Raw genomic sequence first — 72089 nt, 5'->3', positions numbered from 1 at the left:
AGCCTCCATTGTATGTATAACGTTAATTGTTCAAAAATTATATGGATTTGATTTGTATTCTATTTTAATCTGTTACAATTTCTTGAAGGGAAAAAAATAAACCACCAATGACAATAGACATTTCACTTTGTACGTCTAAAATTAACATGAATAAAGGAAGATCTAGGATTGAGTTCAACGCATTGCCAGTCGAATGGCCATCGTTGTCTAAAAAAATGTCATGGTCAAGCATGAGCTAGCTCTATATGTTTGGATTAATGATAAACATTTGTTAATACGTCGCCATAAGATCTCATTAACCAAGGTATAGACAAGTTCTATTCTCACCGGGAAAAAGAACTAAAAAATCTAAGAAAAAAACAAGGAAGAGATCGAGTTGCGTGAACTTGATATATATATATATATATCAAATGAAACTACGGTGCCTTTAAAAAAGTTTTATTTTTTCCTATTACAACATTAGGGTAGGGGTCGGGATGAAGAATTTTTCGCTTTTATGGGAGCTAGAACTCACGCGCACTCCCTCAAAGTAGAGATTTATGTTATTTTACCTGATTGGTAATGAAAACAAATATGTATTTTTAAGAAAATGAACGGAGACCAAACTTGAATATGTCAAATACATTTCATTTGTATTTGGATTGATGGATTTCAAATCTCTGAAATATATTCAAATGAATTTTTGTTGTTTAGAGAAATAAACATCGGGAAAAATAGTTTTTTTTGTTCATTAACTTGTCAATTTTTTTGTTTTGGTCTTTTAACTTTTCAAATTTTGGTTTTGGTACACTAACTTTTAATTTTTGGTGATTTTGGTCTAGCTGATGACGTGCCACCAGAAAATGCTGATATGACATCGAAAAATGATGACATGACATGGAAAAATGCTGGCGTGTGATTGGACCAAAAGTATCGAAAATTAAAATTTAATGTACCAAACAAAACTTTGAAAATTTAATGGACCAAAACAATGGACAAAAAAAAAACATTTTCACTAAACTTCAAAACCACTCTCACTTGTTTCTATAGTATGTCATGTTAATTAAGATGAATTGAATTTCAAGACTACATAATAAATTTGGTGTCATTTGAAACTCACTATACGTTATGCTACTAATATGTAAATAAGTAATGTATATATGGATTTAAAATCTAACTAATAGGTACATTACTTCATTGTTAACAATAATTGTAATCGAAATTCATGAATTTCAAATACATCTCCTCAAACTCCATCTTCAAGTTTAATTCTAGCTCAACAATGTATATATATATAAACTTTGATAATAAACCAAATGAAAAATTACAATTTTTGTTTTATATGTTTGCTTCACAATTTCGAATATCCATGTTAAATTTTAGTTTTAGTCTTGTTTAGTTCAACATCAAGTTGGAGGAAAAAGACTAATTTTTTTTTTTTTAAAAAAAAGCAAACAAACAACCGGATATAACATAAAGACCAAGATCTAACAACATAAAAAGACTACAAATCACAGAGAGACAAATATAAATAACAAAAATTGCAATTTCCCCTTAACCAAAACAAGGCCGATTTCCTCGACCTCCGGTTAGTTTCATAAGTTCGACATCGGGCAATAGAACATGACAATTATCTATACATCTGATATTCAACATGATGTATGATTCCATTAGTTAATAAAAACATTAATAAAAAGTTTATTCCATGGTATAGGGCAGAGTCATGCATATTATATATATATAATACAAGGTGTGATGGGGACCGTTCCAAAACCTATCCTATATAAAGGCACACAAGGCACCAGCAATTGTTCATACACATATATATCAAATCAAAAGCAGTGTTCCTTTTAATGGAACAGTGCCCGATACAGTTGTGTTACTGTTCCAGGGTTTCTAAAATATAAGGGTTTCCTCATTCCATGACTCTTTTTTTTAAAAAAAAAAAAAAAAAATTCCAAGAATTTCAACTGTCTGAAAATCAAAGAATTTAAAAGTAAGGGAGGTGACAGAAGAGAGTGAGCACACATGGTATTTTCTTGCATAAACAGATTCCCATATGCTTGAAGCTATGGGTGCTCACTCTCTGTCTGTCACCCCATCTTCTGTCTCTCTCTCTCACACACACACGAACACGTTTTTAAGGGTGATTTTCTACTGTATTTTGTCTTGTTTTTACCTTATTTAGGACATTTTATGGATTGATCTGTATCTGATGTGCTTAGTTTTTGTGTAATTAGCATTTTAATCTTGAAGGTAGAAGAAGAGTGGTTTTCGAGATTACGGCCAGAAGGGTACTCCTGGAGGGCTCATATATACATGCTGAAATTTGGAGGTAATGGATGGGAAATTAAAGGTTTACATAAAAAAGTTACTTGATTTGAGCTCTTGGGTAGATCGAAGAGGGAGATATATTGGTATAAATATGAGAAACATTCGTGTTTTATAACATGTAAATTTCTAAAAAAAATCTCTGTTTTGCTCAATGAATGTGTGAAATAAATTGTTGTGTTGTTTGACACAAAGCTAGTGCACACTCGATGGTCACATCCCACTTTCTCCTTTTTCTTAAGAGCAGCAATTTTTGACTTAGTTTATGCGACAGGCCGATGGTGGGACTACAACCATTATCTATGAAGAGAGCTAGCTAGGGACGTACGTCTTTGCAAAGATTAGGCCTTAGTTTTCTTTGAATATATTGTTAACTTGTTTCTTGATTATATATAGTTTCGAAGGGTTTTAATTAATTCGATTCTTTTATATATCGAGCTAGCTACTCCATAAAGATATATATCTTACTCTAAAACATGTGTCTGATCAGTGAACTAAAATATGAGAGAATTAGCATTTTCTATACTATACATTATACATACATGTATGATTAAAGGTTCACCAGGAGGCCAGCTAGCTCAGCTATACTACATATTATACATACATGTATGATTAGGTAGTGTTTGGGAGAGCTTCTAGGAAGCAATTCTCAATTTTTTCTTAATAAAATTTCACAAAACTTTAAAATTTTGTTAATGAAAAGCTGAGAAGTGCTTCTTAAAAACTCTCCCAAACACTACCTAAATACCTTCGGTTGGCGGTCATGAAGTTGATCAGTAACATCATTTATGAATGAATTGTTGAAGGGCTTCTTGACCATATATACCAAGGATTTGGTTAAGGATGAGAAAAAATTATGGCTAATACTGCCTACTGCAGGTTTATGTATAAACTCTGGTATATATTATACATACATGTATGATTAGGTAGTGTTTGGAAGAGCTTCTAGGAAGCACTTCTCAACTTTTTCTTAATAAAATTTCACAAAACTTTAAAATTTTGTTAATGAAAAGCTGAGAAGTGCTTCTTAAAAACTCTCCCAAACACTACCTAAGTACCTTCGGTTGGCGGTCATGAAGTTGATCAGTAACATCATTTATGAATGAATTGTTGAAGGGCTTCTTGACCATATATACCAAGGATTTGGTTAAGGATGAGAAAAAATTATGGCTAATATTGCCTACTGCAGGTTCATGTATAAACTCTGGTATATATTATATCGTTGACTTGACCTTCGGAGTGGTTTCATCGAGACACGCTCGACGTACCCTAAACAAGGTTCCGGAAAATGAAAAGCTCCGGGGAGAATTTGCATTATACATTAATGTTTTGGAGCTTACAGCCTCCGTTTTATCATTTCATTTCCGTGCTAGCTCTACTTTGATCAACTGATGACGGATATGTATAAGCACTGCAGAGTATTTGTTTTCAGTCATGTAAAACCTGTAAATGATTATTATCTTATTCATATGCCAATGATCATTTCAGTTGCAATTTGCTAATGTATGCATGCAACAAATCATGATATCGTGATAGATTTAAACGAATAGGCCTCTGGTTGATTGATATACACCCTTTTGGGATTACATGGTAAATTAAACTATAGTAAAACCGTCTCGGATTTCCATCTTCTGTGTCTTTATGCAATTTTGGTAGTTATAAGTGTGAAAAATAAGCTCGCAGTGTGAAATAATTATTATTTACCGTCTGTTTGGAACGAATAATTTTCATGCAATTTGGTGGGATTTCAAATTACAAATATCATTTTTAGTGTTTGGTAAAATGTGATTTCGAAACGAGATTCATGATATTTGATGGAATTTCATGAGATTTTATTTAATTGAGTGAAATTCTTATGAAACTGGCCGTCGGATTTCGTGGGATTTGAGTTTTAAAAATTATAATTTTTTTTAAAAAAAAACTATATATAAATTACTCATACATTTCAATTGTCTTTTTTGCAAATTTTTCAAAATACAATTTATCTAAAAATTTATAATATCAGTTCACACTGTTACATTTAAAATTCTTACCAGAAACCAAAATAGAATTTCAATTCCATTAATTTTAAATCTAAATTCAAATCCAAATACAACTCCAAATCTAATTTCAAATCTCATTTCTTATCGATCCAATTAAACACAATGTTAGGATTTGACAATTTTAATTTTTTATTATTTATTATTTTGTTTTTTTGCATGGGAAGTGATAATGTCAGATTGAGTACACGGCGTCACGTCAGCTACATATCAGGTAAATGATCTAATTTTTTTTTTGAAAAAAAAGAAAGAATAAGATAGTTGACAAAGAGATTGTCTGACTAAACTTATTAAAAACAACTTATAAGTTTATTTTAAAATAAGGTGTTAAAATGTTTTGATAAACTTATTTTAAGCAACTTAAAGATGTTAATGTTTATGATATTATAAAAAAATATTGTTAAAATTATCAAAAATGATATAATACCATGAAGGTAATGTAAGTAATTTTATCCTAAATGTGAATCTATATTAAAAAATAAAAATATTTTATATTTAAATTTAGAAAAATTAATATTCTTTGGAAAAAAATCTTTTAAAAAAATAAATATTATCACTAATATTTTCAATTAAAAATTGTAGTTAAAATTTACTAAATGATACCTGGAAATTTTTTTAAAATCCTGAGAAAAATGTACAACAAATTTATCCTTATTTTAAATTCGATAAGAAGAAAAGAGTGAGAGATGGAGGTCTTGTAATCTGTTATGTTAAATTTTGTCAAAAAATGGGTTTAGGACATGATGACGGGCGTGGATTTATAAAAACTAGTCACTAACACACACGCTCTGAGTGAGCAAAATATTTATGTATAAAATAAAATTTTAAATTATTTTTAATCATATATAATTAATTTATTTTGAATTAACAAATAAAATAAATTTGTAAATATGTCTAACCATAGTAAGGGTGTTTGGATAAGTTTATTAAAAAGAGCTTATAAGCTCCTAGTGCTTAAAAGCTGTTTTACGAGCTTATAAGCTGTTAGAACTTATTTTAAAAATAAGTTGTTAAAGTGTTTGGGTAAACTTATTTTAAACAACTTAAAAATGTTGATATGTTTGGTATTATAAGATCTTTTTATTGCCAAAATTACCAAAAAGGATATAATTCTATGAAAATAAAATTTTGAGTTATACACATACGAAAATAGTTTTAAAATAAACATACATTAAAAAATAATTTTTTTAAATATTTTACTTTAGAAAAATTTATGTGATTTGTAATTCTTTTTAAAAATAATATTTAATGGGTGGAGGATATGATGGAGATTTATGAAAATATTCAAGGATATTTTAGAGAGATAAAATATTAAAATAAGATTTTTTTGAAAAAAGTACCTCTCCCTTACTTTTTTAAAAACAGTTTATAAGCTGTCAAACAGCTTATTTTGACAGCTTATAAGATGTTTTTAAAAATTTTGCCAAACAAAATTTGAGAGCTTAATTAAAAGCTCTCAAACAGCTGTTTGAAAGAGCTTTTAAGCTCTCCCAAGTGTATATTATTTCAGTTATTGTTTAAGCTTTAAACAATTAAAGAAATAAATGTAATACAGAAAGAAATTAAGGAGAGTGGAATGTGAGAGAAGTTAAAAGGAATATTTGTGAAATTTTTTAAAAAAACTTTACTAACAACCAGTAATAGATATAATGATATTTTGAATAAAGAAATGTTAAAATAAAATTTTTTTCTAAAAATTAAGGTCAACACAAATTTTTTAAAATCTGATTATTTTTAAAACTTTTAAGCTGTTTGGAAAAAATTTTGTCAAAAAAATTTTAAGAGTTAACTCTAAAACAATTTATAATAAGCTGTTTTGCAAAACTTGCTCAATCAAATATTTTTTAAAACTGAAATTTGATAACATAGATAACCAAAACTGTTTTTGGAGTATAATAATTATCTCTATTGGTAGAGCGATTAAACCATGCAGTTTGGGCTTCTGTGCGGTTTAAAATATTTGAGTTGCACAATTAACATCAGGTATAATTTTTGGTAAAGCGGCAAACGTTCGGTTACATAGGTATCAGAGCTAAAGTCATGTGTTTGATTCTCATTGATTGCAAAAAGTGCAATTATTGGGAGGAAGATTGTTAGAGTGCAATAATTGTCCCTAATGGTAGAGCGATCGGACTATGATGCTTAATTGAGCTACCAGCTATAGTTTTTTTTTTTAGAGAAACTTGTAATTTTATTGCAGATTAAATATGTCACTGCTTACAAGTTTAACCAACCATAGCGGGAACGTCCCAGGCACCCAAATAAAAGGAGCAGGGGAAGAACAAGCAAATTTAGAAATAAAATGCGCCACTTCATTGGCCAACCGTCTAATATGATTAAGAGTAGCACCATCAATAACAGAGATTAAAGAACTTATCTCTGAAGCACATAAACCCACATAGCTAAGATCCCCAGTTGGCATCGTGACTGCTTGCACTGCCAAAAGAGAATCAGATAAGATCACAACGCAGTTAATATCTCGCTCTCGAATTAGCTCAATTCGTGCTCGGATAGCGAACAGCTCTCCCAATACCACCGAGCTCGGCATAAAAATAGATTGTCCAAAAGCCGCCAGAGGTTGTCCCTCGAAGTCTCTAATCACCCCTCCAATCCCACACCGGTTATTCTCCTCATCAAAGCTAGCATCCACATCCAGACGGACATAACCAGTTGGCGGGAGTGCCCATCTTCTCGGAGAGAGGCTGACTCCATCAAGCTTCAAAGTCTCCAGATCTTGCATTGAAATCTTGTAATCCTTCCAGATCGCCCGACCATTCCTAGAAACATCCCGCACCTCTCGAATATCCCGACTATGAACTGCTCGACATCTCTCCCCCCATAATGACCAAGTAATGCATGCAAACTCCTCAACTAGCTCACGATCTGGTTGATATAACAGCCGCATGCACACCTCCTTGGTCTCCAAGTTCGAGCATAGCTTCAAATCAGCCCAAACAACATTAGACTTCCAAAAACTCTTCAAAATCGGACAGAAAAATAAGGCATGTGTGGGGACCCGGGTTGCTAATCTCATCTTAGGGCAATTAACGATTAATAAACAATTAATCAAACAATAAAAGAATATTCAAACCAAGAGCTAAATTTTTTTTTTTTTTTTTTTAAAAAACTGAGCACCTCGCTCGATCGGGTAAACTTGCCCGATCGAGCGAGCAAGAATATCCTGCTCTCGGGTCTGAACATATTTGGCCTCGCTCGATCGGTGGAACTCACCCGATCGAGCGAGCCCCAAATCCTTATTTCTCTGTTTTGAACAAACACAGGCCGCGCTCGATCGGTGGACTTTACCCGATCGAGCGGGCTACTCTGCTTAGAAATTCTGCAGAGTTCTTTTGCTGATAAAATCAATTATCAACTCCAAGTCATGATGTCTAAAATCAAATAACATGTATATAAGCTATTCAACATGATTCTACATATTTTACATGCATTCAAACTAATATCAAGTGATCTAGAATACATGAACTCTCAAATATATATCAATACTTGACAAAAATAACATATACAAATGTTCTTGCTTTCTAACATGTTTACCAAGGCATAAATACATGTCATCTGCTTAAAACCCGAGTCACCACATGCTATGACTCTTCTCAAGCTATCCAAGCCAACTCTAGCTTGATCATGCCCCAACCTGATGCAATGCACACATACAAACAAAGCAACAGCCGGATAACTCCGGTGAGAATAAATCTCAGTATGAAAGACATGCATATACATCATTAAAGCATATGAAATCTATATGCCATAATAATCTGAAATCGTAAAACATGTAATAACATGTAAATCATAGAATCATCATCAATTCTTAAATTCTTGAAGCATAACTATTAATCTCAAGCAATAACATATAAAGCATATCAAAACATTCATATCTTGAATGACAACATACTAGCATTTATAATTGCATATTCTAAACCATATAAATCTCTAGGTTAATGCATAAATGCGATGCATGTGCCAAGGAATAGGCTATCAAATCTGATACCAATAAGCTTAGTTCTTGGTATCCTGGGAAATAAAATCTTTAACTAACCACCGACTCTCCCAATCGAGGTGGTGTTAAATATCTTAATTTTCCTGACTTTGGTGCAACTATAGTGAGTCATATAGCTCTGGATATAAATCTATATTCCGTGCCATGAGTCATTTGACTCTGGAAGTAAATCTACATTCCATGCCACTCACTACAGTTCTCCAAACGTCATATGCACTCTAGGCCATTCTGCCCTCTGTGCTATTCAAGGTAGGGTTCAAGATGAATGCAACGTAATCTGAATGCATTAAATAAGCTAACACATCTTGAACATACCATTCAAACATCATGCAGGGCAATAATAAGAAATACATCACATAAACACACTTAAACAAGTAAGTATGTGATTTTAGGAAAACTCGAAAACCACCACGTTCTCGAGTTGTTCTACCTGGCGAGAATAATGTCAAATCATACCTTTCATCGCGATTCAATTATCTTGAATCTGTTGCCAATTTTGATCCTCTTAAAGCTAGCCAAATCGTCATACAATTCTGCTTATTTCAATCGGTGCTACTTAAAGGTGTTTTTGCTTCAACGTCAAACACTTCAAGTTATTCGAACTCGAACTTGTCGATTTAACTTCGATAATCTTCAATTCAAATCTGAAATAGATTATAATATCTCTAAACATCAATTTTCAATATGAATCGATGGTTCTTTAAAGCTTATACAGTTCAATTCTTGCTAATACAATCGGAATTCAAACCGACATCGCAACTATTCGAGTCCGATAAATCTTTCGATTTCAACTATCATTATATCTTTATTCTCAACATAATCTCATATTTAATTCATCAATCATAAATGTGAAGAACAACTCTACACATTTAGACTTTGTAACAAGTCAAAATCTCGAACCGGCGGCGTAACGGATCGAACTCGGTCTTTTCGAAAGCTTGGACATCAATAATGCCATCATTTACACATGATATCATCACCAATAATTTCAATTATACACGTAGCCAACAACTCATAAAAATCAGAATTTCGCAAATTCTTTCAAATATTGAAAACATGTTCAAACGACAATCTTTTCACGATTCGTCTTAGATATGCTATCGTCGTATATGCTAGAACATGTTTATACAATCAAATCTTAATTCTAACAACAAATTAAAATTCAAACATGGTAGAACTTCATAAAACTTATGTCAAAACTTAGTACTCAGATCTGTGATCGCAAATATATGCTTAATCGGAAATTCTACCGGGCAGATCAAAAGATATTGAAGTTTAAAAGGAACAAAAATGGCGTGAAGGGTTTTCTGATCTTCTCCCTGCTTCCTCACGTTAATCTGATGAAAAAAAAAGTGAAAATTGATATATATAAGCTTATTTGCAGTTTGTCCCTGAACTTTGGCCTAATTGTAATTCAGTCCCCGGACAAGCGATTTAATTCAATTTCAATCCTAAATAATTTAAGAATAATAGAATTTAATTCTAAACTCTAAATATTCTCAAATTAAATATTCTTGGATTCAAATTAAATCATTTCGGACCTTATCGCATTTTAGTCCTTGAACTATTTAATATTTGCAAATTGGCCCTTGCTCGGATTTCATCCTCAAATTCAATCCTTGATATTTATAATCTTAGAATTCACATCTTCAATTTCATAAATATCAATTGCAAATATTTTTAATCTTTTAATTTAAGAATTCCGGATATTAAAATCTTAAAATCCGAAAAATCCTTACTTAAATATTTCTGACCCAAAATTGAAATCTCTAATTTCCATAAATTCTTAAATTCATCTTTTCTCTTTTATTCGGAATTTAAATCTTAAATCCCGTAATTAAAAACTTAATATTTTTGGGCCTTACAATTCCTCCCCTCCAAGGAATGATTTCGTCCTCGAAATCACATTCGATCTTACTGCTGATTCTCGTAAGCGTATAGCTAACTGAAGTAATACTTACTTCAATTCTGTGAGATTTAGATATCTATTCTGATATCTTCTCTTCTATCGTATCTTAATCTTCTTTCTGATTACTTTTGCAAAACATATAATCACCGAGTCAACTTATATCTAAGTTGCTCTTTCTCGTGATCGAATTCTACATCAGTTAATCTGTCTTGCTTAACATCTTATCTACTTCTATTGTATCTGAATTGAATGCACATACATATTCTAGCTGATATTCTCCAGCCAATGCATATGGATAACAATTCATCTATCTGACAATTCGAGTATTAATCAATAAGCTAGATCAATTACTCATAGGAATCAATTCTGAAACCTCTTTCTGAACCTAATGATGCTCGGAAAAGAACTTCTTAAATGATCATTCTGTTCAGGCTTCAAATCTCTATCTATTGCTCATTTGCTCATTCTGTCTATGCTGTTCTGTTCTTATTCTGTTCAAAGCAATCTTCACATTCTCTATCTGTTCTTGACTCATATCTGGTCTGATAGCTGTTATTTCTGAAATATTATTTCAATATAAAGACAATTCTGTATTTCTGATCAATCAATCATCAAAATACTGTCTTTATATCTATCAAATAGCTGTCACAAGAATCATAGTAATCACGTGGCAAATAATCAATCAATTAGTACCGAATCTAGTACTATCGTTCTGAGCATATCCTCGGAAATCTGGATAATCACATCTGATAGTCCACTAATCAGAGGATGGTATAATGAAATCTCATACAACCAAACACTCAGAATATCTGACAATCAATGCCACAATCTAGAAAACAAATCTAAAGTCTCTATCTTGACAATAGATTTCAATAATTCCTGTAATCTGATTATCTTGCTAAATGCATGACAAATATCTTTTATGTTTGTATCATATCTAATACAACATATTCATAAATTTGTCGAAATCTACTACACTCTAAATCGCAAAATCATGACGATTCGAATAGATTCGAACTAAAGTCGTTCACAAAGTTGATCTGATTTCAACTCTTATGTAACTAATCTGTAACAGAAACCACTTGCGTTCTTCTTTTCTGCTTCTTTTACTGGAATTTTAGTATTGGTAATGTTAATTATGTCGTATCTGCTTTCATTTCTTTCACCAATCCTGATTCCACATAATGACTACATGTCAGTCATACATGTTTAAACAATTGAATGAATATTCAATCTATTGTCATATGCCTCTTTCAGAATCTTATATTCCATATCTAGAATATCTAGCATAATCAAACGATTATTCACCGCAAAAATTCATCTGTTCTGCTCTGCTGTCTTATCTCTTATCTTAATTTAGCATTCTCAATCAATATTCTATTGCTTGATCTTAGATCAATGTTGTTTTTATCTTTCCAAACCAATCGAGTTTAGCTTGGATTGCAACAATTCTGATCGTTTAAGTATCTTCCAAGCATAAACATTCAACAAGTACAGATATGTACCCAATAAAGCCATCAATTATCTAAAACCATAAATCTTGCTTATAGTCTGAATCTGAATTTCTATCAGTTACGAGCCAAATACATCAAGATACACTGAAGAAACACATCAAATAATCAATAAGTCTCAAATTTCAAATCAAAGGAACTCGCTCAAGTCAAGGTCATCCAAAATCAAATATTCTGAATAACAAAATCTGCACAGTGAAAACAACTCACTTGCATATCAAAACTTAAAGCGAGTAAATCAAATCAGACTCTAGCAAAGGAATAAGAGTCAATCATAATCGATCGAGGTCGAATACAAAAACCTCAGAATCGATAGCAAGAAATTCAAGAATCAAGATTTCTATGATGGAATAGCTTCAGCAAAATTGAAGAAAAATCTCAACTGTAACTGATTTTTCTTATTCTCTATTGATATGAGTTCATTTATTAATTCTTAATTCTCAGCTGACAATAGTCGAATATACTCTTTTTGACTTAACTCATTGTCATAGAATTAATCATCATTTCGTACTACATAACTCTTTTCTATGCAATCTTCTAGCTGTTTCTGAAGTTCTTTAGTTCACGTAATGCTCTTCTATACGAGTTGCCATAAAAATTTCGTACTAGACACCACTCTATATAGAACTACATTCATGTCGTAGAAAGGTCGAAATATGTCATTGAACTATTTCTGTACAGTCTAACCACTGACATTGCTGTCAATTCTTGGTTAATTCTGTACTAGTTCAATATATCAACTAGACTTCTACTGACATTCTTCCACGGTCAAACGTGATATAACCAGTATCAAAATAACAAAATCTACTTTCTGAAACTCATATCATAAATTTCTAGTCATGTCTTTTGCTTTATCAGTGCACGGATTCAATCAACTGGTAACTGGTACTCAGTTATTGAATTAATATCTATAATGCATTCTAGCCTAATATCTCACACCTGATATCAGCACATTCAATCTTATTTCCTCAATTCTATATTTCATATAATCTTACAAATATATTCCATCTACTCAAAGGAAAAATTTCAGCAAATACGATGAATACAGGCTCATCAGATACAGATTATAGCATAACAAATCACTGATCTATGAATGGATGCTATGCACTCAATATATAAGCGGTTAACTAGAATTAACTCACTTACATGTACTATTCTTATCTGATACAACTTGAGCCTTCTTTTCTGTACTTACTTATTGCCTAAAGTTTCAGCTGGGGGAATTATGCTTATATGTCTTCATCTGCTGGCGTTTAGGCTGAATCAATCTTTGCTGTTGTTGTCACTATCTCTTGCTTCATAGCTATACTGCTATGAAAGTTGTAGTGGAGGTGATGATCATAGGTTTTCACAATTATAGAGGCGTGAATAAAAATTCAACTCTGCCTCGTACTACCGGTTCGTGATTTCGTTCTTCTATTCCTGGCTTGAAGTCAACTTATGCTTCTATTCTGCAAAGTCTACTGTTCTATCTTCTTTAGCATATACGGGTAGAAACAATTCTGTTTACTTACCTGCCAAACAATTTCAGTACTTCTTCTGGCAACTTCACCAACTTCTTGCTAAGTCCTGGAGTTGATATAAAATCAGGCTGGTTCTATGTTCATCTGAATATGCTTCTCTTGAACAACTGATCCAGCTCTTCAAATCAACTCCTTTCTAGACATAGCATATTCTGTATCTTTCTGAGTTGATGATTCATAGCTTTGGAGTTGTTCAACTAACATACTCCTCAGTGCAATCGGCTCAAAAACTTACCTCAACACTGTTCTGTTCTATCTGCGGTTCTGTTCTGTCTGAGGTTCTCATGCTATCTGCATAAGCTGTCTTATTCGATAACAGAAGCAATCGATATGGCAGAGATTATAACATACAATTTAAGTATAACATACATATAATCTCATGCTTCTGAATAGAACACATGCTTGCAAATTATCATGCTTTTCATATAAAACATGCTTGCAACGAATTCATTTATTCTGATGAATTCAAGAAATTATGCATACATATCAGCATATAAGCATGTAATTCTATCAGTAAAGCAAGCAGTGGTAATCAATACTCATCGTCGCATACAATTCAGTAAAGCAAGTAAAGCATACTCAGGCAGTACTATAAATGCATGCGACTCAATCTACCCCGCTCAACTTCTATCTTAGTCCAAGACTTTATGCTCTGATACCACCTGTTGTGGGGACCCGGGTTTCTAATCTCATCTTAGGGCAATTAACGATTAATAAACAATTAATCGAACAATAAAAGAATATTCAAACCAAGAGCTAAAATTTTTTTTAAAAAAAAAAAAAACTGAGCACCTCGCTCGATCGGGTAAACTTGCCCGATCGAGCGAGCAAGAATATCCTGCTCTCGGGTCTGAACATATTTGGCCTCGCTCGATCGGTGGAACTCACCCGATCGAGCGAGCCCCAAATCCTTATTTCTCTGTTTTGAACAAACACAGGCCGCGCTCGATCGGTGGACTTTACCCGATCGAGCGGGCTACTCTGCTTAGAAATTCTGCAGAGTTCTTTTGCTGATAAAATCAATTATCAACTCCAAGTCATGATGTCTAAAATCAAATAACATGTATATAAGCTATTCAACATGATTCTACATATTTTACATGCATTCAAACTAATATCAAGTGATCTAGAATACATGAACTCTCAAATATATATCAATACTTGACAAAAATAACATATACAAATGTTCTTGCTTTCTAACATGTTTACCAAGGCATAAATACATGTCATCTGCTTAAAACCCGAGTCACCACATGCTATGACTCTTCTCAAGCTATCCAAGCCAACTCTAGCTTGATCATGCCCCAACCTGATGCAATGCACACATACAAACAAAGCAACAACCGGATAACTCCGGTGAGAATAAATCTCAGTATGAAAGACATGCATATACATCATTAAAGCATATGAAATCTATATGCCATAATAATCTGAAATCGTAAAACATGTAATAACATGTAAATCATAGAATCATCATCAATTCTTAAATTCTTGAAGCATAACTATTAATCTCAAGCAATAGCATATAAAGCATATCAAAACATTCATATCTTGAATGACAACATACTAGCATTTATAATTGCATATTCTAAACCATAGAAATCTCTAGATTAATGCATAAATGCATTGCATGTGCCAAGGAATAGGCTATCAAATCTGATACCAATAAGCTTAGTTCTTGGGATCCCGGGGAATAAAATCTTTAACTAACCATCGACTTTCCCAATCGAGGTGGTGTTAAATATCTTAATTTTTCTGACTTTGGTGCAACTATAGTGAGTCATCTAGCTCTGGATATAAATCTATATTCCGTGCCATGAGTCATTTGACTCTGGAAGTAAATCTACATTTCATGCCACTCACTACAGTTCTCCAAACGTCATATGCACTCTAAGACATTCTGCCCTCTGTGCTATTCAAGGTAGGGTTCAAGATGAATGCAACGTAATCTGAATGCATTAAATAAGCTAACACATCTTGAACATACCATTCAAACATCATGCAGGGCAATAATAAGAAATACATCACATAAACACACTTAAACAAGTAAGTATGTGATTTTAGGAAAACTCAAAAACCACCACGTTCTCGAGTTGTTCTACCTGGCGAGAATAATGTCAAATCATACCTTTCATCACGATTCAATTATCTTGAATCTGTTGCCAATTTTGATCCTCTTAAAGCTAGCCAAATCGTCATACAATTCTGCTTATTTCAATCGGTGCTACTTGAAGGTGTTTTTGCTTCAACTTCAAACACTTCAAGTCATTCGAACTCGAACTTGTCGATTTAACTTCGATAATCTTCAATTCAAATCTGAAATAGATTATAATATCTCTAAACATCAATTTCCAATCTGAATCGATGGTTCTTTAAAGCTTATACAGTTCAATTCTTGCTAATACAATCGAAATTTAAACCGACGTCGCAACTATTCGAGTCCGATAAATCTTTCGATTTCAACTATCATTATATATTTATTCTCAACATAATCTCATATTTAATTCATCAATCATAAATGTGAAGAACAACTCTACACATTTAGACTTTGTAACAAGTCAAAATCTCGAACCGGTGGCGTAACGGATCGAACTCGGTCTTTTCGAAAGCTTGGACATCAATAATGCCATCATTTACACATGATATCATCACCAATAATTTCAATTATACACGTAGCCAACAACTCATAAAAATCAGAATTTCGCAAATTCTTTCAAATATTGAAAACATGTTCAAACGACAATCTTTTCACGATCCGTCTTAGATATGCTATCGTCGTATATGCTAGAACATGTTTATACAATCAAATCTTAATTCTAACAACAACTTAAAATTCAAACATGGTAGAACTTCATAAAACTTACGTCAAAACGTAGTACTCGGAGCTGTGATCGCAAATATATGCTTAATCGAAAATTCTACCGGGCATATCAAAAGATATTGGAGTTTAAAAGGAACAAAAATGGCGTGAAGGGTTTTCTGATCTTCTCCCTGCTTCCTCACGTTAATCTGATGAAAAAAACAAGTGGAAATTGATATATATAAGCTTATTTGCAGTTTAGTCCCTGAACTTTGGCCTAATTGCAATTCAGTCCCCGGACAAGCGATTTAATTCAATTTCAATCCTAAATAATTTAAGAATAATAGAATTTAATTCTAAACTCTAAATATTCTCAAATTAAATATTCTTGGATTCAAATTAAATCATTTCGGACCTTATCGCATTTTAGTCCTTGAACTATTCAATATTTGCAAATTGGCCCTTGCTCGGATTTCATCCTCAAATTCAATCCTTGATATTTATAATCTTGGAATTCACATCTTCAATTCCATAAATATCAATTGCAAATATTTTTAATCTTTTAATTTAAGAATTTTGGATATTAAAATCTTAAAATCCAAAAAATCCTTACTTAAATATTTCTGACCCGAAATTGAAATCTCTAATTTCCATAAATTCTTAAATTCATCTTTTTTCTTTTATTCGGAATTTAAATCTTAAATCTCGTAATTAAGAACTTAATATTTTCGGGCCTTACAGCATGACACGTCGAATCCCTGGAATAATGGCAGAGTGGACAACCCTCTGAAGTTGGAACATGATGAGAAGCAAGATTCATACCAGTATGAATGATATTATGATACACTCTCCACCAGAACATACGTATCTTCGGGGGAATAGACAAAGACCATAAAAATCGCCACCATTTTTCTGTTACCAATCTGGCCGATTGGTTCTCCGGAGATTCTTCTAGGCCCATCGCAATATGATATCCACTCTTCACAGAATATTTTACTTTAGCCCCATACTTCCAGTATCTCGTGTTCCCAAAGACACCACCCAAAAGAGGAATTGAAATTATATCATGCACCACATAAGGTAAACTCACATTTCTGATCATATGTTCATTCCACTTTGCATTAATAATTAGAAAGCTTACCTCGGTATCTTTTGGCATTTGAATTTCACAAGGCTTGAGATTACACGGTCTGGAAGGAATCCATTGCTCTCGAAAAATATTAATAGCCTTTCCATCTCCAATTCGCCAACAAAGCCCTTGCTCCAACAGACTTCTACTCCATAGAAGAGACAACCAAATAAATGAAGGATTACTTCCCAAATGAGATACCATAACATCCACATGCTTGAAATAGCGGGCTTTAAGAACCCTTGCCACTAATGAAGATGGATTCTGAATTAAACGCCAAAGTTGCTTAGCCAGCAAAGCCTTATTAAAAATCTCTAACTTTTTGAATCCAAGCCCACCATTACATTTTGGTTCACATAGAAAATCCCATGTTTTCCAGTGCATTCTCTTCTTTCCACTCTCAATCCCCCACCAAAAATCAGCGCATTCTTTTTCAATAGCTAAACATGTCGCCTTAGGAATTCGAAAATAGGATGTTGGGCTTTGGCCCAACTCATTTATTTTTCCTAGCCCAACATACAAATCCCTTGTATTTGCCAACCCATTTCCTAATCTGCTTAGTACTAAGAGGCGTGAGATTGCAGCAGCCGCTGGAAAAGAATCTTGGTGTGTACTTAGCTTTCTGCATGAAACATGGAGCAGCCCTCCTTTCCCCCTGATTTTGGGCGGCTGTTGACTTTGTGAGCAGCCCTTATTTTCATATATATGGTATAGCCGATTACTTGAGAGATGTGTGAGTGAGAGCGTGAAAAATCCCTTGTGTGAGGCGGCCGATCTGCTGGGACTATCTCTTCTCTGCTTCTGAGTGAACCTGAGAGAAAATAAAAGATTGTGAGAGATCTTGATAGCCTTTTTTCTTCGTTCTTCTACCTACACCTAAACTTTGTGTTGGGGTTCCCTCATTGTGTGTTCGAGGGAGATTGATTGGGTTGGGAAATCCTTTTGTGCCTTTGCATTGGCTTGCTGGTTATATTGGAGAGGTCAAACTCGGTGTGTCTGAGCCCTGGGAGTTTTTGGCATATCACGTTGTGTATGTTTCTGGCTTGCTGATTTTCTTTTGTTTCTCTGCTTTTCTGGTTATTCTGCTTTGTGCAAGTTTTGAATAAATAAGACAAGAAGAAAAGAAGCACGGGCTGGACGATGACGAGAATGGATACCTAACAGTGGTATCCAAGCCATTGTTTGCCACTGGTTCGCCGTCGTCTCCCGTTCACCACTCCGCCACCACTTGGACAGCCGCCGCCATCGCTGAACAGAAGCCACGTTGCTGGACAGCCCACTTTCCGTCACCGTCGTGAGCTTGCTGGCCTTACTAATTCATGGAATCGAAACTCTAAGTAAGGGAGTTTCGCGCTGGTATATTGGCTTGACCTTGAACCTCTTTTTATCGCATTAGTAGTAGCCGCTGGCCGCGGTTTAGGTGCTGGGATTAATTGCTGGTAGATCCTAGGATTTATTTTAGTGATTGATTACTGTTGTGTTTCAATTTCATTGTGTTCTGATTTGTGCTTTGTGCGATTTTACAGATCTCTGTGTGAAAATCTGTTTTGTGTGTTTAGTGTTTTCTGTGTGAAAACTTGTTGGTTTTGCTTTTGTGTTTTTTTGTGTGAAAAAAATGGCTTTGACTGGTTATAATCTCCAACAGTTTAATGAAAAAACGGATTTTTCAATTTGGCAGCAGAAAATGAAAGGAATTTTGATTCAACAAAAAGTTTTCAAAGCAATAAATTTGTCATATTCTACTGATGAAAAGACCGAGAAAAAAGCTGAAATAGATGGGTTTGCTTATTCGTCTATTATCTTGAACTTGTCTGACTCGGTGTTAAGGAAAGTTGGTAAACTGAAATCTGCTAAGGAACTTTGGGAAAAATTAGAACTTTATACTGAAAATTCGTTGCCCAGTAAATTGTTTTTGCTTGAGAAATTTTTTCGGTTCAAACTTGATTTAGAAAAAGACATTGACGAGAATATTGATGTGTTTACCAAATTAGTTCAAGATATTAAGCAAACCGGAGATAAACATATTGATGAATATACCTCTATTGTTCTTTTAAATGTTATTCCTGATTCTTACAGTGATGTTAAATCTGCTATTAAATATGGTAGAGATCAGATAACTTTAGATACTGTTGTGAATAGCTTGAAAAGCAAATAAATAGATTTAAAGTCTAATAAGGGTGAAAATAATTCTGGAGAAGCTATGTTTGTCAGAGGAAAGTCTAAAAACAGATTCCAGTCGAGACCCAAGAATAGAAAATGTTATAACTATGGTGAAATTGGTCATTACATGAAAGATTGTTTTAGGCCTAAGCAAAACCAAAACCAAAACCAAAACAAAGATTGTCAAAAAGAATATGATGAGCATGCTAATATGGCTTTTTGTAGTGAAAACATGGGTGATGTTTTTATGGTGACTGAGATATATGATGTGTCTATAGTGAATTATGTGCATTCAAGTTCTTTATGTGAAAATGAATGGCTTATTGATTCTGCAAGCACTTTTCATATGTCCCCATTTAAAAATATGTTTTCTAATTATGAAGAAGTGAAGCATGGCTATGTTTCTGTGGCAAATAAAAGATTGTGTCAAGTTGCTGGTGTTGGTGATGTCTTATTGAAGTTTGATTCTGGTTATGTGTTAACTTTGAAGAATGTAAGACATGTTCCTGACTTGTGTCACGATTTGATTTCATGTGCTGCTTTGAAAGATGTTGGTTTACAAGGTAGATGGGGTAATGGGGTCATGAAAATTATGAAAGGGTCAATAGTAATTTTAAACGCTGTGAAAATGAAAAACTTGTATGTTTGTCATACCGAATCTGAACATTGTGTTCTTAGTAGAGTTAAATTTTCAAATTCCCCTATTCTCAAACCTGTTACTACTTCAAACAAGGTGGAGCATTCACCTGCTGAAATGTTTAGACGTTGTTTGAAAATTCTAAATTTTGATACTGCTGACAGATTTGTTCTGTTTGTGTGTTGTGTTGCAGCTTACTTTGTGTTTGCTGCGTATTGGTTGTTTTACTAACTTTGTGTTATGTTGTTGGGGCGATGATGATACTTTAGGTGACTCTAGTAACCAGTGAACCGGCGTTGGGCCAAAAGGTGGAGATTTGTTGGGCTTTGGCCCAACTCATTTATTTTTCCTAGCCCAACATACAAAGCCCTTGTATTTGCCAACCCATTTCCTAATCTTCTTAGTACTGAGAGGCGTGAGATTGCAGCAGCCGCTGGGAAAGAATCTTGGTGCATACTTAGCTTTCTGCGTGAAACATGGAGTAGCCCTCCTTTCCCCCTGATTTTGGGCGGCTGTTGACTTTGTGAGCAGCCCTTATTTTCATATATATGGTATAGCCGATTACTTGAGAGATGTATGAGTGATAGCATGAAGAATCCCTCCGTGTGAGGCGGCCGATCTGCTGGGACTATCTCTTCTCTGCTTCTGAGTGAACCTGAGAGAAAATAAGAGATTGTGAGAGATCTTGATAGCCTTTTTTCTTCGTTCTTCTGCCTACACCTAAACTTTGTGTTGGGGTTCCCTCATTGTGTGTTCGAGGGAGATTGATTGGGTTGGGAAATCTTTTTGTGCCTTTGTCTTGGCTTGCTGGTTATATTGGAGAGGTCAAACTCGGTGTGTCTGATCCCGGGGAGTTTCTGGCATATCACATTGTGTATGTTTCTGGCTTGCTGGTTTTTCTTTTGTTTCTCTGATTTTCTGGGTATTCTGCTTTGTGTAGGTTTTGAATAAAGAAGACAAGAAGAAAAGAAGCACGGGCTGGACGATGACGAGAATGGATACCTAACATAGGACATGGCATAAGTAGGAATAGCCTGCAGAACTGACTTGATCAAAATTTCCTTCCCCCCAACCGAGAAAAATTTACTACCCCAGCCTTTAATATGAGAGATAATTATTTCAGCCAAATACCCAAATTGAGCACTCTTGCTTCTCATAGAGAAAGTAGGAAGCCCCAGATAAACCTCATGGCTATGAACAACCGAAATAGATAGGGATTCCTTGATACAATCAACCATGGACTCGTTTGTATTTGGAGAGAACGAAAGAGCTGATTTCTCATAATTGACCAGTAGCCCCAAAGCATTAGCATAGGCATTAAGACACCCCACAATTGCTGAGCAGTCCTCTACTGTTGCTCTAAAAAATAGAAGGCTATCGTCTGCAAAAAATAGATGAGTCAGGATTGGGCTTCTGGCAGCAATCTTTACTACATGTAATCGACCCGATTTGCATAATTAGACAACATCGACGATAAACCTTCAGCACACAATGTAAACAGATAAGGAGATAAAGGGTCTCCTTGTCGGATTCCCCTTCTTGGTTTCAGATTACCCACCAACTAAGAATTGAGGGAGAAAGAATATTGCACACTCTTAACATATTTCATTATTTTTTCAATCCACAACTCGCAAAATCCCATTTTAGACATAACAGCCTCTAAGAACGACCACTCCACTCGGTCGTAGGCCTTGCTCATATCTAATTTAAGAGCCCCATAACCCTTCTTGCCTTTTTTCCTAGTCCGCATCCAATGGATTGTCTCAAAGCCAAGTATAATATTGTCAGTGATCAATCTACCCGAAACAAAAGCACTCTGAGTTTCAACAATAATCTGCGACATCAAAGGCCTTAATCTGTTAGTCATAGCTCTTGAAACTATTTTGTAACACACGTTACACAGGCTAATAGGTCTAAATTCCTTCACCAGTATCGGATTTGGAACCTTTGGGATAAGGGTAATTATAGTACTGTTCCAATCCTCCAAAGATGCTCCATCATTTAGTACCGCCAATAATGCTTTTGAGACTTTCTCTCCAATTATATTCCAGTACTTCTGATAAAATAATGATGATAAACCATCTGGACCAGGAGATTTATCCGGACTCATATCAAATAATGCAATTTTTACATCGGAGACTGAGAATGGTGCACATAAAACTGCATTCATCGAGCTAGTTACAGAAGGCTTAATGCATTCTATCACGGGGCGCAAAAACTCATGAGAGGGATTAGAGGACTGAAATAAATTATCAAAGTAATCCAAAATAATGGATGTCATACCTCCCTGATCCGAAACCAAATGAACATTAGTCAAGACCAGTCCATCAATCTGATTCAGTGACTATCGCATCGTAGCTCTCCTGTGGAAGAATTTGGTATTTTTGTCGCCCATTGCCACCCAATCCACTCGACTTCGTTGACGCCAGTAAATTTCCTCTTGACTACTTAGAATCTCCACCTCTTCCTCAAGTTCTTGGATGCGAGAATATTCAGTATACCAGTTGTCAAAAGTTCTTAAAGATTCGAGTTGTGCCTGTTTAGTCTTTAGCTTTTTTGGAAGGGATCGAAATCTCGTCCGTGCCCATTGTTGAAGATACATCCCACAGTTTTGAATTCTTCCTGGCAGCCTACATCCTAGACCACAATTTCTAACCCACCCTTCCACAATTACAGCTTCACAATATTTCTCTCGAACCCAAGCAGCTTCAAACCGGAATCTCCTCGAAATGGGGCTGGCTCCATTTGAGGAAGCTACAGAGGACAGTCCAAAGGTCAAGAAAAATGGCCTATGATCCGAGTGATAGAAATCCAAAGATACACACCTATCGAAGGGAACAACAGTCGCCACCCAAAGTTACTAACAAATTTATCCAACCTCTCGAAGATTAGATCTTCTCTTTGACATTGATTCACCCATGTGAACATGTCTCCCAAACTGTGAATACTCTGTAATTTATAGTCATCGAGAGCGTTACAAAACCCCTCAAGTTGCCCAACCGGTCTTCTATTTCCTTCAATCTTTTCGCTATCGTAACAAATCTCATTAAAGTCCCCCCTATTAACCAAGGAAGCTCTGAAAATTCTCCCATATTTGAAAGACGTCGAAGGAGGGACCAATACAAATGGCGAAGACTTGTGTTAGGATTACCATAAAACCCCGTAAATCGCCACACCAGTCTCTTCTGAGATATAACGCAATCAATATGCCCTTGCGAATAAGATTTTATTGAAACCTTCATTGGATCTTTCCATAGTAAGCACAAACCTCCACTATAGCCCCTACTTTCAACAGAGAAACACCCTTCAAAACCAAGATTATGCGCCCAGAAACTGTCATTAAGATCTCTCTTGCGCGTCTCACAAAGAAACAAGAGAGAGGGTCTCTTTTCGGCAATAAGTCGATTCAATTCACGGAATACCCATTGGTTCCCAAGCCCCCGGACATTCCATACGATACAACTCATAATGTTCGGCAGGGTTGCTGAGCAACCACCGCCGTTAGATTTTCTGTAGAGCCAATCAACTCCGTCTCCACCACCTGCCTTTTTCCCCCTCGGAGATAACCATCAGTTTCAACTCCCTCTGTTTCAATGGCACCCCTTTTGCTCCCAGTTATCCATATTTCCTTAGGTGAGTTTATGGCCTTGTTACCAGACTTCTCTCGAGCTAGACTCTTCCATTTAATTGGATTATGTTTACTCTTGGCAATAGGTAAATCCGGCTTGCTAAGATCTGCTTGATGCTCAGTGAATGCCCCCATTTCCCCAATATTCATATTGGTATCTCCAATATCATTGTAGTCATCCTGCAATTTTTTAACTACGCTGTCATGCAACAGATCTCCCTTCCCACCATTATCCTCCCCAGCATTATCATTCTTTTGAGTAACCCCTTCCAGATCATTACCCCTCCGTGACTCCGATACCACCACTACCAAATTATGATCACTGGTGCTACTATTCTTCACAGGAGAAAATCTACTCCTTCCCTTAATCCCATACATTTGAGCCCTCATCCAAGCCCCAAACTCGAAGTCCTTATCCTCCGCCGCTGCCTCACCACAAGTCCGAAATGAATGACCAATTTTCCACATCGATAACAGAAGTCCGGCAACCTCTCATAGGTAAGGATTATTATAACATCTTCTTCATCCTCCACCCCCAAAACGAACAAACTTCTTCAGAGGTTTCTGAATGTCAATACGTACTCGAATTCGTATATTACTACAAAGATAAGTGCCCGAGTCACTTTGATCAACTTCCTCTACTAGCCTGAGTAGAGACCCAATTTTTTCCAATATGTTCTTACTCGATAAGGCTAGAGGGACATAATGACATTGAACCCAAAAAGATACCTTATTGAATGGAAGAGATCGAGGTTCATCCATCCTCTTAGGCTCTTCAAACACCATAAGGTTCTGGAAGAAGCTCCAAGGCCCGTCAACCATAACCCTTCTTCGATCTTCCATTGAAAAAAACTCCATGAGGAAAGTGTTTTCACCGACAAACTCAATATTTACTTTCCTTTTTAATTGAAGAATCCTTGGAATTTGTGTGCGAAAAGTCTCCCGATTTACAATTTTTGTTGATATGATACAAATAAAAATACATTTGGAAACTCTTTCCTCCCCATATTTAAGATCTTCAGCTTTAATAGTGATTTTTTTATCTCTAGCATTTGTTATCTTGATCTCCTTCACAAGCCTGGAAATATCCTCCAAATCCATGATCACATACTATTTAGTCACACCCACTCACATCCGAACGAGTGAGGAACCTACAAAAAATCGTAGGGCAGAGCTCTCACTAAGGTTAACAGAGCAAACCTAGGAGAGAGAAAATTTCCACCATTATCAGCTATAGTTTTTGTTAAAGCGGCAAGCGTTCGATAATTTTTTCAATATACAATTTATGGTAATTAAATTATATCAAAAGTTTATGCAAGTTATATATATATAGCATGATATCATGACAGTACATATAATGTATGCATCATATTTTTATAATAATATTTTATTGATCCACGCTAATTCTTACATCAGTTGTACGATCGAATCATGGTGTTTGATTTAATTATTTAAAAGAAGAGTAATTATACATATGAAAAAGAGATAAATTGTCGTGGTTTTGAAGAAAAAAAAATTTAACAACATTATGAGACTAAACTTTAAAATTTGAAATATAGTATCGATTGATCAATCAGTCATACTCTCAAAAATAATATTATATTTGTTTCCGAAGGGTGTTCAGCGTTTGAGCAACGATCATGAGTTCAATTTTTTTACGAATATTTTTTCGAGCGAGCCTCATGCTCTGTACGATTTATCTTACTAGCGTGGTTTTTAGGTTCCTAACTCTACTCCAAAAACTAGATCAAAAAGGGAGGGATGTCCAAACCTATATATTTAACTTCCAGAAGCTTTACCCAACCGACGTGAGACTCAATTAACACACAAACAATTAGTGTGTTAACTCGGGATGCAGTATTCATTGTTCATCGAAAGATATTGGCTCACGACCTCACGTTATCAAAATAATTTGATAGTGATAGATACTAATTGAGTGTAATTAAGATGTAAGTTGGATAATATCAAGTTCATTAAGTCCATGTGCTTAGACCCACGAGAAGAGTCCATAGAAGACTCCTCATTTTTCAAGGTGCACTCTCATTCTCAATTTATGCTCCAAAAGCTCTCTAGTTTTTGTGAGTGTATATTTTGAGTGGATCGCTGAATTAAGCGTCGGAGGGCTTTCGCTGGGCATTCCCCGAGTCTCTAGCGCCTCTAACCTCATTTCATGACGCATGTGACAATCCTAATTTTACTAAAGTGGATACGCGATGAGCAATTGATTTCCTAAAATTGTTGTACGTTTACTCCAATTGACTGAGCACGTGAAAGATCCTCTTGATCAAAGTAGCAAGATTTCGTGCAGCATCATAATTATAATAGTATTTTTTTAAAATAAAAATAAAAATTTGAATAGCGTTGAAATCAACTCAACCAAGTCACACACGATTTCGCTTTTACTTGGTCAATACTTTGTATTGCGCGATGTAAGGTAAAATTGCATGTTTGACACGCTTTAAAGAAATTTCTATGGAATAATATTGGATATTTCTATTGGTGAATGAAGTCGGTCGAAACCGTGGTCTAATTGGCCATTTTTATATGCACCGTATGGTTATTTAAAAAGAAAAAACTATTCGATATTTTAATGTCGGTGTTGTTATATATATATTGAGACCAAATGAAATTCGATGCGCAATAGTATTGGTGTCAAAGTTCCAGTTATTCAAAAATCAAAGTAAAAGTTTGTCAAATCAAATTGAATCTCCTCGTATTTTTTTTCTATGTATAAAAATGAAATAAAACAATAGTATTAGATGGAGGGGTCAAACCATCAGCTAAACAAATAAAATACAATTTATGTTAATTAACAGCGCAATCGATAAAGACAATATATAACTATATTGATTTTAAATTACAATTGTTGTGAAAAACATGCTGCTAATATTTGGATGACTGATAGTTTCGTTGTTTGTTTATATAGCTACATAATAAAACATTCTGACAGTTGATAATTAAGTTATTATACAAAAGTTTCAAAATATGAAGGCTCGGAAAGAACTGTTATTATAAGATAATTATTTTGTAGTGCTTTATAATTAGAATATTTATATATTTTTTCTTTATTAAGTACAATATATGCTAGCTAGCTTTTAATTGAATACAAAAATCTTGATTTTTATCAAACCTTCAATCATAATTATAATCTAAATCCTTGAAAAAAAAAATGCAAGAAAAACTTAAAGACCCCCACTTTTTTAAAAAAAAAATCAAGTCGTATTTTTATTTATTTATTACTTATTTTTGCACAAGAAGGAAACTTTATTCAATTCAATTTGCCTAAAATCTGCATAGCTGCTCCAAAACCAAAAGCATGAAATGATTTCCCATTCAAAGACTTAGAAATTTTAATTGGTTGGGAGTCATATATTTAGCGTCATGTTAATTAAATTAGATATTGTCCCAATTTGTGATGCTGAATCGAATTCTACAAAAATAACATATCAATTTAGAAAATTAATCTTTTTTTATTATTATTATTTAATATCATAAAAAATTTAATCATTTATCTATACTATATTATAATACTTGATGGGTATATAATAACCATATTTGGTATGACAAGATGACACCATGTTTTTTTTCCCATTTTACCCTCACTTTAACTATTTTATCACGTTTTACCTCCATCTTCCTATTTCATTTTCTCTCTCACCTTCCCATGTCTCCATAACAGCTTTTTTCCACTAAGTAGAAAATAATTCAATTGTCCAATTCTGAGAGCCAAAATATCAAGCAAAAATAGGAAGTTTCTTTTCCAATGCAAGGGTGTGTTGCTATTGTTTTTTTTTTTCTCTTTCATATCTCAGTCAAATTTTTATGCTTCATTATAGTGAATTTCTTTGATTTCTTATCATCTATCTAATTTTTTTTCTACAATTGATACTATAACATTTTATTAGTTACATACGCATAGCGTATGCTACTGTAGCTAGTATATATAATAAATCATCAATATAATTGTTAGTCGTTTCATATAAAAAATAATTATGAACAAAAATCCAAATTTACAAGAGTTGCGTGAACCCTGCCATTAGTCATTAATTAAAATGTGATGCCCACGTTGAAATGAAGGTCAGTTATGTTCACACACACAAAATATAAATATGTGTAGGTTGAATAAAAGATTTGTATCACAAAATTAATCTATATGTGTGTATGTATCATAAACCGCGTGTTAGGCTGGCTGCTTTCGTGCATTGCCTGGCTTGCCCATGTTTGGTGTGGGAAACTTCCTCAATCTCAAAGTGGTTCACACCTAGCGGACACCTGTATGCATATATTATGTCTGTACGCCTGACGAGAAATTTTCAAATCCCCCGACCCACTTTTTGTACTTTGACATCCATTGCTGCGTTCACATCTTTTTATTCACGATTTTTATCGAACGCCTTAACTGCGTGTGTGTATTTGAACTCTCGACTCTCCGGCTTTGGCACAAGAACCTTATCTCTCATTGTATCTCGGTGTTTTCGACTTTGTTTGAAGGAACCCTTTTTGAAATGAGTGAAAACAAGAACCATCAACAACAGCAACAGCAACAGCAGCAGGGTAAGAGGAGGAGGAAAGGGAATGCGAACGATGGTGGTGGGATTGATGAGAAGCGGGTCAAGACTAAAGGGCTGAAGGAGATTATTAGTTCCTTGGCTTTTCTCGAGGATCAAGAAAAGAGCGATCTTCAAGAGATGAAGAAGGTGAATCAAGAGGAGATGATTCAGTTCGAGAATAATCACAGCCAGCAAAAGGGAGCTATGATGGATTATTTTTATAAGTTGCAGGAATATCACAAGGATGCTGAGCGAGACGAGGGGACTCGTAAAAGAAAGGCGAAATCGAATGCTTTTACTGCTGCCAGCGTTGCGGCAACAGCCATCGCGGGTGCAAGTGCGGAGGAGACGGTCTATAACGATGAAAACGTGGCCACCAGCGATAAAACCCCGGCATCCGGCCCTCAGCGGCGGCTGTGGGTCAAGACCAGGTCCAAAGATTGGTGGGATCAATGCAACAGTCCTGATTTTCCAGAGGAAGAATTCAAGAAAGCATTTAGAATGGGGAAGGGTACATTTGACTTGATCTGTAATGAGCTGAACTCTGCCGTAGCCAAGGAAAATACCATGTTGAGGGATGCAGTCCCCGTAAGGCAACGCGTAGCCGTGTGTGTATGGCGGTTGGCCACCGGAGAGCCGCTTAGGCTCGTCTCTAAGAAGTTTGGATTGGGTATTTCTACGTGCCATAAGCTAGTCCTTGAGGTTTGTTCGGCTATTAGCAGTGTTTTGATGCCCAAATATCTTAGGTGGATGGATGAGGATAATATGAAGAGGACTGTGGATGAATTCAGCTCGATGTCCGGAATTCCAAACGTCGTTGGATCAATGTACACAACACATATACCAATCATTGCTCCAAAGATTAGTGTGGCAGCATATTTCAATAGGAGACATACCGAAAGAAATCAAAAGACCTCGTATTCGATCACTGTCCAAGGGGTTGTCAATCCGAGGGGCGTCCTCACCGATGTCTGCATCGGCTACCCCGGTTCAATGTCGGATGATCAGGTTTTGGAGAAGTCCACGCTCTTCCAAAGGGCAAATGCCGGGTTGTATAATGGTGTTTGGATTGTTGGAGGCTCCGGATACCCTTTAATGGATTGGACATTAGTTCCTTACACGCATCAACATTTGACTTGGACTCAACATGCTTTTAATGAGAAGATAGGAGATATTCAAAGGGTTGCCAAAGATTCATTTGCAAGATTGAAAGGGAGATGGGGTTGTTTGCAGAAGCGAACCGAAGTTAAACTTCAAGATTTGCCTGTCGTTCTTGGGGCGTGCTGCGTATTGCATAACATATGCGAACTGATGGGCGAGGATTTGGATCCGACGCTTAAATTTGAGTTGTTTGATGATGAAATGGTCCCTGAGAATGGCTTAAGATCGGCTAACGCGGTGCAGGCGAGGGACGTGATCGCGCATAATCTTTTGCATCACAACCATGCTGGAACCTCATTTCTATCTTAGATTGAAGAGATTTTGCAATTCAAATAACTTGATAGATGGTGTTGCCGCTTTGAGGAATAGGCAGCCATATAATTTGCTCAAGGGGGACCCATTTTAAGTCCCTCTTAGATGGGGCTTGAGCAAATTGGTCATTCTTGTGTTGTAGGTTTGATTTAATGGTACATAGATATTACAATTATTAGGTGCATTACAATTAGTTGAAGACTATTCGTTTAATTCAATTGTTGTACTTTCGTAGGTTTGTATTCTAGGATTTCCTTGTACAAGTATATGATGGTTGCTCCAATATTTATCATCTTCACATTGTGAAATGAAAAACTTTCCATTTGTTTGTTTGTTTGTTTGCGTTCCCAAATTTTTTTAATCAATCGTTCTTTTTGTTTCTCAAATTTTTGAATTAATTAGAAACTAAAGATTCCATGTTGAAAATCATGCAAGATATTATTTTGTGTCAATGTCATTCAGGAAAATGTGGGGTAGGATTGATATTGTTTTTGTTTTTAATTTTTGGGAAGAGATTACTGATTATCTAGTGTCAATGTCATTTCAAGTAAATATGTTTGGGATAATGATGTCACGTCACGAATATATAAATTTAATTTTTTTTGTGGATGAAATATTTTTAAAATTTAAAATCACAGTAAAAAATTATTTTTGGAAACTAATAAAAAAAAATTTAGCTTTACCCTGTCTTCTGCAAAAAATTGTTGCACATAAACAAATATGATTTTTTTATTAATGAAGAAAAGTTTGCTTGAAAATTCAATCAAGAAAAAGACGATTAGGCCTTAGAGTCGGTTTAGATTTAAAAAAAAAAAACATTTTGCTTTGAAAAGGTTTTTAAATTTGTGTTATTTGAAAAGTTTTAAACTTGGACGTTTAAAAAAAATACTTATTTTAACTTATTTAAATGGTTTTAAAAACAAAACAACACATATAAAACTATAGTATTAATTTTTTTTAAAAAAAAAAATCAATTTTCATGCTTTACCTTCTTAATCTAAAAACAATCTTAATCTATAATTCTTTGAATCTTGATGACCGCCATTAAAGCAGTTGACTTCATGGGTTTTGATTGCCGTCTGAGAAGAGTATTCCTTAATGATAAATTAGCTAAACCCAGTTTGTGTTTGACTTTTTGATGTCATCCAATTTTCTAATTTAGATAGATGAGATGTTGACAATTAACCCATTTATATTTTTATCTCCAATTTTTATTTGACAACTCTTTAAATTCTAAAATATTATGAGCCCAAAAAAAAAAACATGATTAGAATCTCTTGCATACAATAGCACAATAATAAAATAGAACTCAAATAAACCGACTTTGTGGTATTGAATGGCTTGCATTCTAGGTGTGAATGTTGACCAAAAATTCAAAGTCGTAGGGAGTAAGCAATCACGTATCAGTGTTCAAACCAATAAACCGAAATTTTGCCATTTGCATAAAAACATGACACGCTTGCATAATTCGTGTCCACTTTCGATATGACAAAAAAATAAGATTTCTTTGGCAAGAAGGATAATTCATTAAAATGTCATTATTATTTCCATTGTGTCTCAATTCTGTCTCTAGAGAATTTTAAGGGTCGATTTCGTATCTCTTTTAATATGTGTTACAAATAAATCATTCTCGCCAACTCTATCGTTTATAATTAATGGAATAAGCATGTGCTTCTCGTGTGAGTATAAAACCCCGATTAAACGCTCATTCTGCATTCATAATTTATATATTTGAGCGATAATTCCCAAATCCCTTCTTCCCGGTTTCTCGACCTCCCTCCGGTTGCGGGCTGCGACGACTTCATTCAACCACTGTAAGTAAATTATTTATTTTTATGTCGATTCCCAAGATAGGTGTGTATCACATAAATCTGTTTGTGTTCGTCTTTCTCTTTTTTCGGTATGAATCTTGCATTTGTTGCGTGAGTTCATTGCATAAATCTGAGAGATTGAGAACTGTGTTTTACCATCAATTTTGCAAGTTAGAAAACTTCCGTCAAACTACTAAAAATTTGAATCTTGAATTTCAGGGAATTGAAGCATGTCCATAAAACAACTTACCGGTGTGTTCATGGTGTCACCGTAGTTCGAACACGGAGAGAAATCATCGGTCTGGAAAGAATTCAAGGAGAAAAAAATTGATCGATTTGGGAATTAGGATTGTAGATAATAGAATTGAGCTTTTAACTTGGACGGATTTTCTCGCGTGCAAATTCGTGATAATTCCGTCAACTACAAACATGGTGAGGATGGAATTTGAGACATAATGCAAAACATGACCACATGAGGTCCCGAATAAACAATAAGGACATAATTGTGACCAAGTTAAAATACTAAGGATATTTTACCAAATTATCCCGCATGAATGCACAATTTTTTTCTTCCTTTTTGCTTGATATTTAGAAAGGTTTATTGCATTTTGCAAATACAAATGGCCAAATGAAATGAATTTCTTGGGCAGCTGATCTGTCTCTGAGTGTCTACGTCAATCTCATGAGAGGATCATAGCACATGCCTCTTAACTTTTCACATGCAAGTGCTTGAACCCAAGATCTCATTTCAAATAAACATGCTAATCAGTTGGCCACAAGGTGAGTTCAAAAGGGCATATACACAATGGGTACAATAATCCATTATTAAATCTCCCAGAGTATTAAACAAGCGACCTAGGCTTCGGACCATAGAATTTGATAATCACAAAACCAAGTAGGTCTCATCTTTACCTTTGAGATAATGAAGACATTCAACAAGGAACAAATGTAAAGCATGGACTAGAATACATGAAAGTAAACAAAAGAATAGTTCTTAAGACCAACAAATAGAAGTATATTATAGGTTGTATCCTGTCTTAGAGTAGGAACATGAACCCAGTATAAAGCAACAAATAAAAGGCGACCCGAACTCGGAACCAGACACTCACCAATTGACACCAACAACTAAGAACCAGAAGACAAACCAAGACCATAAACCATCCAAGTGCTTTTGTAGAAACAATACCCGACACTAGGTTTTCCTCTCGACTGACTCAACTGAATAGTAACTCATGCTTCGACCCCTCGTCAACAAAAACCAAGACGTCTGCCACCAGAGAGCTTATTTCTCATCACAGATTTTCTTGCTACTCATCGCTGTCCTTTTTACCACCCTCAGGTAAAGGTGCCTCCTCTTTTGCCTTTTTTGGTTTCTCTTCACCATCTTTTGCCTCCTCTTTCGCCTTTGATTTCTCTTCACTATCTTTTCCTTCAACACTCAAATTTTCAAGAAGATCAGCAGTGGCATTGGCTTCTTCACTCTCTCCACCGCCCGGCTTCAGGAATTCAGTGATCTCTTCAATTTTATCCTTGAAAGCTTGGCAATCTGAAATGAATACAAAGAGTTAAGAGGACATAAAAAATTTATACAGAATGCAATGCAACATTAGAGAATTAAAATATCAGTCCCACATTAATATTTTTCGATAAGCAATCAGAAGTAAATTTACACAATAAAGAGTTGTACTTGCATTTGGCAAAAATTGTATAGAACCAAACATTTCTGTTTCACTCATGATCTTCCACACGAAACCAAAGAACAATTTTCATAAACTAATCAGTCCAAACCCATTTTCAGTCATTAATGGGGAAATCACAATAGTCCTAGAGAACCCAAGTAATTTCAGATGACAATTATATGCCAGTTAAAAGGCATGTCAGGCGTGACACGCGTACAAACCCAACTGCTGTATCAAAGTGAAGGCGACTTCACCACTTCAATCAACATATCATTCGACGCTTGGACAGGCAAATGAGGGGTACACAATTCAAACTAAAGCAAATAATTTAGTATTCTAATCAGTAAGGAATTAAACTAAACCACATAGGAGATAGAGTATATCATCTCACCGGCAATCGACGGAAACCGAATACAGAATGTCTCATCCTTAAGCTCTCCATCAGCGAAATCAGCAGCATGCCATACACAAGACTTGTCATTCCCATGATGCTCTTGAACCGAAAACGAGGGCAGCACTGTAGGTACCAATCAAAACCAACAATTTAGACAGAGAAGCCACCTTGTTGTCAGATTCCACAATTCTTGAACAAAGATCACTGATACAGTCGTGCAGATAGATGCAAAAAGAATGATAACTGTAAATTAACAAATAGGAGTAACATCATTTACTTACCAAGATGATTGGCACAAATTTTTAGGGTCTTATTCTGCCTCATGACAAGCCTAACTTTTCCAGTCACCTTGTCCTTCAGTAGCTTCACGGTCCCAACTCCCCTCTCCTTCCATTGGTTCCCTTCCTTGTCAAATCTATACAGCTTTGCCTTCCTATCAATCACACACAATCAACACTTGGTGATAATTTCAAAACCACAACATTATCACATACATGGCACGGTCACAAAAAAAAGTTTAAAAAGAACCCCACAAACAATCAATTAAGCAAATAAACAATTGTAATAACTCCAACAAAAAATGTAGAAAGTACAACTTCATCCCCCAGCAAATCACATCCCCAAACCACCGCATCGATCCGAAAATCCACCCCCATCACGTCGAACGCGTAAAAAACAAGCGACTCCCAGTTGCATCCAAGGAACAGACAACTAAAAAGGCAGAAACTAAGATTTCACAATTTAGCCAAGAACACAAGTCCGAGAATAGATCACTCACAAATTAAGAATAACTTCTTCATTCTCCTCGCCGGTAACGACGCTAACTTCTTCAAGCCTGACGATCGGGGCCACCGCAGCTCCGGTGTCCTCATCTTCAGCCGCTGGACGGGGTTCTTCTTCCTCCTCTCTATTTGCAACGGCGGGTTCAGCTACGTTGGCCATAATCACTGGAGAAAAACAGCAGGAATTGTAGAGACACTGGGATTGGGATCCGGAGTAGGTTTTCGAGGGTTTGAAATTTGAAGCAGAAGTTAGGTTTTTGAATGCTTATATAGAATGCCTAAGCCCATTAGTGATAGGGCCTATGTGGCTCGGCCGCAATCTAAAGAGTATTAAGCCCATAAGTTAGTAAATAGATAATATTATATGCTTGGACTATATTTTAAACACACACAAGCTGTCAATTAAATAATGTATTTAAAATTAAAGATAGAATAATAACATAGAGATAAATAATCTAATATGATAAAATAAATAAATGGTAGTTAATATATTATTTGTTTTGATTGATAAATAATAGTTTGTTAAATTTGATTGATTAAATTTTAACTAAGGGTCCGTTTGCTTTCAGTAGATTTTTTAAAAAATAAGTGTTTTTTTAAGTTGGCTTTTAAAAGCACTTTTTAAAGTAAAAGCTGAAATTATTTTGTGTTTGGATAAATATATTGAAAGGACTATTTTAAATTTGAGTTTTCAAAAAAGCATTTGAAAAGCTATGGCCCCGTTTTGGTATCAAAACTCAGGCCAAAAAAATATTTTTTAAAAAAAAATTAAAAAAGATGTTTCCAAATAAGTGCTTAAAAAACACTTTTTAAGTAAAAATAAGCTTTTTCAAAAGCCAAAAATAGAAAACATAATGTCATATAAAATGACTAATTTGCCTAATAATTTTGGTTTTGTTGTGAATTAAGTTTGGATATAATCGTAATTTTATCTCAATTTTCACCAATTAATCAAAATTTAGTTAATTAAATTGTCTCTACTATAATAATAACATAGTAAGATAATGCTGAGTTTGTGTCTAGATTTGTTACAATTGAGTTTAAAATACATTGGTGGTGTAATTGAAAATATATACGGAGTGTGATTTATTTAGATTTGTTGGAAACATTTATGAGGGGTGGTATATATATTCAATTGAGAAGATTTGATGATATTTAGCTATTTTTATAGATTTTAAAAATCTATCTAGAGAGGGGTGTGTGTATACATACATACATACATATATATATAATGATTGGTGATGGTGATAATTTCGTAGAGAACTATTTACAACATCGAAGGAAGTTCGATCAAAGGCGGAGCTGAAGATGAGTGATGCCTGCCCGCAAGTGGATATACTAAAGCGTGCTCATTAAAATTTAAAAAAAAAAAAAAAAACCTCATTAGAAAAGAGAGAGTATTTTAGTTTTGTTTAATTTCTTGTTTGATTGTAAAATTCTTTTGGTTTAATTGGATTTGTTCGATATCTGGCGTGTCTTCATGGATATAGTTCAGTGGATTAGGATCCCCTACTGTGGGGAATCCCACAATAGGGGATGTTGTGAATCATTTCCTCCACAGCCCACATGCCTTTTCTTTTTTTTTCTTTGTTTTCTCTTCTTTTTTTTTCCAAGTTTTGTAATTTTTTTTAAATTTTTTAACTCAACAATTTTTTTCCTTCTTTCTTTAAAAAACAAAAAAACAAAATTGGCTTATTTTTTATTTTTTAATTCATCCAATTTTCCTTTTCAATGTTTTAATCCAATTTTATTTTTTTAAAAAAAAAAAAATTTGCCTCCAATTTCTACATGTTCGACTCGTTTATTTCTTTTTTTTTTTTCCTTTTCAATTCAAGTTTTTTAAAAATTTACAATAAATAAGAGTAAATTCTGAAATTTTGGGACCTGAGCTGAATATTCGGGAACGCGAACCCGACATATTTCGAGACTTGAATATTCCGAACCACGAATATTCGAGATCTCTCGAGTAGGGAGAATAAATTTCGAATTTTTTTTTTTTCAAAATTTCGTTCAAAAAAACACAAAAAGTTATTATTTATTTAAAAAATGCTATTTAAAAATTTATATCTAAATATAAAATAAATATTCGACTTAAAGCATATAATATTAAAATATTTATGATAATGCTTCAAGTTTTTTTATTAAAAGAAGAACATCATACGATATATCATATAATTATTAATAAAATATTATGATAAAAATTATTGGATAAATTTAGTAAATAGATAGTAAAATTGCATCTTTTATTCTAAATATTTGATTTAATTAGATAATTATAAATATGAATTAATTAAATTATTAATTTAATTTTTTAAAAATACACAAAAATAAAATATCATTTCGCGATTCTACTATACGATCGTTCCAATAATAAAAAATAACGTGAATTAAGTCGACGGTTAATTGTTATATGTGTTGAAACATAATAATATTTAGTTAAATATATTATTAAAATTATTATAATATTATTTCAGGAGGGATCGAGAATCCCCTCGGGATAAAATTTTATTTCCGATCTCTCTCTCGATATTAATCTAAACGAGAAAAATTGCTAAAACTCGGTTCGAGAAAATTTTGAATTGTGGTTTTTTTGGGATGGTAATGAGATGCGATTCAGAAAGGATCGTGATTTCGAAAATTTTCGTCGCCCCTACCATTTTTGCAAAAAAAAAATAAAATTGGATAAATTAGAAAATAATAAAATCCAAATTTGTTTTTTAAAAAAAGAAAACAAAACATGTCGAGTAACTTGAATTAAACATAAAAAAAATACAAAAACTTGAAATGAAAAAAAAAAACAAAAACAAAAACAAAACAAATAAAACAAAACAAAAAAAAAGGGAAAAAAGAAGAAGAAGAAGGAAGTGGGCTGTCGTTTCCTCCACAGCATCCCCTACTGTGGGATGCCCCACAGTAAAGGATCCTAATCCATAGTTCAGTTGGATCGAACCATGATTAGTATCTTGGTGCTCTTTATTTTATTATATATGCACATAATAAAAAAGTCACCAATATTGTAAAATAATAAATTTTCAATTCCCTCACTTATTTTTTTAATTATATTTTAAATTTGTTTGATGATAGTTTAGAATGAATGCTAAATAATAAAGTAAAATCGAAATGATTATCTGAATAAGCTAATCATACTATAAATTAAAATCCAAGAAAACAGTTGATTTACGGTACAATCCAAAAGAAAATAATTGGAAAATTTTATGAATATATACATATATATATATATAATGTATTATCAAGAGAAAAAACATAAGAAAATTTTAATTAAGTAGATAACTATTTTATTTGACTACATTTTTTTTATACATATAAAAAAAACCCTAATTAGAGAACAGAGCTATCTTATTTGCATAGCCAAGTCACTCGCTGTAGCAAGAGAGGTAGCTTTGTTCATGATTCAATTGAGATATTATCATGTAAGTTTTTTAGAATTATATAATGTTTTAGGTTATGCATTCTGGTAATTTGATTTTTGGCTAAACGTTTACCTCTAAATGAGAGGAATTAAAATTTTTAAATAAATAATCGTTTTTCAGACACGTCTAAATTAAATCACGAGATTCAAAATAATTTCAATCCCCTCTCAAGTTCCAATTATAAGTAAATACTAAATATATACAACATATTCAGTATGTTAATTGGCTAATTGCATTAATCTCTCCCGTAAAAAGTTTAAAAGACATAAAACCTCATAAGAATTATGAATAGACATATGAATCCTTCATATTTAAAAAAATATAGCACATTTAACCCCTATGTTATACAAATTCAAACACATTTATCCCTTCTGATATGGGGTTTTATGTCAAATTTTTGAAAATATAAGGGCTAATAATGTTATAGAAGTGGTTTTTTGCTTTTTTTATTTTTTACAAAGAGTGTTCATGATGTAATTAGCTCATAGTGTAAATCGATAGTAAAAGTTACTAAACATTTAACTGTAAAGTGTTGTGTGATTGGTTGACATTGTGGTCGTGTATTTCATCCCCAGACCAGAGAAAAGATGAGCTAAAGAGTTTTCCCTTTAATCTTAAAAAAAATTACATATAAAATTTATTTTCTACACTATACATTTGTGCTGCAATTTATTACTTGTTTATTCATATTTCATCTTGTTGACTTTTTCAAACATTTTTTTATTATTCGCCGTAAAATCCATTTCAGTGAATTATATATTAGGAGTGAATTGTACTAAAATCCCCAATACACTTTTTAACTTTATTATAACTCTCTAGCCAAAAGATTCTTTACTATAACTCCCTAGGACCACCAAACTTAAATATTTTAATGTTTAATTCTTGTACTGGATTTATGCTAATCTATGCTTGAAATCTATAGGTTTTATGCTTAAAATTTAAAGGTTTTATGCTTGAATCTGGAGATTCTGTGCTCATTTGTAGCATAAAGAATTATCCGCAAAATGGTATCAGAGCCTTAGGTTAATTATTCAGACGTAATATTATTCGTTAATTCATGCTTTTCTTTGTTGAGGAGAAGATTTCTACAAAAAATGACTTCAAACGAAGGTTTGAATCAAAAGGATTTTATTCACATGAAATCCTATAAACAAGTTAATCTATTCACAATAGATTACTTACACAGGTTGTGATTAATGCTCTTAATTTTGAAGAGATAAAGAAAAATGATTTCTAACTTTCAATTTTTAGAGATTACCCCAAATTCCTCTAAACTCTTCGGAGATCTTAGAGAAATTCAAAAGACGGTACAATATTACAGCAATCAGCTGTATGAAATACCTCGGCAAATTGATGAAATCCTTAAGAAACAAGAAGAAATTCTTGGAACTCTAAAGGATCTTCAAAATAAAATCATAAATCTAGAACACACTTCGGGTTCTAGAAAAGGAAATAGAGGAGGAAGGTTATCACTCTCATTTGGTACCGAACCTTTGTTACATCAGAAAGGTAAAATCAAAATGGTTCAAAAACCTTTAACCAATGATGAAATGATGATTAATCTTATAAAAGCAGTATCAGAGAAAAACAATATCTGATGACTACTTTAGAGAGATTAAATCTCGAGAATCTACAAGATCTTGCGGATTCTTTTGCGAATCTCAAAGTAGTAGATCTAAAAATGAATTTTCCTGAGGGTAAACAACCCATAGGGAATCCCCCAAGATATGTGGTTAAAACAGAAGAATCGCATAGTGAGTTCCAGGTTGGAGAAAATTCACATCCAACAGGAACCAGATCAAAAAGTAGTAAAATCCCACTCCATCAAACTCCTTATGAAAAAACTGTTTTAGATCCAATACATCCTTACGGGGTTATGTTAAAACTTGATGTTTTAGACTTCAAAAACAGAGAAGATCTTATAGATGATTGGACGTCAGCTATGAGAATAGCAGCAGAGAAATTAGATCTCAATAAAGAAGGATTCATTAAACTTCTAGAAATGAGTCTAATGGGATCTGTTAAGATCGCATGGGAGATGACTATGCCAGAAACTAAGGAATCAATCTTAGCAGGAGAATCCCTCAGCGAGATTGGAGAAAGAATGACCACCCTATTTAAAGCACAATTCATAAGGGTATATTATTTCAATAATCAAGATACAGAAAAAAAAGACAAGATATACTCAAGCTCTTTATAGCCTCGAGTTACATGATATCTGTTTAGTTGATGAATTGAATACATTATGTTATTCATTAAATACAGATGGAATTCGGAAGTCGAGAAAAATATAGCTATTCAGCTATTTTTCGCAAAAATGCCAAGTCCCTGGAGAGAAATGTTGATCAAAGAATATGTCCCAGGTGATCTTGATACATTGGCAAGACGTGCCTCCTTTTTGAAAGAAAAATTAGCAGAATGGTGTCATATGACAGCATTACAGAAGAACTACAAGAAAATAAGGGGTGTAGATAAGCGTACATCTTTGTGTTGTAGAGAAAATGATCTTTCAACGATCATTGGAAAGAAATCACAGGGATTTAAAAGGAAAAAATTCAGAAATAATCCCTATAATAAAAGAATGAAAAGTTCTTGGAAATTGGTCCAAATAAAAGACCAGATCCTATAGATCGGGTAGAAGAAGTGGACCTACAAGAACATCCCCAACAACAAGCTCATCACAAAGCAGGGGAAGAACACCATCAAGAAGAACTTTCAGAAAAACTCGTACAAGAGCAAGTGAAAGTTTCAAGGATTGCAACTGCTGGACATGTGGAGCAAGAGGATATATATCTACAAATTGTCCAGAAAACGAAAAAAAATGAGTTAAACTCTTTGAAGCAACACCAGATATGGATGATGCGGTCTTCTTTCAAGATCTAGTCCAAGTATATCAATTTGAGGATATCCCCTCAGATGAAAGCATATACGAAGAAGAGATATTGTTTAGTCGAGAAGTTTCTGAGGATGAATCAGAATCAGAATCAGAATCAGAGTAAAGAGGAAGTGTTTCGGCATGAAACACATGAAAGTTTGGCTGGGTTCTTTAGTCAAACCACGATATCTCATAATATGGTCCAAAGAATTATGAGAGAAAATCCAATATTACAAAAGTACCAAGGATTTTCGGCAGAACAAGTTGAAGAGTCTTAGGAAACCTAGGGCTAAGACAAAGAAGACATAATTTGACTTATAAGGTATCTAGAAGGGAAATGGCGATCCCTATGAAATTAACCAGTAATCAAATTGAGATGCAGTTAATTTCCTTTGAAGAAATTCGAGAGGAATTACAGAAATTAAAAGCAGAAGTAGCAAAGACAATATCTTGGATTCATATTGGAGCAATCCAGATTATGATCAAAGCTACTTTTAAAGAGAGAATAGATTCACCCATAGATATCGTAGCATGCGATAAAAGAATGGGGAATATACAAGATGCGGTTCTAGGAACTATCTCGGGAAATTTGTGTGCAGGAAAAATTGTGGGAGTTATTTATCCAAGAATAGCCTACAATTTAGCTGATAGAGATTTTAGTCGAGCCTTGACGCTGCATCAAAACTTCAAGAAAAAAAGACTAATGAAGGAAGGTAATAGGTCATATTCTATTACGTATCAAATTTCATATGCTCTTTCTAATACTCACCATTCTGAATTATTTATTAGAAATGAGTTCATTGAAATTCCAGAGATCTTTGGGAAAGTTGCTCAAGCAATATACCCGGAAATAATCGAGTTTCCTTTAATTCAGGAAACAGACATTCAAATTCAAGACAGACCGGTTCTATACAGAGACCTTAAAATAGAACCTCGAAGGTTATCTTTCCAAGGAGACAGAATGACAAGCAAGAGATGGGACAAATCTCCTATTCAATAAATTCCACCAGAAGAAAAAGAGTTTTCTATAATAGGAAAACTTAGATCTTCAGAAGGATGGAAAGAAGTGAAAATAGTATTCGAAATTACAAGTCATCGAAACCAGTTCCCTTGTAACTCGATTTACTATTTGGAACAACAGGAAAAAGGAACTTACCAAGGAGTGATAAATATTGGAGAATTGGAAGTTCAAATCTCGGGAATTCCAGGGAAAAAAATGGATCAGCTCATTCTTGGTCTAGAATTTTTGGAGGACCATAAACCATGGAAACGACTTGAAAAGGGAATAGAGTTCATGGCAAAAGAAAAGACTTGGAGGATTCAATAAGAATTCTACGAAATGGAAAACCAAGAGAATTGGATAAGGGACAATCCCTTAATCAGATTCGAAAACTCTGTTCACAAATAGAGGAAGAAGCAACTGCTGAAATTAGTAAGTTATGAACATGATTTACTAGAACGCATTGAAGAAGTAGAAAGGAGTAACCATACTCTACCTTCTGAGGCCTTAGAAAAACTAAAAGTAAATAGTCTTAATCGGATTACTGAATTACAACACAGTCTGTTAAAAATGGCGGGGCCATTTAGTAATCCCTTTAAAAAATGACAACAAGTCCTTTCTCCATATACATTCCGATAGGGATGTATGAACAATATAAGGCTGAGTACTTTGCAGCTTATATTGACTCGGGAGCAGAAATTTGTACAGCAAAAAGAGGAGTCTTCCCTGAAAAATGTGAAGAAGAATTGCCAAAAATTTCTGGACGAGATTTCTCTCGAAGAATTTTAATTCTTTGCAAAGGAATAAAACATGTTAGGAAATAACTTCTTACAAATGTTGAAGAAGTACACACAAGACAATGAGTCAAGAAAACTTATGTTCACTACAATTTGTGATCATAAAATTATCGTTCAAAGACTCAAGGTTGCTTTTTATCGACAATTGCCGATAATATTTCGCAGCCAGTTGTGGTGATAAAGGATAACTTTTTCACCCAAAAATGAAAGATCCAAGAAGGTTTGGAGAAACCATGTTGAAAATAACAACAGAACAAGAACTCCAAACAGAGGATATGGAGCTTCTCAAGGTAACTCTAAATCACAGAGATATAGAGTTAAAAAATAAGGTATCCCTTGAAGATGTCAAAAAGAGACTCAAAGAAAGTTACAACGAGCATCCTTTGGCATGGTGGGATAGAAATCAACTCAAAGCCAGTCTTACTCTAAAGGAAGACAAAGAGTATGAATTCGTCAGATATAATCCTATCCCGATGAACATAACAGATCAAAAGGATATGAGAATGATTATCAAGGAACCTTTGAACCTTGGTTTAATCAAAGAAGGAGTTTCACCATATAGCAGCCCAGGTTTTCTGGTTAGAAATCATGGTGAAATAAAAAGAGGGAAACCCAGGCTAGTTATTAACTACCAAAGTATTAATAAAATCTTGGAGTTTGATGGGTACTTCATACCGAGTAGAGAACACCTAATTAGCTGTGTACGAAATGCTAGAGTGTTCTCAAAATTTGATTGTAAGTCTGGATTTTACCAGATTCGAATGGAAGAAGGCAGTAAGAAATTCACAGCATTCTCTACTCCACAAGAACAATATATTTGAGATGTTATGCCTATGAGATTGGCTAATGCACCCCAGATATTTCAAAGAAAGATGGATAACCTTTTTAAAGATTATTTCAACTTTATGTTTGTTTATATTGATGATATTCTGATAGCATCAAAAAACATAGACGAACACGTTAAACACTTAGAGATTTTCTCTAAAATTTGTAAACAAGAAGGACTGGTCTTATCTGAAAAGAAAGCAGTCATAGCAACAAAGAAAATTGAATTCCTTGGTATTGAGATTGATGAAACTGCAATAATTCTGCAACCACATATTGTGGAAAAGGTAAAGAATTTTTCAGATAAACTCAAAGACGTAAAACAACTCCAGAGTTTTCTTGGAGTAGTTAATTTTGCAGGGATGTTCATTAACAACCTAGCAATATATAGAAAGGTGTTCAGTCCTTTGTTAAAAAAGGATGCTAGGTTTATATGGACCGATGACCATACTAAAGGGGTAAACCAATTAAAAGAGATATGTAAGAATCTTCCAAAAATGGCTATACCCTTAGATGAAGATGATCTGATATTATTTACGGATGCCAGTAACGATTGGTGGGCAACAGTCCTTACCAAAATCACTCCAGATGGGGAAATACCATGCAGATATTGTAGCGGTCTTTTTTTAGAATCAAAGGCCATCAGATGACATATCAACGAAAAGGAATTTTATGCAGTTAAAATGGCTTTTGAAAAATGGCCATTATTTTTACTTGCTAAAAAATTCACTCTGAAGGTTGATAACACCTAGGTAAAAGCTTTCCTAAGAAATAAAATTGAATCTAAACCTGAGAAAGCTAGGTTATTAAGATGGCAAGCATTATGTCAAAATTATATTTTTGATATTGTTATTATTAAATCTCATGAAAATATTCTTGAAGATTTCTTAACAAGAGATGGAAGGCAGTGACGTGGATTCCATCATGAAAATGAAAAGGCATCTCAGGGAACACCTTAGGTTGCTTCAAACCGAGTTCAACCAGTTAGCCATTAATGCTGAAATGGCCGGCAGGTTACAACAAGCTGATCGGATCAAATTATCTAATCGAATTATAGGATGTATGCAAGCTCAAACACAACTATGGGTTGCTATTCAAGGGCCAATTGTGAAGGCTATAGAGAAACCATTGGTTTCTCATAAACAAGATATGATAAAACCATTGGTTTTACAAAAACAAGAAATACAATCACCGATTGGGAAACAAGATGTTGAGGAAGCTAAAACTCAAGAAACAAGTGCTAATCTATCATCAGCTTTTGATGATCTAGATGAAGCAACAATTGATGAGGATTTCTCATCAAGTCAACCCTCCGCCTCTGGGGTAAAAGAGGAAGAGATCAATCTTAGGCCCAATACTGACAAGGGCAAATCTAAGATCAATACTAACCCAACTATTATTTCTCCATTTCAAGTTTATCAATAAAGGTGGGAGAAATTAAGTACAAGAAGTGAAATTAATCCTAACACTTGTAGGGTTGATGTGGCAGGGATATATCCAAGGGTTTGGCTAAAAAATAATGTCAATCCTAAGAATGTAAAGCTCTGGTATGAATTTGGAGCCTTGGCCTCAGTTTATAAAACGTCACCAAGCTTCCCGGAGATATCACAGTTACCGAAATGGATTCAGGAAGCAGTCCAAGAAACATGGGCAAATAACGACCATTTGTCCAGAGGAGATGTGCTTGAGTTATACTTTTTCAGTGCAGCTTCGGAACCAACAGTGAAAGGATCACACGAACCCTTTCATTTCATCAAGCTAAGAAGACCTGATATAAATAGTCACAAATTTATCAAGGATCCTAAAACTGAAGAAATACCCTTAGTGTCCACTCTGGGGAAAATGAGATCTCAACCAGAAGGGCATGGGGTATTTGGGTCTGTCTTACTGAGATGGACAAAGTCAAGTTTCCATTTAAATTTTATCAGAATTCTGTGAATGGATCGTTCCTGTTAAACACAATGACAGGGAAAACTACAGTTTATGAGGAAGAACTCTTTGAAAAGAAGAGAAATCTTTTGTGGAACAACAAGCTGCCGGGAAGTAAAGAAACTCGCCAAAAATTTTGTAACATGACTCATATTGGACGATGGTCAGAGAATATCTGCCCAAAATTCCCAAATCAGAAGGAGCCAGAATTTGGAAAAACCTTTAGACCCCGAACGGATCGAAAGGATTTTTCCGAGAAAAGCAAAGGTGGACAAGGACCACTGAAGATACGTTTTCACAGGGGCCTACTTCAAAAGCAAAAGATGCCCCGACAACAATAAAACAAACATGTGAGGAGAATAAAGTCAAAATAAAGTGGCAGACATGTGATTCCTCCGCTAGTAAAAGATGCCATCAATAATGGCATAAAGAATACAAGACATCTGCCTCCTCCACTAGTAAAAGATGCGATCAATAATGGCATAAAGAAATACAAGACAACTGTAAGATTCCCTGAAGTTTCTCGATAAAACGAGTGGAAACTCAACTATAAATACAAGCGTTCAAGGAAGCTGAAGATATCGATAATTCCCTTCAGTTTTCTTACAAATAAATTGTTGTAATTTTTCTCTCTCTTTGTACTAAGTTTTCTTTTTATGTATTTCAAGAACAAGGCTACTATGAGTAGCTAAACAAATTGTCTTCTCCTCTTCAAAGGAGTTGATTTATGTAATAATATTATGTCTGAATAAATTTCCTAAGTCTCTCGTTCTTCTATGCTCATATTTTATAATTAAATTTATATACTATACGTCTTAAGGTAAAAAATGAATTAAGGCTGTGCTGTGTGTCGTTGAAGGAGCTTGTGCAGAAACCATCTGTTGCGACTGCGTGGTTGGAGTGTGAGGAGCACTTTGTAAAACTTGGCTGGTATGACCCGACGACATTATGTTCAAAAAGGTATTTAAATTTAATTAATCTTACGGAAGAATGTTGGACCCTAATCCAGAGTATATCGGCTGGAAACCTTGCGTAACCGATAGTCTTGCATGGCCGGGACTGGTTCGATAGGTTTAACAAAGCCACGTACAAAGGATTATTTACTAAATAATATTTAATTCAAAAATGGGGACCACTAGGGAGTTGAAATAAAGAAAATTGTGGTTAGGGAGTTAAGATAAAGTTTGGAGGGTTGGTAGGGATTTTTTAATCATTTACCCATATATTAGATCGAAAGGTTGAGAAATACAAATGATTTTATTTTTATTTTTGGGAAATTTTGTGATTTTAAAATTCTATAAGCATGTGATTAACTACTGGAAGTCTGTAGCTAGAGCCGTCAATTTGAGTTAGGCCTGCAGGGTTGGCCCGACTCGCCACATAATTTAAGTGGGTTGGGTTGAAATTTTTTCAACCCAACAAAAGGTGGGCCTAGATGGGCCAACCCGCCTAGGCTCGAGACCCGCGCGGGTTGGCCCGCCGCGGGCCTGAAAAATTAATAATTTATTTTTATTTTTATTGTTATATATGTTTTTTTAATAAAAGTTATGATTTTTTTGTATTAATTAATTTATATAAAATTTACACACATGAAATCAATAATTAAATTTTTTATTAATATGTTTTTATTAATATTTATTTATGAAATTATATTTATAATTAATTATAATATTTTTTATTTGTCGTGATCCAACCCGCGGGCCGGCCCGGCTAACCTGCAACCCACCTTGGGTTGGGTTGGGTTGAGGATTTCCAGCCCGCCATCGACCCGCCAAATGGTGGATTTTTAATGGGCCGACCCATCCCGCCATGTGTTTGCCCGTTTGACAGCTCCATCTGTAGCATTGCATCCAGATGAATGAATCATGAAAGAAAATAATTTGATTCTTAGAAAAGATTTGAAATTTAAATCCCAAAATAAACTAGTAGGTTTCTTGTAAGATAATATCACGTATTATTTTTCACTGCTATATATACTTACCGTGTGTTTGACACAAAGGATTTGGATGAAATTCGATTGGATTTGGATTTGCAAATATCATTTTAATATTTGACAAAACGGGATTGATATTTGTTAAGATTGAGTGATAATTAGTTTAGAAATGAGTGAATAAATAATCACACTATTTTTTTATTTTGATTGGGTTAACACTTAGAATTTTTAATCTCGATGAGTCAATATCAATTAACTAACAAATCATTTCTGTGCGAAAAATAGCCTAACTGTAGTAACCCGCACCTCATTTTAAGTAATTACATGGTAATCAAGGATTTTCAAGTGATTAAGAGATCGAAACATCCGTTGCACGATCGGAGCTTCCGGTAGAGATCGGAACATCCGATCCACGATCGGAACGTCCGATGGCGATCGGAGCTTCCGATGACGTGCACCGATGACTCAGCTTCAGATCTTGACAAGTGTCGCACATGCGGAGATCGGAGCTTCCGATCTTGGCTGGGAATTTTGGCTATAAATAGGGGTCTCCGGAGTTCATTTTCAAATAAGAATTCCCGAGTTTCCTTTTTCAGTTATATAGTGTGAGTTATACACTTGAGGGCCCTATCGGTTATAATAGAAGTTCTGGAATAACCAAGTTGTGGTTATAGTCATCCGGGACTAGCGACTCCAAAGGGCTATCTACGGACGAAGGTATGGTCCGGGAATCTATTTAAGTTTTGGGAGTACTTATTAGCTTAGTTAAGGCTTATAAAACTTGTGTAGTGATACGATGAACTTTTGAATATAGGCTTGGAACCTAGGATCTACTATACTTGAACTAGCCTAGAGGTACGTACACATTGACTGAGATTACCAGCGAGTATACATGTTTATATGTTGCATTTATTTGGCATTATTATATGACATGATATATGATTTACCGTTTTTCATATTCATATGTCATGTGCATATACACGTTGAGCCTATACCTTATTATACCTGACTATAGAGCCGCTCAGCTCTATACTCGATAGTCTGTCACTGAGAGTACCGCGACGGCTGGGGCATTTATGTCTGACTACTCTGGTGTACTAGACGAGTGTGGTTGCGCCCAGAGGTTGATCCGCGCGATGGCAGCACTCATGTGGCGTCGGTACTGAGCATGGCTTTTCGGATGACCCTTTACCAGTCATCATGTTGCATGCATTATATACATATGTTTACTCATGTCTATGTACTGGGCGTTAGCGCTCACGTCCTAGTTGTTATCTTGGACACCCTACTCCATGGGGCAGGTCGCAGGATGGATGGAGCCGGAGCTTTTCAGGAGATTTTTTACAGCAGGATTTGTTTTAGCTGTATTCATGTTTTAGACTGTTTACGATAAGTTCTTCGATTTGGTTGTATCACTACAGATTTAAGCCTGGATTTGTTTTACTAAGCTGATATATAAATTATGGATTATGTTTCCGCACGTTTTTACTCTGTTATGTATTTTGCTGTATTAAGTTTAATGCATGCTATTAGTTGCCAGTTAGTAGGTGATTCCATGCAGGGTCACTATATTTTTGGTATCAGAGCATGCATAGATTTTGGAAATTAGTACTTGGGATTTACTCTAGTCTTAAGTAAATTATTGCGCATTTGGGATTTTAATGTGCAATTCTTTTCAGGATATGGCTGACGAGATTCACGGTAGTGTTGGCCAGGGAGGTGGTCATCATCATCGTCACCATCACCATCAGGATGATCGACATCGTCCTCATGAGGGTAGACGTCATTACACTATCAATAAGTTCATTCAAGTAGGACCGAAACCATTGGTGGGAGGCGAGAATCCTGAACAAGCTAGAAGCTGGATGTCTAAACTTGAGAGTACATTTCGAGCTTTCAAGTGCACTGAGAAGCAGAAGTTGGAGGTTCTAGAATTCGTTCTAGAGGATCGAGCACGTTTTTGGTGGGATGCCAAGGCTGCTCAGGCACGTACTGAGAGAGGACAGGTGACTTGGGGAGATTTCTATCAGCAGTTTCAGAAACTGTATTTTCCTCCGGCTGTTCGCCAAGCACGATCGATGGAGTTGCTTACTCTGAGGCAAGGATCAATGACTATTGATCAATATCAGCAACGATTTCTTGATCTGCTACCTTTCAGTCCTCATATCAGTAACAGTGATGCATCAAAGTATGATATCTTTCTGCAAGGTTTGAACCAAGATATCTACTCACAAGTTGTCGTCTGTGATGATCCGACATCTTATGAGACTTTGGTGAACCGTTGCCATCTTGTGGAGACCAGCAACAGGCGGGCACAGTTGATGATGCCAGGACAGCCTAGTGGATCTTTTGAGCCTAGAGCTCAATCTGTTGTGCAATCTGTACCTACGTCTTCTTCTACTCCTACTACTTCGTCTGGTTCTCGTGGTTCACGAGGTACATTCCGCTTTGGGAAGAAGAAGAAGGAGTTTTGTAGCTACTGTGGTGGGAAGCATCCTGCAGCTTCATGTCGGAGAGTTACTGGTGCTTGTTATATTTGTTGTCAGCAGGGACATCTGCGGAGAGATTGTCCTCAGCGCATGGGTTCTGCTAGTGGATCGGGATCCCAGGTTGGATCTCAGGCTTCTACTTTTCCACGTCAGCAGCCAGCACCACAGAGTTCTTCAGGTTATCGTCCCCAGACTCAAGGGTAGGTGTTTGCTCTGTCTCAGGAGCAGGCTACTGAGGGAAGCGATCGCATGTTGGCAGGTAACTTTTTGTTATGTGGTATTCTTGCACTTGTCTTAATTGATACTGGAGCATCGCATTACTTTATTTCTAGTCGCTTTGTTAAAAGACATAGATTATCTTATGTATCATTAGATATGGATTTAGTTGTATCTACTCCGCTGGAGCAGGAGGTAGTAACTAAGCGTCTAGTGATGAGTTGCCTTCTAGAGTTTGAGGGTGGGTAATGTGTTATCGGCTAATTTGATGATATTAGCGATGACAGATTTTGATTGTATTTTGGGAATAGATATGCTGACTTTGTATCACGCTACTGTGGATTGTTATCAACGTCTGGTACAGTTTCATCCTGTTGAGGGTGATAGCTGGTACTTTTATGGTGAGGGTGCGCGACCTCCGATGCCACTTGTTTTGGCTCTGAAGGCATGTCATGTCTTGGAGTCAGGTGGGGAGGGCTACCTCATATATGCAGTTGATATGTCCACGAGTAGTCCGGGTATTTATCAGCTACCGATAGTCAGTGAGTTTCCTGATGTATTCCCTAATGAGATTCATGGTTTTCCTCCGGTTCGAGAGGTTGAATTTGGTATTGATCTAGTACCAGGAACTACACCTATATCCCGAGCACCTTATCGTCTGGCACCGTCAGAGATGAGAGAATTGAAACAGCAGTTACAGGATCTGCTTGATAAGGGATATATTCGTCCGAGTGTTTCTCCATGGGGAGCACCTGTTTTGTTTGTCAAGAAGAAGGATGGATCGATGCGATTATGTATTGATTACAGGCAGCTGAATCGTGTCACCATCAAGAATAAGTATCCTTTGCCACAAATTGATGATCTGTTCGATCAATTACAGGGTACTTCTGTTTACTCGAAGATAGATCTGAGATTTGGATACCACCAGATGCGGGTATGAGACTCAGATATTTCTACGACTGCTTTCAGGACCAGATATGGGCACTATGAATTTCTGGTGATGCCATTCGGTTTGACGAATGCACCAGCAGTCTTTATGAATCTGATGAATCAGGTATTTCGAGAATATCTGGATAGATTTGTCATCGTCTTCATTGATGATATTCTTGTCTATTCTCATGACAAGAATGAGCATGCACAACATCTAAGGATTGTTTTGCAGACGTTGCGAGATAAGCAGTTGTATGCGAAAATGAGCAAGTGTGAATTTTGGCTTGATCAAGTGGTGTTTCTCGGTCATGTAATTTCTAGTGAAGGGATATCTGTTGATCCAAGTAAGATAGAGGCAGTGTTGAACTGGTCTCGTCCGATGACGGTTGCTGAGATTCGTAGTTTCTTGGGTCTAGCTGGATATTACCGTCGGTTTATCGAGAATTTTTCATAGTTGGCCAGGCCTTTGACTCAGCTTACTTGGAAAGATGTTACCTTCATATGGTCCTCGGATTGTGAGGAGTCATTTCACGAGCTGCGTAGACGTCTTACTACTGCACCTGTGCTAGCTCTACCTTCTGGATCAGGAGGTTATGTTGTCTATACTGATGCCTCTGGTCAGGGGTTAGGATGTGTTCTGACACAACATAGACATGTTATTGCCTATGCTTCTCGACATTTGAAGACACATGAGAATAATTATCCAGTACATGATCTCGAGTTAGCCGCCATTATATTTGCACTCAAGATCTGGAGGCATTATCTTTATGGCGAGAAATTTGAGATATTCACGGATCACAAGAGTCTGAAATATTTATTCACTCAGGCGGAGTTGAATATGCGACAGAGACGCTGGATGGATCTCTTGAAAGATTATGATTGTGAAATCAAATATCATCCAGGTTCTGCTAATCTTACTTCTGATGCCTTGAGTTGGCAGGTGAGACTTTCTGCACTTCAGACTAGTGAAGTATCTCATATGATTCAAGAGTACTGTTCATTGAGTTTTACGCTCAAGAACAAGAAAGGGAGGAATGAGATTCATTTTTATACTATCCTATCTGAGCCAGCATTGTATTCTCGGATTAGAGATGCTCAGATATCTGATGTTAAGACTCAGCGTTTGGCACGTCTAGCCAATGGGGTTCATACATCTGGATTCCATTTTCAGGTAGATGGTTTATTGTGCCTATCGAATCGAGTGGTTGTACCTAATGTTGCGGAGCTCAGGAACAATATTCTTTCTCAAGCTCACAGGAGTCGATTATCTATTCATCCTGGAAGTATGAAAATGTATAAGGACTTGCGAACTAGATTCTGGTGGAAAGGGATGAAGCGGAGTGTATATCAATTTGTTTCTAGATGTTTGGTTTGTCAACAGGTCAAGTCTGAACACCGACGACCAGGTGGATTACTTCAAAATCTTGAGATTCCTGAATGGAAGTGGGAGCACGTGACTATGGATTTTGTCACCCACTTGCCTATGACTTCACGATAGTGTGATGCTATCTGGGTTGTCGTTGACCGTTTGACGAAATCAGCACATTTCATTCCTTACAACCGGGAGTATTCTTATGATTGCATGGCACGCTTATATATCCAGGATATAGTGCGATTACATGGAATTGTAGTGAGCATAGTTAGTGATAGAGACCCGCGATTTACCTCACGTTTTTGGGGTAGTTTTCAGCAGGCGTTGGGTATCACTCTGAGTTTGAGCACTGCATATCATCCGGAGACTGATGGGAAGTCAGAGCGCACTATTCGTACGCTGGAGGATATGCTACGTTCTTCTGTCATGGATTTTGGCTTATCTTGGCAGGATCAATTACCTTTGATCGAATTTGCCTACAATAACAGTTATCATCGTAGTATTGATATGACACCTTTCGAGGCATTGTACGGTCGACGGTGTCGTACTCCGTTATTCTGGGATGAAGTTGGGGAACGACAAGTCGAGGGTCCTGAGTTGGTGCAGCAGATTGTAGACAAGGTAGATTTGATCAAGAATAGGATCAAAGTTGCTCAAGATCGGCAAGCCAGCTATGCTAATATACACCGCAGGCCACTGCAGTTCGAGCCTGGTGAATATGTGTTCCTTCGAGTATCACCTTTCAAGAAGGTGATGAGATTCGGTATGAAAGGCAAGTTGTCACCTCGTTTCATTGGGCCTTTCCAGATACTGGAGAAGATTGGAGATGTTGCTTATCGTTTGGCGTTACCGCCATCTCTTTCCAGTATACATAATGTTTTTCATGTGTCGTTGCTTCGACAGTACATAGCTGATGAATCACATGTAATTCAATATAATGATGTTCAGCTAAAGCCATATCTGTCATTTGATGAACGACCACTCCGTATCCTAAACAGGAAGAAGAAAGTTTTTCGGAACAAGACTATACCACTTGTGATGGTACAGTGGCAGCGCCGAGGCGTTGAAGAAGCAACTTGAGAAACTGAGAGTCATATGCAAGCGGAATATCCTGAGTTGTTTGCTTTGTATTTTTTATTATCATGTATCAGATGTAATTACAGTAGTTGTAATAAGACATAAGTTTGGTGTTTCATTATGATTAATGTTTTAGATTTTATTTCGCGGACGAAATATCTAAAGGTGAGGAGAATGTAGTAACCCGCACCTCATTTTAAGTAATTACATGGTAATCAAGGACAAGTGATTAAGAGATCGGAACATCCAACGCACGATCGGAGCTTCTGGTAGAGATCGGAACGTCCGATCCAGGATCGGAACGTCCGATGGCGATCAGAGCTTCCGATCGACGATCGGAGCTTCCGATGACGTGCACCGATGACTCAGCTTCAGATCTTGACAAGTGTCGCACATGCGGAGATCGGAGCTTCCGATCCCGAACGGAGCTTCCGATCTTGGCCGGGAATTTTTGCTATAAATAGGGGTCTCCGGAGTTCATTTTCAAATACGAATTCCCGAGTTTCCTTCTTCAGTTATATAGTGTGAGTTATACACTTGAGAGCCCTATCGGTTATAATAGAAGTTCTGGAATAACCAAGTTGTGGTTATAGTCATCCGGGACTAGCGACTCCAAAGGGCTATCTACGGACGAAGGTATGGTCCGGGAATCTATTTAAGTTTTGGGAGTATTTATTAGCTTAGTTAAGGCTTATAGAACTTGTGTAGTGATACGATGAACTTTTGAATATAGGCTTGGAACCTAAGATCTACTATACTTGAACTAGCCTAGAGGTACGTACACATTGACTGAGATTGCCAGCGAGTATACATGTTTATATGTTGCATTTATTTGGCATTATTATATGGCATGATATATGATTTACCGTTTTCCATATTCATATGTCATGTGCATATACACGTTGAGCCTATACCTTGTTATACCTGACTATAGAGCCGCTCAGCTCTATACTCGATAGTCTGTCACTGAGAGTACCGCGACGGCGGGGGCATTTATATCTGACTACTCTGGTGTACTAGACGAGTGTGGTTGCACCCAGAGGTTGATCCGCGCGGTGGCAATACTCATGTGGCGCCGGTACTGAGCATGACTTTTCGGATGACCCTTTACCAGTCATCATGTTGCATGCATTATATACATATGTTTACTCATGTCTATGTACTGGGCGTTAGCGCTCACGTCCTAGTTGTTATATTGGATACCCTACTCCACGGGGCAGGTCGCAGGATGGACGGAGCCGGTAGTTCGAGGCAGGACTAGGGAGCCGGAGCTTTTCAGGAGATTTTTTACAGCAGGATTTGTTTTAGCTGTATTCATGTTTTAGACTGTTTACGATAAGTTCTTCGATTTGGTTGTATCACTACAGATTTAAGCCTGAATTTGTTTTACTAAGCTGATATATAAATTATGGATTATGTTTCCACACGTTTTTACTCTGTTATGTATTTTGCTGTATTAAGTTTAATGCATGCTATTAGTTGCCAGTTAATAGGTGATTCCATGCAGGGCCACTACACTGACTGATTTTGTTTAACACAAGAACAAGGTAATTAAAAAAGGCTTGTTGTGACACCCGAATCCAAACGGCATAGGGTGGTACATGGTCCATAATATAGGTGGTTAATATACTTGAAAGATGGAAACACCACCAATGAATGAGCAAAATGTGACATTAATGAACTGATCTCACACTAAAATGAGAGATACAAAAGATTTGATATGTACTAACCATGTCAAGAATATGATAAGCGACCCCCTAGAAAGTTTCTCAGTGTGTATATAAGTGATGCTATAAGCACGTTGGAAAGACGCGTCTTGATACAGTGAGGGTAGTCGTCGAATCTGAGACGTTATACTTGCTGAAAAATTAAACGACACAAATCTGTTTCGGGATATTCGGATCGGAGGCTTGAACAACTCATACGTCACCTTTTTTTCCTTGTGGAAATGATTTTCACCGGAAGACTTTGACAATTACAACACCGTGTAAGGACCCAATTTAATAGGACTTAATATTGTCTAACTAAAACTCCTAGTATGCTTTACAACTATTGAGCAGTTTTCTTACTTTCAATTGATGAGTATTTCTACACTTGAATCTTAAGCACAAATACGATACTCAGTGATTAGATTTCAAATATTAAAGGTGTGCTATAATACTTTTATCAATTGAACTCTTGAAAGGTTGAATATTTGAAATTACGTGAAGAACGCAAAAAACTTAGCCCGACTAATATCATCTTCTATTTACATTAACGGTCAATAAATCAAATTGTATTCGGTTCAAATATAGTAGTTTTTAATTTTATTTTATTCAACATCATCATCCTTTTTTATAGTTGTACACTAAAGGCATTCAGTGACTATTTGTATGGAAAAGTTTATCCAAATTCCAGCTCAGCTTAGTGAGTATTGGTTGGATAATGAATAATTCATTCATTAAATTTGGCTAAATTTATACAAAATAGCTTATAAGCTCATAGATTTTATAAGCTGTTTTATGAGCTTATTATTTTAAAATTAAGCTGTTAAAGTATTTGGTTAAAACTGTTAATGCATTTGGTATTATGTGATTTTTTAACCGTGATAATTACCAAAAGAGCATGATAATATTAACAACAATTTGTTAACATGTACATACAATATATAGACTATTTTTATATTTTGAGTAATATAATAGTAATTTTTATTAATATAATTATAAGAATAATTATTATAATTAATTATTATATATTATAATAATAAAATTTTATTATAATAGTAAAATGGTAATAGTAATTACGATAATATTAATACAGTAATATCAATAATATTTATTTATTTATATAATTATAGTTATAATCAGTATAATAATTAATAATTAATTTTTATTTATAAACGCAAATATTTTATAATATAACAATGATTATTTACGATGATTAATCATTATTTTTTAAAAATAGAAATATCAGTCATAATCATAATTATTTTAATTTCAATAAATTTTATAAAGAATAATAATAAATAAATATCATTTTAATAATAATATTAATTAGCTATTAAACAATTTATATATTGGTTTAGGGTATATTTGAAAATTATAGAATATATAAATACAATTTGGTCTTTAAAAAGAGATTCAAGTAAGATCTTAAAAAAAAACGTGGGGGTACTCAATTTTTATTTTTTTTAGAAAACAACTTATTTTGATAGGTTATAAAGTGTTTTAAAAAAAATTATCAAAATAATTTCAGAATTTAAAAGTTCTAAAACAACTTATAAATTATTTGAATGAGCTTTTAAACTCTATTAAACACCCTTAGTAATGAACTTAGTCACTTAGTTCAGTTGACTTAGAATTACCGGTTTGACTTAATCAGTTTTTGACTTAGTTTGTTAAATCATCAAAAAAATTTAATTGATCCAACTTTATTTGATTTCATGAGATTTTATGATATTTGGGTTTTAAAAATAATAAAATTATTTTTAATGCTGAATTTATATAACTTACTCTTAATTTTTTTAAGTTTTCTATAAAAGTTTTATTTATCAATATATATATATATATATATATATATATATATATATATATATTATCAAAACACATGATATATTATATATAAAATTTTGTGAAAATCAAATAACAATATTTGTATATCTAAAAATTATATAAATTACTTCTTTATCTTTTTAAAAAATAAATTTTAACATTAAAACCTAATTTATCAAAATTGGTAACTTTACTTTAATTTCATATTGATAGACTTTATTTTTTTTCTCATTTTTTTTTTAAAAAAAACCATTTAATAAAAAATATTTTTACATGTTCAAAACAGTCTTTTGTTCTTGATAAAATTTATATGAGTAGTTATTTAAATGTTATTAATAAAAAAGAAATTTGAAATAACAAATGAATTTTTTTTAATATAAATAATATTTATTTTAATTTTCTAATCCAAATTCCAAATATATTTTAAATTTTGGACAAAACATCAAAATAGAATTTCAATTTCATGGATTCCAAATCTAAATCCTATTTTTTGAGAAATAATATTTTTAGCATAAGAATAATGTTTTGAATAAATCGAGACTTATCAATAACGAATTTCACGAAAACTAAATAAATAAATGGGAAAGTCTCGTGTAAACGAATCAAAATTTTTTTTGGAAATAAAGGTTCAAATGAAAACTTTGAACATTCCTAAAAAAAAAAAAAAAAAAAAAAAAACTTTGAGCAGAATTTTACTATTGGAGATTGGGAAAAGGTTGAACGAGTGGTGATAAATTAATATGCCCACCTCGAGTAGACACCTGTCCAAATTTTCCTCTGTTTTTTTATTAAATTTTTTAATTTATCAGAATAAAATATTAATCTCTATCTTTCACACTGCATCGTCGAATTGGATCATCAATAATCAAATACTATCAGTTTACTGTGTTCAATGTATTTTTAATCAAATTGATTGATTGCACTCTTTCCCACTGTCCAGTCCCCACTAAAAGGGATGCTCTTCCAAGTCCTCAGAGCCCAGAGGCTTAAAAAAGACACTATAAAAAGCACAATCCAAAGCATAAATTCATTTTCAACGCTTTTTAGCTCACCCGGCTTCTTGGGTTCTTGATTTTGTTGTATTTTTCTCCTCTGTTTTCTGCAGATGTTCAAGAAAATGAAAGGACGGTGGATACTTGAGTTTCTTGAAAGCAAACGAGTAGTAAGAAGTTTTATTTTTCTTTATTGGTTGTATTATTTGCAGCTTCTTTAGTTTTCACTCTTTTTCATTGTATAAATATTAAATAATATCTTGATGGTGTCTGATTATTGTAGTTAAATTAATCATATTGGTTGAAAGAGAGAGTTGGACTAAAAAAATAAGCTCAAGATTTGAAGAAGGGTTGACATGGGTTGCCTCAGATCCAGGATACTCAAACTTTTAAATGGATGAAAAAAGTTGCCTTTTTTTCTTTTCAGGAATTCCTTGTGATTCTTGAACTTGTATTTCCTAGGTTCTTTTACACGATCCCTTTTTGTCGTCCATCCTTTTTTTCTTTTTGGTCTCGTGTTTCCTTTTTATATGGATGGATAAAGGACTAGCTCTATTTGTTAGTCTCGATTCTTGAATTTTTATTTCGAGTTATTTGATTGAATGCAGGTGGTTTTTTTTTTCTTGATTTTGATTCCAAGAGCGTAGTTCTTCCTGCAGATAATAAGGAGTTGATACAAGGTTCACACTAATAAAATCTTTCTGTGTATGCGGTGACTTCTTTCCGAGGGTGCTTCTTGGTTTCTATATCTGGATGCCGGGCAAGATAATTCATTTCCATTTTAAGGATTTTTTAAGTGGGTGCCAATTCAACGGTGAATTTGGAGGCATGGGATTAGGTTTGGTTCTTCCAGATTTTTCTTGATATTGTCTAAAGGTGATGAATTAGTTTAACTATGACAGGTCTTGTAGTTTTAGATGGACGGCGGCTGGGTAACTTTAGCAATTTAGATTGTGATAGCGATAAAGGAGATGTACCAGGCGGTGGAAGTGCCTTTTAAATTAGGAAATTTGATATTTGAAAACCTGAGGGTGAAAAGTTGTATGGATACTACGAGGGTTGAGTTAATGGAAGACTCTACCAGCTTGTTTCCTCGTTCTGATACTACTGGGAACATTGATAACGAGGATTCAAGTTTTGCTGATTCAGGTAGTGAAGTTAGTTTTACAGCACTGTTGGGATTAGAAGAGAATAGAAGTGGGGCTTCTTCTGCCATGGCTTTAACTTCTGAGGATGAAAGCCTGTGGCTGCCAACCAATGTTACAGTCCATGAAAGTGAAGAGGACGGTTCCTCATCATTGGACGGTTACCCTATTCTTGACAACTCTTGTTCACTCTCTGTGGTGAGTGATGCTAGTAGTTTATGTGGTGATGATTTGTTAGGATTTGAGACTAGTTTTGAAATTGGGGCGAATTTTTTAGAGGCCGAGAAGAGCACATGTGATGCTGATCTTGTTTCCACTACCAGAGATACAGGACATCCACTCATTTGCACAAATTTAGGTGACTCTCTGCCTGTGAAAGTTGGGAACGGGGAAGAGGCTGTAGATGGTGGAGCCTCAAAATCATCTATGGTTCCTGTCCAGTTGGATAAAGGACCACGTGGAAGATCTGGTCGGAGTATTTTTGAGGTCGACTATGTGCCTCTCTGGGGATTTGAATCCATGTGCGGTAGGAGACCTGAAATGGAAGATGCAGTGGCAACAGTACCTCGGTTTCTTGAAATTCCAATTCAAATGCTTTCTGGTGATCAATTGATTCATGGGGTGAATTCACGTTTCAGTCATTTGACGGGTCATTTCTTTGGAGTCTATGATGGCCATGGAGGCTCGCATGTATGTTTCTTTTCTCATTTCGATGAGTACTTTCAAACTTGAAAACACTTGTGCTTGATATGTAGAACTATTAATTATATCTTCAGGTGGCAAATTACTGTCGAGATCGCCTCCATTCTGCTTTGGCTGAGGAGCTGGAAGCTATCAAGATGGATCTGAATGAAGGAATTAGCAAGCACGGTTGTGAAGAGCAGTGGCGGACAGCATTTTCTAAATGTTTTATCAAGGTTGATGATGAGGTCGGAGGAAAAGCCACGCTTAACCCTGTTGTTCCCGAAACTGTTGGCTCAACTGCTGTTGTTGCCGTAGTTTGTTCATCACATATAATTGTGGCCAACTGTGGGGATTCAAGGGCTGTGCTCTATCGTGGCAAAGAACCTATGGCACTCTCTGTGGATCATAAAGTATGTCATTTTGGTCTATGTAAGGGGAAATATCTAACCAATGTGATTCTGATAATACTCTCTTCTCTGTGTTAGCCGAACCGGGAAGATGAATATGCAAGAATAGAGGCAGCTGGAGGCAAGGTGATACAGTGGAATGGACATCGTGTCTTTGGGGTGCTCGCGATGTCTAGGTCTATTGGTATGTCCTTGGCATTGATCGTTTTCATTCATTTGCATTTTGATTTCTAACATAAAGTTGTGTATCATATAATCCGCCCCTTAAGCCATGGAGTTGAACCAAACAGCCATATTTTCAGATTTTTTTAGCTCAATCTCGAATTTTTGGTAACCGGTTCAACACTAGGAATGAACCGTTGTGAATTTGAGTGTGACTTGACTTGGGGTTGAACCATTTATTTGCCCGAATCGAACTGATTCATCAGCTTCATTGGGAAAAACCAGAAATATGTGCACTGTTTAGTTTCAAATGTTCATCGTCTTCTTGGGTGTTGCAGGCGACAGATACCTGAAACCTTGGATTATTCCAAATCCTGAAGTGATGTTTGTTCCTCGAGCTAGAGAAGACGACTGCCTCATTCTGGCAAGCGATGGTTTGTGGGATGTGATGACAAATGAGGAAGCTTGTGAAATAGCTCGTAAAAATATACTTACATGGCATAAAAACAACGGTGCCACACTTCCAACAGAAAGGGGTGAAGGAATCGACCCTGCTGCTCAGGCAGCAGCGGAGTACCTATCGAAGCGTGCACTTCAGAAGGGCAGTAAGGATAACATTACTGTAGTTGTCATAGACATGAAAGCTCAGAGAAAGATCAAGAACCGAACCTAGAATAAAGAATTTCTGCCAAATTTCTCATCTTAGAATATATGATTTTTCGTTTGGTTCAAAGCCCATCTGTTTTATTCAAGGGGTGTAGCTTAACTAGAATGGAAATCTTAATGTAAATCGAGCTATTTGAAATAGGAAATGGAGTCCCTTGGAATAAATATAATCGGTATCCTATTTAGAGGTATTTCCCTTCATTTTATTCTTCAACGTGATGATCGTCCAAATGAATGAAATGCCTGATATGAAACATGCAAATGTTGGTACATGTCTGAATTTTAATTTTTCCTGACGAGCCAATTACATGTCAATCGGGTCGAGCCAAAATATCGAGCTAAATTCTGTATGGAATATGGATTGGTTTATGCAAATCATGCTAAAATCGAGTACTAATAAAATCTCAATCAACACAAACCAGCAACGATAAAAAAGGATGGCACCAAATTCTTAAGATGGGGAATAAATTGGCGTTTCATTAAATAGTAACTGGCGTGTCAGTAAATTTTATTGCTTTAGGTTTTGTAGCAAGTTTTCACAGCAAAAAACAAGAACGTGAACAAGCTAAACAGTTGAAAAAAGTTGCGTCTAGTGCTTCCTGTATGCTAGCTCTCAGTACTTCCTATATGCTAGCTCTCTCACAGCTTCAGCAAGATGTTTCTCAGATTGAATGCTTCTGACCCACACGGCGTTGATGTGAACCCTTTCGATGCTCTGCTTTAACGTCCTGGCAATGTAAGGTTTCATTCGGCTTGCAAAAAATTGTTCTACTTCTTCGGCCTTCTCATAAGAAGAGAACTGATGCATAACAAATAATGCAAAATGTCATGTGCGGACCACCAGAATCTTCAAAAATACCAAAAGCAGAGACAAACTGGAGTACACAGGAGAAGAGACAAACCGGTGATACTATTGCACTGATGAAGCGAGTTATAAGGAATCCAGCACCATAAGTTTTACAAATCTGATCCCAATTGTGCTGTACGCCAAGTCATCAACAACAAAAGTAATAAAATTGGCACGGAAAGTTTTTCTTTACAATACCATGAACTCATTAGATATGTTTTATGACTGTCATCAAGTTGTGCTCTCTCAAGCACGGGTTTAGGTTAGGCCACTACGGAAAAGAAAATGGAGCACCTAATTAAGTAACGATCTTCATCACAGACCAAAAACAAAATCAATGTTTTTAATTGTCTTTGTCACATTCATAAGCAAATACATCAACAGACAGCAACTGCCAAGACTTACTTGCAACCAATTCCAAGCTGTTTCACGAGCATCCTTGCTAACTGAGAGTCCAAAAACAGCATCTTGACTCCTTACCTGCATATGTAAGAGGAATAAGAAGAGAATATGAAAAATAAGTGTGTCACAAATAAAAAACTTTAAAAATTAGCTCAAACATATCAACAGTACCTCAGGAGAAAACAAAAAATTCAGAAATTCTTGAATAATTTCAGGATCCCGGCAGGAAGCCAATGAACCTGTGGGAATAAAATAGCTTTTTATAGGAGCTGCAAAAGTTGTTCATAATAAAAGGTACACCAAATAGTGATGTTGAACCTAAAATCCGTGTCTTCTCCTGGCTGAGGTCGGTCTCTCTATAGACTCTTAGAAGAGATTCATACCCAGATCTGTTTGATTTACTCACTTTCTGCATTACAGCAACATATACTGCCTGGCAAACGGGAGAGCTGTTAGCAAATAGTGAACATTCATAGATATCCATTGCAGCCAATCCAACAACTCACCCTTCTCAAATCAGGAGGAAGAATATGTGTATTTCTGTCTTCCAAAAACAAGTGAAAGAGTTTGTTTCCTTCATCTAGTGTTGCGTCATGCCCAAAAACAGCCAATGCGGTCAAGAGCTCCCCTCGTAACATGGCATCAAGGTGGCTTTCTCCTTGTTTAGGATCCCAACCAAGCCTCCTGATTAAAAAAAAAAGACCAAAAATAGAATCACAATTGGCATATGTTTAAGTCGGAACAAAACAGAACCATGCGGAAAAATGTAAACAATGTGACTATTATGCCTTAAGGGATCAACAAGCACGCCAGCTCTATAGCCCTAAAAAATAGTTATTAGTATATTACATTAACAAAGTGTTTCGACGTTCGGCCTGATAAAATAACATTTTGGTTTGTCGGCAAGTAATTATGTTCTTCCAGACATCATCAATAGATAAGAGCTTTGTGAACTATTGGTTATTAAAGGTCTTGATTAACTGGAACATGGCAGCACCTCTTGAGGTCCTTTCAGGAATCATGAAAATGAAATCATAAGGGTAGAATGATGACTTGTGCAACTCGAACTAATTGTCATTCAAATCCAAACAGAAGCCAGGCATGGGATGTTTGAGGTATCCATTTACAGAACAAAAGATGAATCGAAAAAGGCATGCAAGAACAAGTGAATATAACAGAGGTTTTGAAGCAAATGATGGAAAATCATGATGAACATACTCTGCAGAATACTGGAAAAGGTTGATGAAAAATAATTTGAGGTCATCCAGCAATTCAGGAGCAGCATCAGCCACAATTCTTCCAACTTTGGAAGCAATCTGCAGCACAAAAATGTCGTGTAAACTGTTGAGGAAATTGATTACGAGAAAAGCCAATATTTGAAAGAAAATCACAACTTTAAATTGAGAACTTTACACCGATCAAGTTGGATAGGACGGTGTAATCATGCTCTTCACGATAAGCAGTCATCAAAGACAGCAAAGAGGTCAGGGACTGCTGGCATGCCATGGACAATGCGTAATAGTCATCCAATATTCCTGCTCAATAGAAACACTTAAGTTAAAAGTCCCTCTACTGTCAAGCAAGATGAGAAACAACAGAAAATCAAAACTACCATATTTATCACTGGTTGACAAAGACTTCCTTTCTATTGCAGCCCTTAGCATGGCTGATAAGTCATCATCATACTTCACCCGAAAGAAACTAGTCTGATCCACATTAATCTTAATCCAAGGCCTACCAGATGTGCCACTAAAAAGTTCCTTCACATCAAGAGTATCATTTTTGGTTTGCAGCAAGAAACTTTTGCGGGTATCGTAAGAGCCACAGCAGAGTGTTATTGGAACAATCCATTGACCATCACCATGAGAACCACTGAGCAAAAATTGTGACTGTTGATAAATGAGACAAGCAGTTAGATCTTCCACGAATTATTTAATATTCATACAAAAAGTTGTTCTGTAATAAGGAAACAAAGCAATCTCCTTCAAAATCGATAATACAAGTGTGCCATTGGATAACCTGCTCAAACACCAAAATGTGGTCTCTCAATTTCACTGAAACAACAGGATAACCTTTCTGCTTTGTCCAAGAGTTCATGAGCTTGTTCACAGGTTCACCAGATTCTTCCTGAAGAACTGACCATAAATCTTCCGTCTTTGCATTTGAGCAAGCATATCTTTTGATGTAGGATGCAAGTGCCCTCTAGAAGAATAACAAGAATCAACACCAACTTTATTATGAACAATTTCGAAGAAAAAAATTTAACATTCCTGCACAACCTGGATAACTTTAACAAACATTTACATAGTCGAGCATTTTTGGATTTATACGTCAGGTGAACAAAATTTTATGCAACCCATATACTGTTTACCAGGCCAAATATGATGACGAGGAGAATACTTCTAATTATATATATTTTTTACTGTGGATAACTTCATAATTCTAACAAATTTAGAGCTAAATACACTTCATATACCAATTTAACCGGCTGCAACTTTAAAACTGGGTGAAATTAAAAATACTGGAAAGAAAGCTTTTAAATAAGAAATGAAAGAAATTTTAAAACCAAATAATGAACCTGAAAACATTCAGGCCCAAGGTAGCTTTGTAGCATCCGAATGACAGACGCACCCTTCCTGTAACTGATTGCATCAAAAATCTCATCAATTTCACCAGCATGATTAATGTCCACCTGGGAAGAGAGATTCGACTCAATTGAAATTCCAAGATACATCTTAACAACTAAGTACAAAAATAAACTGCTTCACTTTACTTAATGACAGTAAACCATTTCGAACCACCAAATCAAAATTGTAGGAAGCACAATGAAACCCAACAATTGCCATGTACCTCGATGGGATGAGATTCTGCAAGCCCATCTAGTCGAAGGCCCTCTGTACTCTGTTCAAGAAACTGAGTCCAAACTTGCCACTCTGGAAACAAGCTATCAGCAGCTAAATAACTAACCTGATAATCAAAAAGGCCAAACACATACAAATTGTAAATGACCCCATGGCCTAGACACGAGCACTTAAAACTTGAATTAAATAGATACCCATGTAGCAAATCCCTCATTCAACCATAAATGAGTCCACCATTCCATTGTCACAAGATTACCAAACCACTGGTGTGCTAGTTCATGAGCAACAACAATCGCAACCTAAATAAAGAATAAGATGATTATTTACGCACTAAGAATATGAGACTCAATGATCATAAAATATTTCTTGCATATGGAGTTATCAAAGAAATATATAGAAACTTAATTGATAACAAGCATTAATTCACCCTCTGTTTATTCGCCGCGGCAGAATGCTTATCATCATAAAGCAATGCTGTTTCTCGGTATGTCACTAGACCATAGTTCTCCATAGCCCCAGCAGCAAAATCAGGAATTGCAATCATGTCCAATTTGGGTAATGAATATGGCACCTCAAAATACCTGGGGTATTTTTAATTCAGCAAAGGATCGATGTAAAATCAGTAATATGATCCCCTAAGAAAGCATAGCATAAGAATTAACTAATATTTAATAACTCAAATTATAGGTATGATAATAATATAATTTGCACAATTCAAAGTGTTGCAGATGATGAAACTATAGAAATTCACAGCATACTCTTTATAAAGGCCAAGTGTTTTAACAGCAACATCCAGGGCAAATTTTCCTTGACTGGCTTTGCCAACCTGGCAGTATACCCTCACAAGAATTCCTAAGAAACATGGAATTAGATAATAAAAAATATGAAGTAAGATTCATGAGATAGTACAGACACGAGATAGAGTAAAGTAGCAATTGCACCATCAGGTGTATGATCTTCAACATAATCAAACAGGCCAACAACAACTGCCACCAGGTAAGTTGACATGATTGGTGATTCTTGATAATACACTGTCTTGAGATCTCCATTCACTTTTTCTTCAACAACAGGCATATTTGAAAGAGCAACTAGTTCTGAAGGAACTTCCAATGTTATCTTGAAAGTGGCCTAAATTGCAGATATGAAGCAAATCAAGGATATGGGTCACTTTTTAAGCACTCGAGAACAATTATTTGAATTAAAAACGAGGTTAGTTAGATTTAGTAATGTCTGCAACCTAATAAATGATGCGGCATTTACATTATATTTCAGGACAAAGTACAACCCATAATGCACTAACTAAACAAGTTACACACTACTAGATTTATGGAAACTATGTCCAGGTTAGATAATGAAACTGCATAAATAAGACTTATCTTGGTCCATGTACAAACAAACTAGTATACTGGAAAAACCTAAGATGACCATTAGGACCGACAAGTGATAGGCGGGCAATTTCTGGTTCTTACTTCTTTTAACTCACATATTTCTGAAATATATATGTGAAAAACTCATTCAGGGGGTATATAGAACTTAACTCCATATCAACAAATTATATAACTAAGCGATCACATTGGGGTCTTCAACTAATAAAAACTAAATAACTAATATTTACTGCAAAGAATTCATATGGTATACTTTGCGAAAATAATTGGAGTACCTTACAAGCTGGCTCATCCCAACATGGAAAGCACCTCCTTGCATCAGCTGGTTCAAACTGTGTAACAGCCATATTTTTCTTCTCACCATTATGTTCATAGGTACTGATAAGGGCATTAAATCAATTAAGAACCATAAAAGCACAGAAGAATAGTTAATAAAAGGTTCACCTCACAGAAAAGCAGAAAATTGAGCAATCAATTCAAGAAGTAAGTTTTTCATTTCCCTTAGCATCTACAAAGATAGGGTGTGGTGTGTACAGGAAGAATGTGTGAGGGTTCGAGAGACACCTTTTCTCATTTTGCACTCGCTAGAATTGGGGGGAAAATCAGCAAGGTGAGTTCCCCAACAAACAAAATCATAATTATCATTTTCATACTTTAGCATAAACACAGTAACAAAACTTTCCCGTTCAGTCCATTCGATCCTTAACTCAAGTAATTCCGCAGAACTTTTCCAACGTGCATTTTATCATATTTGTATCTACAACAGACATAGAGTTACAATTTCCCTTATTTTCAAGGCAATATTAGAATGAAGATGACTAAAGTAGAAAAACCCACGTGCATGCAGAAGTACGCACAACTGCATCACAGAGAAAATAACCAACCTTCTATAAAATCCTTTCATCCTATCATTCAGTGTCCCATCGAATTCCATGCTCAAAAACCCGACCCCAATCGGCAAACTCTCCTTGAACTCCACAACCGCTATCTCATCCTCCGCACATAGCTCCACTCCCACCGATTCCACGACCTAGTCAAACGCAAAAAAAAATACGCATACAAGTTATGCCACTATCGAGGGCGGGCGCAAACGCGCCGATTGGATGACGACAACACCAAGGGTACCTTATCATTCGCAGCAAAGATAACGGATTTAGGATTGATGGATAGCTCGGCAGAGTTGAGGACCAGGAACTTGGTGTCGGAAACGACATCGACGGTGATTTTGACGGCGCCGGCGAATTTGCAGGCGATGAGGTCGGGCTTGAGTCTGAGATCATAGTGAGAAGGAATGGCGAATTTGGGGAGCCGCGGCTGGCCTTTGAATTGCGAGTAGCGTTGATTCTGTTGCTCCGCCATTGTACTATGTCCTCGAACGCCAGAAATCGAAAATGTGAATCTCGGCCCGGCCAAGGCAAACACAGTTACAGGACACAGCAGGGGTGAAGATACAAATACAATTACAGATCCAAAAAGGGTTTAGGAAGATTGATGTTTAATTTATAGCAAGAATATTTTGCTTAATATTATGATATTTATCCATTTGATTGAAGTAGACTGCCTACTAGGCTTTTTTTTTTTTTTTTTTTTTTTTTTTTTTTTTTTAAATCAAATGTTATGTGATTGAATATTTTCTTTTAATGAGTTACCCTACTATGTTGTAAGGGAAAACTCTCGATAAATCCCAAGGGAGACTCATATGTTTTTTAGTTTTTGTGTAAGAGTTTATGTGTTCTAGCTTTTTGACAAATGCATGCAATATGTTTGAGCTCTCTATTTATGATCAATTGACCAAACTACCCTCAATTTCTTTGATAACCCCACATGTACTTTTTTCATTTTTAAAATACTTAATATTATCAGAGACAGACGTTTATTTTCCTCCTTCATCAACCGATTCTTCTTCGACGACAGAAAGCACTGATCTTTAGCGACAATCTTCTTAGTCTTGATGATGGCACCGATGACGAGTAGAGACAAACATTCGAAAGAGAAGTCAGGTTTAGACACTGGTAAAGTGAGGAAGGAAAAAAAATCGCCGAATATGATGATGAAGAAGAAGAAATCAGAAACAAGTTAAACATGTATTATATTATTGAAATCGACCACAATATATTATTTTTCGCGAGTAATCCACAATTTTAGCGTTTTGATGAATAATTTTGGTCTCATTTAATTTTTAAAATCTTTTCTAGTTTCGTTTTGTCCCAATTTTTTAGGGTTTTGTTGTCAAATGTGTTGGTACTTTTATTTTTTACATAATTTGTTATGTTTTGATTTATATTTTAGTCAAAAAATTGGAATGATTATTATGAATTTCGTATTTATTTGTAACAGTTCTTCATGATATATATTTTATCCCCAATTGTTAGGGTTTTGTTCTTGAAGATGTTTGTTAAAGTATATTTTGGTTTAGAACATCAATCGTTGTCAATGAATGACATTTTGTTATGAAATTTGACGGTTTTGTGGTTGTGAATTTATATTGGATAGTTTTATATAGCTAATTCGACAAATGACCAGTTTTTGGAAATATATTGTAAATTGTTCACAAATATGATTGGGTTGTTCTTTGACCATTCCATATTTTATTATTTGATTTGATAATGATAATATTTTGTACAAATTTTTAAATATTAGAAATGGGCGATGAAGAGGAAATAAATGATGATGTTGAGTTGATGAATAGTGGAAAGGTAATATTTACACGATGTTCCCCTGCTTATTGTAAAAAAATCATGGAAGAGTTGAAGCCGATTGTAGGGAACAAACAACTCAGTAGGATAAAGGATACTCTAGTTGGTAAATGGATAGACATGCCAGTTCTTCATGAGAGTAGTGGCAGAGTAGACTATTTCTTTAAAAGATTTGATAGCCCTTCGTGCTCTTTCATTGTTGGTGGTGATATTTTCATTCCTTTCACGTCAAGAGACTTCTCCATCATACTTGGTTTGCATCAGAGAGATCAACAAGTTGATTTGGACCTCAAGCTTGAATCAAGGTTCCTGTCTCGACACTTCGAAAGAAAAATAAGCAACACTCATAGGATTGTTATAAAAAAGAAGCTTGTTTCACTTGCGAGTAGTAATGTCGAAGCTGACATTGATGATTTTGTTCGGATGTTTATTTTGTTTGTATTCAATTGTGCAATATTCTCTACCGGTAATTATATTACTTCTGGTTTTATTTTTCCTTATATGGATGATCTGAGCATATTTTTCAAGTTTGCTTGGGGAGATGCTGCGTTTCGGTTTCTTTACCGAGAATTAGATAATCAAGGAAGCAAACTTTACTTGGATGGTTGCACAGTTGGATTGATGGTGAGTATTAAGTTCTATCAGTTATTATGCTATTAATTTTTTGAATTGTTTAAATATATAATTTTTTGCTTAGGCTTGGTTTTACGAGAGAGTGCCATCATTAGGTGGTATTCATATCTTTCCTCGTTTGTTTCATTTTGGAAAAAACAAGATCCATTTGGATGCTGTCAAGCTGAATCGGTTTTCGATTCCATATCTTCAACCAATGTATCTTTCATATTACTTATCCTATTTTGAATGTATGAGCATTAATATATATATTTATTTTTGGATCAGGTTTTGTCAATATATCTCTTTTCAAAGGAGGAAATGTTATTGGACAACAAGGTAATTCTAGTAGCATCCTTTATTTGATATTTTTAGAAATAAAAAATCATTCTGTATTAATTTGTTTATTATTGTAGTTGGTGCTGCCGGTTTTGAAGGAACAAGGAGGCAGCCCAGATAATTGTGAACTCGACAAAACGGTGAAGAAACAAATGGCTGAGATAAAAATGTTGAAACGCATTTGTGTACAGTTGAAACGTGAGAGAGTTGGAGCAAAGAGGAAGCTGTTTGATTTGAAAGAAAATGTAGTGTTGGAGAAGGAAGTTGCTCGAAATCGCAAAAGAAAGGATGTTGTAGTTGACAATGATCCGAGTTCTGATGACGGTGTTGATGGAGCCGATAAGACAATTGAAGAAGAAGAGTTGATTTTGAGACATGACCAAGATGGTAATTTTTTTGATTTTTTTGATGTGCATGTCCATAATTCTGTTGATTACTCGTTGAAGGAAAAAAAGGCAGATGATGACCAAATGGTTATGAGTAAAAGTGTTGGTTTATCTGAAAATTTGAATGTAGAAGGTGAGGTTGTTCAAAAATTGGTTGAGACCAAAATTCCAGATATTTGTGAATTTAAGAAGGGCGAAGATATATGTGCTGACAGATTGGATAAGGGAAAGGGTGTGGCTTGTGTCGAATTTGAGATAAAAGAAAGTATATGTGTTGATGACTTGGGGGATGAAAAAGGTGTTGTTGGTGCTAAGCTTGAGAGAGATAAAAATAAAGTGGTGACATGGAAATGAAAAAAAGCAAAGCCGATGGAGAGAATTCTCTTAACGGATCATGTGAGGGTAGTAGTGAAGATCTGAATGAGATTGATAAGTTGTTGGATAATATTGTAACAAAAGTGGTTAAAGAGAATAATGTTTCTGCGGGTGATATTTCAACCAATGTGGTTGAAAGTCGTATTGATGAGGATACTTCTAACAAAAGTGGTGGGCTGGACGAGACTGACGATAATTCTGAGAAGGTTGAGAAAGTCATTAATTTCCAATCTTCTATTGTCGATAATGTCAGAACAAGGGGTGATCGGGTAAAGAAAAGAAACCGTCAATATTCGTGACTCCACCCAGTACCACGCCAAAGAGGAAGGGCAAAAAAAAGGTGTGACTTTGATAGGAACCTACTTTAGCCTTGATTATTTGATATTGAAGTCCTATATTTTAATTCGTGGAAATATTTATTGTTTTTTACCATCTTTGTGTATTCTGGCGTAGGCAAATAAAGTAATTGATGTTGAGGAGCTACCTGATAACGACTTTAGTAAGGCTTGGACTGGTGAATATCAAGGTAGAACAGATTTCTGTGGACATGAAGAAGCCACTGACGATGAGAAAAAGTTGCTGATAGAATATATTTCGAGTGATGACATAGCGTATGAATTTCTATCTGAAAGATCGTGTATTCTTTTTAATCTTTTTTTTTGGATCTTTTTTGAATACAAAATAATTCATATTTTCTTGTAGTGTTGATGTTTGGCAAGACGAAATTGTCCATTTACCAGGGTCCGTTTTCACAGGACAGCTTCTATCAGAAAGGTGCGTAATACCATAAAGGGTCTTGTTTCTAACCATGTGGACTTTGTGCAAGATTTGGAAGGTATGTCAAAAATCATCACTGATTATTTCGATAGACTATTTTCTTATTCTAATCCGCACCATGAATTATTTCAACCTGTTATCGATTGTATTAGACCAAAAGTTTCTAGTACCATGAATTCGATTTTGGATGCAAAGTTTACTGCTGTGGAAATCAAAATAGCCTTATTTGACATGGGTCCTGATAAGGCTCCTGGCCCAGACAAAATGTCTGCACTGTTTTATCAAAAATTCGGGCATATCATTGGTGAAGATGTTACTAGATCAATTCTGAAAATTCTTAACGATAATGCGCCTTTGGATGAATGGAACAACACCATTCTTACCCTTATTCCAAAGGTTAATAATCCCTTGATGGTGAAGGAGTTCCGACCGATCAGTTTGTGTAATACTTGCTATAAAATCATTGCTCGTGCTCTAACTAACAGAATGAGGCCGCTGCTGAATTCTATTATTGATGAAAACCAAAGCGCTTTTGTCCCGGGCAGGCTAATATCTGACAATGTGATATTGGGTTTTGAGGCAATACATTGGTTGAGAAC

The 72089-nt window shown here is 35.2% G+C and overlaps 5 protein-coding genes and 1 long non-coding RNA gene across 6 annotated transcripts; 3 read left to right on the top strand and 3 right to left on the bottom strand.

Annotated features, from left to right (window-relative positions):
* Nucleotides 1-22377: 22377 nt before the first annotated feature.
* Nucleotides 22378-23500, bottom strand: LOC140872976 (uncharacterized). Its single transcript, XM_073275921.1, has 2 exons — nt 22950-23500; nt 22378-22858 (listed from the first exon to the last, which is right to left on the bottom strand). The coding sequence occupies exons 1-2, from the start codon at nt 23498-23500 to the stop codon at nt 22378-22380; spliced, it is 1032 nt and encodes a 343-aa protein (XP_073132022.1).
* Nucleotides 23501-27943: 4443 nt separating this feature from the next.
* On the top strand, nt 27944-30016 carry LOC140886761 (protein ANTAGONIST OF LIKE HETEROCHROMATIN PROTEIN 1-like). Its single transcript, XM_073293569.1, has one exon. The coding sequence runs from the start codon at nt 28167-28169 to the stop codon at nt 29679-29681; it is 1515 nt and encodes a 504-aa protein (XP_073149670.1). The 5' UTR covers nt 27944-28166; the 3' UTR covers nt 29682-30016.
* Nucleotides 30017-31180: 1164 nt separating this feature from the next.
* LOC140884869 (uncharacterized) lies at nt 31181-32069 on the top strand. The gene is made up of 2 exons (XR_012150751.1): nt 31181-31498; nt 31715-32069. It is a non-coding gene; the product is annotated as an uncharacterized lncRNA (long non-coding RNA).
* Nucleotides 32070-32440: 371 nt separating this feature from the next.
* Nucleotides 32441-34594, bottom strand: LOC140884859 (ran-binding protein 1 homolog b-like). The gene is made up of 4 exons (XM_073291744.1): nt 34347-34594; nt 33850-34001; nt 33566-33691; nt 32441-33041 (listed from the first exon to the last, which is right to left on the bottom strand). The coding sequence occupies exons 1-4, from the start codon at nt 34508-34510 to the stop codon at nt 32803-32805; spliced, it is 681 nt and encodes a 226-aa protein (XP_073147845.1). The 5' UTR covers nt 34511-34594; the 3' UTR covers nt 32441-32802.
* A 23004-nt stretch (nt 34595-57598) lies between these two features.
* Nucleotides 57599-61013, top strand: LOC140881641 (protein phosphatase 2C 50-like). Its single transcript, XM_073287117.1, has 5 exons — nt 57599-57916; nt 58355-59581; nt 59668-59985; nt 60061-60166; nt 60483-61013. Exons 2-5 carry the CDS (start codon nt 58718-58720, stop codon nt 60815-60817), a joined length of 1623 nt encoding a protein of 540 aa, XP_073143218.1. The 5' UTR covers nt 57599-57916; nt 58355-58717; the 3' UTR covers nt 60818-61013.
* A 256-nt stretch (nt 61014-61269) lies between these two features.
* On the bottom strand, nt 61270-67804 carry LOC140880962 (aminopeptidase M1). Its single transcript, XM_073285881.1, has 19 exons — nt 67431-67804; nt 67190-67335; nt 66581-66683; nt 65862-66048; nt 65679-65772; nt 65348-65501; nt 65115-65219; nt 64910-65026; nt 64638-64751; nt 64079-64261; nt 63672-63948; nt 63473-63594; nt 63278-63375; nt 62566-62743; nt 62378-62492; nt 62231-62298; nt 62063-62137; nt 61713-61790; nt 61270-61609 (listed from the first exon to the last, which is right to left on the bottom strand). Exons 1-19 carry the CDS (start codon nt 67662-67664, stop codon nt 61424-61426), a joined length of 2634 nt encoding a protein of 877 aa, XP_073141982.1. The 5' UTR covers nt 67665-67804; the 3' UTR covers nt 61270-61423.
* Nucleotides 67805-72089: the final 4285 nt, after the last annotated feature.

The sequence above is a fragment of the Henckelia pumila genome, chromosome 1 (genome assembly GCF_033568475.1).
Source record: "Henckelia pumila isolate YLH828 chromosome 1, ASM3356847v2, whole genome shotgun sequence".
NCBI lineage: Eukaryota > Viridiplantae > Streptophyta > Magnoliopsida > Lamiales > Gesneriaceae > Henckelia > Henckelia pumila.
The sequence above is the reverse complement of the archived record's forward strand: the minus strand, read 5'-3'. Positions and strand labels throughout refer to the sequence as shown.

Coding starts and splice junctions, on each gene's coding strand:
- LOC140872976 (XM_073275921.1), bottom strand. CDS start 23,500: ATGAGTTGTATCGTATGGAATGTCCGGGGGCTTGGGAACCAATGGGTA. Junction 22,859..22,949: donor TGGGAGACATGTTCACATGG/GTGAATCAATGT, acceptor TCCCTTCGATAG/GTGTGTATCTTTGGATTTCT.
- LOC140886761 (XM_073293569.1), top strand. CDS start 28,167: ATGAGTGAAAACAAGAACCATCAACAACAGCAACAGCAACAGCAGCAG.
- LOC140884859 (XM_073291744.1), bottom strand. CDS start 34,510: ATGGCCAACGTAGCTGAACCCGCCGTTGCAAATAGAGAGGAGGAAGAA. Junction 34,002..34,346: donor GAAGAAGTTATTCTTAATTT/GTGAGTGATCTA, acceptor TGTGATTGATAG/GAAGGCAAAGCTGTATAGAT. Junction 33,042..33,565: donor TCGGTTTCCGTCGATTGCCG/GTGAGATGATAT, acceptor TATTCATTTCAG/ATTGCCAAGCTTTCAAGGAT.
- LOC140881641 (XM_073287117.1), top strand. CDS start 58,718: ATGTACCAGGCGGTGGAAGTGCCTTTTAAATTAGGAAATTTGATATTT. Junction 59,582..59,667: donor ATGGCCATGGAGGCTCGCAT/GTATGTTTCTTT, acceptor TTATATCTTCAG/GTGGCAAATTACTGTCGAGA. Junction 60,167..60,482: donor CGCGATGTCTAGGTCTATTG/GTATGTCCTTGG, acceptor TGGGTGTTGCAG/GCGACAGATACCTGAAACCT.
- LOC140880962 (XM_073285881.1), bottom strand. CDS start 67,664: ATGGCGGAGCAACAGAATCAACGCTACTCGCAATTCAAAGGCCAGCCG. Junction 65,027..65,114: donor ATGAGGGATTTGCTACATGG/GTATCTATTTAA, acceptor TTTGATTATCAG/GTTAGTTATTTAGCTGCTGA. Junction 62,138..62,230: donor ATTTTTTGTTTTCTCCTGAG/GTACTGTTGATA, acceptor TTACATATGCAG/GTAAGGAGTCAAGATGCTGT.